Consider the following 60948-nt stretch of genomic DNA (forward strand, 5'->3'; position numbering starts at 1 on the left):
TCTACACCTGTATGGCAATATAAAAGTTAACCACAGGGGACGATAACATATAACTTTTGATTGTCTGGACTCGATTACGTAATATGTAACTTCATATATGTATTTCCAGATCATGGTGTTTGTTTAAATGGTGACCCCTTCGTGTTGTTAAATGTTGTATCAACATTAATTAATAACCCCCCAAAAAAGTACTTACCTTAATCCATTAAATTACAAAGGACACTTTCACCACACTAATAATTTTTTTCTTACAAGATTTCAACGTATGGGATATTGAGACAACAACCATTTGCATCAAGTTTTTATTTTAATATTAAAATAAATGAATAAAAATATAATTTTATTTCAACAGTGGTTATATATTTAGCATGTGCGTTTTTTTTTTATCAAGTAAAATGCTATTTTATCTTAGATATCAAGGACAAACGCATTCCTTCCTTTAGAAGAACAAACATCATTCACAGCCACATTTAGTGGGGGTTCAAATCTTGAAACAGAGTGGTTTTTAGATACCAATGACACCTGTTTGCTTCAGCATACTGGAAATGGTTCGCGCAATCATGTCCTAAATTTTAATTTTACCGTCGGAGGAACTCATAATGTGACTGTCGTAGCTGCGAACACCGTGTCAAGAACGTATGACTCAATGATCGTGGAGGCTATTTACCGGGTCAACGGACTAAATGTGACCATATCAAACACAGTGGTTGCGACATCTGAAAATATAAGTGTTACAATAACTGCTTCTTCTGCCGCCAATTTTTCTCAAGGCCAATTAAAAGTTAACATTTCATACGGTGATGGTAGCTCCGATCAGACTGTGGATTTGTCGGATGTAACACATTTGCAAGGAGCCGGCTACCAAGTTCAACATCCATATACTTCTCAAGGCAACTATACAGTCATTCTGTTATTTTATAATGAGTTAGGTTCATCTGAAATTTCCAAAGAGGTATTTATTTGGGACCAACTCTTCGTAACTTTAAATTCGGCTTTCGCATGTATAACAGGGCAACCCCTTTCATTTGACTTTATTTCGCCTTCAAAATCAAACTTTCACTTTTCCATATCATATGGAGATGGCAATGTGTACGAGGTAACAGATGTAAATCTTACTCAGTCGTATTCTCATATGCCTTGGAACTATACGTACGCTAACAGTGGAACTTACAATGTCACAATGACTGCGTGGAATCCCATCTATGTCAGTGTTTGTTCTTACCAGGTGACGTGTCAGGTACCTTTGTTGCCAGATAACACAACTCTGTCACCAACATTGGATGAGATTCCTTACCCAGACGGAATTGTGAATTTTACCTTAGTTTTGACTGCTGATGTACCCTCGCCGGATGCGGTGCTGTGTACATTTGACTATGGAGATTCCAAAGTAGATGGAAATATAAGCACGATTTTTAACTACAACGTTGCTGTCATAAAGAGACATACATATACAAATGCTGGAGCATTTATGTTTACAGTCAATTGTTCAAATTTGATAAGCACCATGCAAAAGACGGCCACAATACTAGTACAGAACTTTACTATGAATGACTTTGAACTTCATGTAGAAAATCCAGTTCCTATGAACATGACAACGGAAGATATTCATTCTACAATCGATTATCGGCATCCAGTTAAACCCAAGACGATTCCTAGAAATGTAACCTTTGCGCTTAAATTATTTAACTGTTCCAGAATGCCCTCTGATATAACTGCTACATGGAACTTTGGAGACGGTATAAACTTATCACCAGAATTACAATCAACACTTGGCAAACAACATACCTACAATTTAAGAGAAAATTTAACTGTTAGTGTTAAGCTTGAGAATAATAAAAACGACCAAACAACTATCACAAAGAATCTGGTACTTGGGATTACTACATTGAACAGTGACAAACAAGCAGCTCCAATTGGTACTGGAGTATTCACATTAACTGCTAGTAGTATTCTAGGAACACCCAGCTTTGCCTTTCATTCTGACTCGGACGACACTGTTTCTTGTCCAGGTGGTAATTGTACTGTTTCCTATTCCAAATACGGTACATATTTACCTAGTGTCACAGCAACATACGGAAGTTTTACAGAAATTGTATACCTTTCTGAACCTTTGGCGGTAGACTATAACTTGACTGGAAATCTGGAGATAGAATTCAGCAACACAACAGTTGACCTACCACCTGGAAACGTTACAATAAACATAACCTCTTCTAATATGTCTTTTCCGTTTGTAAGATGCAGTTTGCTCTCTGGTGATTTGATTGATAGCTCATTGCATGAAAAAATTCAAAATATAACTCCGACAGAGCCTATGATATTTCCCTACACCTACCAAACCCTTGGAAAACATAATTTATCAGCAAATTGTTCTAATTATCTAACAACGATTCCGATTTCAAATATTGTACAAGCAAAGAATCCATGTTTTACAGAAAACGGAATATTTGATCGACAGTATTCTCATATTTCAAATCCAATGAAAGTTTACACATCTCAGGATGTATATATTTCAAGTAGAATGGGGATTATCTGCGATAAGAAACCAGACTTCGGATGGGAGATTTTCTCAAATTATAACAGTGAGGAAGACAAGATCAAATTTAATTACACTAACCTTTTTAGTCCCTCAAAAGGCCAGATGCTTTTTCCACGAGGTAAAATACCAGAAGGTAAATATCTATTAACTTTGAACGTTTCTCTTGATGGAACATGGATCAAAGAACCAATCGTCGTCCAGTTCATCAAACCAGCACCATATGCCTACATAATTGGCGGATCAAAGAGGATGGCTAGAAAGGTGGACACAGTAATTGAATTAAATGCTCTAGATGAATCATACGATGCTGAAGGAGGATTCGGAGACAATAAACAACTTCACTTCTCCTGGAAATGCAAGACGTAAGTATCTGATTTTTTTTTTCAGAGGTTCAGAATTATTCCTTTCTAACTTACATAAGAATGGAGAAGAAGAATAAAAACTTGTAAATGTTAAGAATCTATTTATTTGAAATATCGTCACTTAGTAGGTCTATAGGAAATCTGAAAATAAAAGATTAAATTGTTTTAGTATATCATGTCTATATGACTCCGATATGGATATCAATGGATACATGTACACCACAGACCAGTTCTTAAATTTCCTTGCAGCTTAATTTTAAGAATACAATTTGATCCATACAATTTTTGTCCACAGAGTAAATACTTCTGACTTAAATGAGATTGAAATAATCGTGAACAGTAATTTCAACGTTTCAACGTATGCAATTGGGAATTGCACTCTGAATGAAACACAAGTCTCTGGGAAGGAACGACTTAATATTACAACATCACCTGGATACATCGTCACTGTCAACGTCAGTGATGGGAAAAAATCTTCAGAATATTCTCAGATGTTGAGCATTCTAGAGGGAAATCCCCCTGTTGTCAAACTTGAGTAAGTTTTAGAAAAAAAAATTTCTTTGAATACATCTTAAAATGGTTGGTAGTAACATATTTTTTCATCAAAAAGGTTCTAAAATAAATTGAAATCTTTGAACGTCGACCTTACAAGTTTCAGTCAAAAATTAATGGCAAATAATTTTGTTCAATCAACTTCTACTTGTAAAATTCACAGATGCATCATCAATTGCAAGGAGAAATTAGCTGTAACATCTAGAATGACTGTCCTAGCGAAATGTTTAGATTGTAATGAAACAGAAAAGCCTTCTTACGAATGGAGTTTGAAGGCATTTGACGGTGGAAATTGGTCAACTATTGATTTGGAGTCCAAAACAGCTAACGGTTTGTTCAATGTTTATATTTGTAAAATTCAATGATGAGTTATGCAAAAAGTAAAACACATTAACAGCAAAAAGTCTATAATGAATTATCGCTTAAAGCGATTCATTCGATTTTTAAAACGTATTATGAACGTATCTGGTATAATGAATTACGTTTACAATGGATCAGTATTGTTTGTTCCTGGCACTATCCTATAAACGGGTTTTATGTGTTTAGTTTTATTTTGTCATATTTTATTCACAAAAAAATGAGGAAATGGTGTTTTTTGTTTATTCTATAGCTCATACCAGTATTTTTAAATTTCAAATGATTGAGGTTAAAAATAAATCTGAAAAAATTATTCAAAACCGATATAACACACATTTTAATCATCCAAATTTATTTGAACATTCTTACATGTAATCTTTCAGGAATAAATAGTCAAGCATTGGTACTAAAAGAAAACACACTTGATCCTGGTGAAAAATACACGATTACACTAAATACAACCGTGGATTCACGTTCAAAGCCTAGCACAGTCTTCATGGATCTTGTCACCAACTATCCTCCATACAACGGAACATGCTCGGTGACCCCGACGGAAGGTAAGTTATTCCTCCTTAATTTAATAAACATGTTAATAGGTGCTTGACGTGGCATTTTTCTTTTCACAAATAACAACCCTACTTGGTACTAGGAAGGAATTATTTTTTATGATAAGAATAATTATATAGCGTCAAAATCCTATCATTAAAACATTTATCCGTCGAAAATCCTTTTTCCTGTGGGGAGAACCTTTTGCTTACTTTTTGATTCTTTTTTTTAATGTTGGAAATTGCCGGTGCTCGACATTACAGCAACAAAATGTGGGAGATGCCCCCCATACCTCCCCCCCCCTCCCCCGGCGTTCTACGGGTCTGATTTGAGTAAAGTTTGAAGTGTTAAAATCTATGCTTAAAAATCAATAAATTTTGTAAATAAACTTTGAGATGCCTCCACCAGAGTTCATACTTAATCCTCTAATAGTACACTGTGTATGAGATGATGTCTTTAATCTAGATTACAGATTTCATTCGCATATTTATTCTCGAAAATTTAATTAAAAATCTAGTTTTTCGATAAACAGCCGTGAAATAGCGAATAAAAGTATATTTTTAATAAAACTTAAAACACGCAATTGTTTATAAAATTATTTGATAAAACGTCATTAACGAATTATCATGAATGAAAACTTTATTGAAGTAATGCAAATAAAGCTATGACAACTGAAAAAAAATTGTGCAAATCGTTTTCGCCAGTAGCCGATCGTAGTTTTACACGCCTATATCTTGATGGAAATTTCTAGAACGTCAGACGGTATCAAACCCGATGTTTATAATAACGAGACGATTAACATTACATGAACATTAATTTTTTTTAATGTGAATGGGCATTGAAATAATTGTAAAGCAATTGATAAGTTGTGTCTGTGTTTATATATCAAAACACTATTAGTAAGTTGTGCTAATAAATTTAACAGTGAAAAGTTACCATTTTACCTGTTGTAAATATATGCTTTATTCATTTTAAATATATTTTGTATAATGTCTGTTAAAAAATTCTAACCACTGAGAAATATTCATGAGAATTATTTAAAGTCATATAGGGCGGTTTTTGTTTTTGTTTTTATGTTTGTTTTGTTTGTTTTTTGGTTTTTTTTTTGTAAGTTCAGACTACCTTAATTAAAAAGATCTTTCTATTTGTTTTATTACTTTATATAAAAACAGGACTTTTCTGTAAATTACACAATTTAAATCAATCACGTTTCAAAGATATTAGAAATTTAAAACAATAACCGATTTATTTACCGATTCCGCATTTAATTAACAGACACAGTTTAAATTTTTTTAAATCAATCTAACTATGGAAACATGAGGTTATTTAAGTTCAAAATCAGTGAAAAATTAAATTTTAACGTAAATAACATATATCATGTTAAGCTACACTCAATCTCGTATTTTTATTTTTTAGCTTAGATACATGTACGCCATATATAGCTTTAACAATTATTCCGAATTAAAGAAGATGGATAAAAACTTAGCGTTCCTTTTGCCTTCAGTTTTTAGCCGCCTACTACGGCAGCAAAGAAGTTTTAAAGCGCCAACTTAAATTAATCTGAACCTCAATTAATTTCAAAGACTTTCCTTATTTTCCTTAATCGTATCCTCTGACGTGACTTGGACATCGAGCCACTGGGAACAGACCTGCCTACCCTTCCGCTTTTGGCGTAATTATTCCGCTTTTTACCACGAAATTACGCTGTTACGCCATGAAATTTAAATTTACGCCTTTAAATATTTTTCCTTAACAACTTAATGAAAGGCTAACTTGGAAGTTAAAGTAAAGGCTTTCCTAAATAAAAACGAGAAGGTAATTAATACTAATTAATAGGGGTTTTTCGGTTCTTCACGATTTGATTATTTACGATACAAGCAACATACGTAATATTCTTTGTAGTTATGCCTTTAAAACGGGTGGCATGCCAAAATTAAGGAAAAAAACTTTTGAATGAAATGCGCAATAAGTAAAGTAAGTTATTTTTCAATTCCGTTTATTCTTACATTGCTTAGAACAACATTGGGACAAGTAAATGTAAGGAAAACAAAAACGAAATAGCGCAATAATGTAGCATTTGTATTAACATGCAAATGAAACTTTGAATTATGTGATTTTCTATAAATTTTCCAAAAGTTCATTAGGCATGTAAATTAAATAAATTTGATATGACTGCATTTAGGATGCCAGTTTTACAACACATGGCCTTTTTTTTCAATAAATGATTTGAAAACGGAACATTCATGCTTGCTTTGTTCAATGATGTACAATTACAGGTTTATTTAGACAATATAGTAGCATTGCAAAACATCAAACTAAGGAAACATAAAGGATTACGCCCTAATCTGTGAAATTCCGCCAAAATGAGTATTGAAATTACACCCTCGCAATGAAAAGGGTAGGCAGGTCTGTGGGAATATGAAGGGAAAAATTGAGACACTCCTGCATCATGTCCTTCTGCTGCCCATGCAGATTCATGTTCTAACGCTTTATTATGTATAATATAAGTACATGTACATGTATACGCTCCTGGGAAAAAAATCATGCATAGAAAGGTAATAAAATTGAAACGTTACCATTTAAAATTAAGTATTTGCACACTGAAAAGAACCCCAATCTACCAACATCGATTTTTTTACTTTAAGATGGACCATTTTGTTTAATGATAATAAGACAGACTTTGGTCAATTTTGTTTACATCTCTATATTTAGAAATATTGTCATCATCAGGTCCTTTGCCAGACCACCAGCTTATCAATGGCAGCTTACACTAGGACTTCACTTCCGGATTCAAACTTAATACTTCCGGATTCAAACTTAATGTGTCATCTGTGTGACAATAAACTTGCTGAAGAAAAAATGCCATTTAATGAATATTATTTGTACAGTATTGTTTAAATATATAAAGCAAAAGTTGTTCATTCTAAGCTTTTACAATTTACTAAAGCTTTTAAAAATTTATACAAATATCTTCTTTTTTTGCATTGAAAGGTTCGGAAAGCTATTTATCCCCCCCCCCCCCAAAAAAAAATCAGTAAATAGGCACTTTCACTTCTTTTATCTTTTATGGAATCGGAGCACCCTCGAAGTACAATACGTTTAACATAATACCACATGTATCAAAATAAAGTTGACGACATGTAAAATGAAATCGTTAAAAAGTGAAATTAAGGTCTTCAAGGTGAAAAAGAAACGGGGATGGGGGGTCATATCTACTTCTGCTCCTAAGGCAACTGTGGGAACTTGAACAACGTTTTCTTCCTAGCTGCTATAAGCCTGTAGTGAACTGTCAGTAGAATCTGTACAATATATTCCTGGAATTATTCTGTCAGCAGAATAAATTAGATGCGTGCGTCTGCCTCTACCAAATTTCCAAAAAGTGTGTGATAGAACCTTTTGAACAATGTGAATGATTCCATACTGAATTTACATTGTTAGTACATATCATATGATGATTTATAAACAAACACAATATATTTCTAACGATACCTTGGTCTTGTGTTTTGTAACGGTGGACATTGACTTTCTTTATAAACTTTAATTTAATGATGATAAAAAAATGAACCTTAAATGCAAAAAAAAAATATATATATAGTAGGTACAAAATTTCTTTAACTGAACTTCTGTATATTCACATGAGAGTGTATATTCACATCAGAGCAGGGGTATTAGTGGTTATTGGATCACAGACGTCTTCCTATTTCTGTTCTTCATAATTTTGATCGACCAAATGCTAGTGCATATAAGATCTTTTGGTGCAATGAAGCTTAAAAAACTTTCAAGTTATATTCGAAGACAAATCTCAGTAAAGAAATTTGCCATACGGGATATGAGTGTATTTCTTGCTCTTTTACCTCATTTTAAAGTGGTTTTATTCCAACCGAATTTTCAGGGGAAAATGTAACCCTAAGTACGTCGTAAAAAGTTTTTTTTTAATTACAGGCATGGCTTTGAAGGACACCTTCAGCATCGAATGTTCTGGTTGGATAGATGAAGGTACAAATAGGGAGCGGAACCTTACAAGAGACAAGAGAAATGGCGAACCGCTCACTTATCTATATGAAACTATAACCAGAAGAAACCTGTCAACTGGGATTCAGGACGTAAAAACTGAGCTGTTCCTAGGAGGTAAAGCTACAGAATCCAAACACTTGAATATGCAAATTAAAGTAAAAATTGAATACATAACTGTGCTTTTAATTTGCGTATGTTCGATCAAAAAACATCCCCGCGAACATTAAGCCAGGTTTATAATAACAAGGACCTGTCACCTAAAGTCATCTACTAGGAGGGACTTTTATGCATAAATTCCTAAAAAAAAATTGTGTGTGTTTGAAGCAAAAACATTTATGAAAAAAATGCCGAGATCGTGAAATAAACACCATCATGTTATGTACCATCATGTGAAATTTTAAGCATTTGGAATTACATATACAGCTATCACAAAACAGACCACTAATAGTCGATAAATGTATGAGTGCCACTAGAGAATTTGCACTGTATAAAAGACATTTTAGAATCGGCTATGTGTACTTATGGCATTCTTAAAAAACACCCTTTGAATTTATATCTCTGTGCAATGAATATATATACAGGCTACCCCCCCCCCCCCCTTCCGAACAATATTGACCAACTTGATATTTTATTTTATTGCAATGATTAAAGTGCATAGCAATACTTTTTTTTAACAAACTGTTTTACATTCTATAGGAGAGAGCACAGTTACTGATGTCCCTCTACAGCTAGGAGACCCAGCATTTGATTATAAAGTCACTGTCAAAGTACACATTTATGATCGGATCGGAGACAAGGCCATTTTCAAAAAAAATATAACGGTATTCGAGGGTTGTCCCGTAAAATCATGGACAAAGCGTTTTTGTTGAATAATAATGGGTGCACTAAGCTGAAATTTTCAGCAAATATTTATCTATCATTGTTAAGTACTTTTTAATTTTTTGGATAAATGTAGACAATGTTTATACCTGTCTGCCTCCACTTAATAAAAACAATAACACCCTTTAAAGAATAAAATAGGTCATTTATTACAAAAAATAATAAATGACAGCAAAGAGAACACAATCTAAAATTCTAATATAAGAAAAGGTTACATACATATAAAAGTACAGAGTATTATTACAAATCGCCAAATCACAAAATTTGCCCCTGAGACAATAGGTGTGTCATCTGACCTATTTTGACTAGTGAAAATAATTATGGCATATTTGGCCTATAAAACGTAGACCAAAAACTTTGTACAACTTGGAAAAAATCTAAAATGGGGGCGTTAAAAGCGCTGCACATAAACAAGAGTAAAACATAATCTAAATACAAATATAAAAAAATACTGCCATAAGGTACAAAGGAGGTTGGGAGGGAGATGGTAGACTCAAAGTTGCCTTTGTTTACGAAGTATTCAATTTAGATTGCGCATGCGCATTCAGTAAATATGCAAATTGGGGTGCTATAAATACCACCCGGAGTCACCGCTATGCGCATCATGAAATTAATCACAAGGCAACATATATAAATAATTTATTTGCCTAAATCATTTTTATACCTGTCTGCCTCCACTTATTAAAAACAATAACACCCTTTAAAGAATAAAGTAGGTCATTTATTACAATAGATAATAAATGACAGTAAAGAGAACACAATCTAAAATTCTAATATAAGAAAAGGTTACATACATATAAAAGTACAAAGAGAATATTATTACAAATCGCCAAATCACAAAATTTGCCCCTGAGACAATAGGTGTGTCATCTGACCTATTATGACTATTGAAAATAATTATGGCATAATTGGCATATAAAATGTAGACCAAAAACTTTGTACAACTTAGAAAAAATCTGAAAAGGGGGCGTTAAAAGCCCATGTTAACAAGCCAGGCAATATTTGTAGAAATGAATACACAAATGTACAAATATTGACTTGCATGTTAACACCCCTAATTATGCTCTAAGCTAAAAGCTTGAGCTAATATAATGCTTTGAGCTAGTAAAATATGCTTTGAGCTGATGAAATATGCTTGAAGCTATAATAGCTGCCATGACTTAGCAGACAAGCATGAAAATAATTGTGTCATAGCTATTGGGTATATGCAGGGCATATCCATTACACTAGCTATATTAAGAATTTTGTATGCAATGAGCACAATGTATGTGTGCTCAACATAAATAACTGAGTTAGGCATTACCTGTTTCAAGCCAAATATTCAAATAAAGAATGTTCTAGTAGACAACTACAGCACTTTTTGATGATCAAATGCTGAAAGAGAATGTCAGATAATACAATTAGCGTACATGTACCATCATCAAGTTAAATACATTTCGTGTCATTGTACAATCATAGTTGTTAAGTAATTTTACAACATATTAATGGTATTATATATAGTATATATACAAGTTATTGTCATACATTTATGAAAATTGATAGCAGTAACAAATTATAAATCTAAGTTAGTAGCCCCTGACTTTTAACCTTAAAATACAGGAATTAACATTGACTTGAACGATGATTAGAAACGAGAATTCCCCTAAGTTGTCTTATCAGTTTTTGGTAGCCGTAATTGTTTAGGTGAACTCCATCACAATGAATCTGTTTTCTGCACTCAGAGAATCCTCTTAATTTCCAGAAAGTCAACTGGTGATTTTTACGAAAATCCTGTAACAAGCTGTTGGTTTCAATGACTCTTAACCTATAATTCTCAGGTGAAATAGTTCTAGTTCTTTGTCTCGGGAAATAACTCAGAACAGTGACAGTTTTTAATGGGAATCGGTTCCTTAATTGTGTCAAAAATGTGACAAGCTTCGCAACAACACATTCTGTACTCCAGTCCGAATCAACTACATCCAAATCATTACCCCCTAGACAAACTATCAGATGGTGTGGCTTATAGTGTCTCACAGCAGAAGTAAACAAAGCTAAGTGGCGATCACACGCTACTAATCCTCCTCTAATGCCAATGTAATTAACCAAGCTCAGGCCAGCAATATTGTATGCTGACGCACTCGAATGGTGTGCGCCGAGATGGAATTTCGGTCTCTTCACATGCGAATCGCCTATGCACAATGTTGACATTGCGAAATGTACAAATAAGAGAGAGAGGCTCCGATTACGAAATACGTACAGATCGCTTTATTTTGAAATTATGGTATCACTAACCTTGTTCTTTCGATCAAATGAGTCTAGCTTATGTATAATCCAAAACAAACGGGTAACGAATTTGGAGCAGGTATGCCATCAATACAGATTCTGTGCCTGGGTCAATTCGCCATTATTCCCCGCAGTTACACAAGACGGAATTTTCCCAAGTGACGCTATCGAGTTTACTGTGAAAACACACAACAGTAGAACACTTTACCTATATCGGACGGTGCACAAATCGTTGTTACATATTTTGTCGATGGAAAGACCTCTCAAATACAGATTATTTACAAGTTATCTTCGAAAATCTTCTTCTAGACTCAAAGTTGCCTTTGTTTACGAAGTACTAGTATTAAATTTAGATTGCGCATGCGCATTCAGTAAATATGCAAATTGTTGTGCTATAAATACCAACCGGAGTCACCGCCATGCGAATCATGAAATTAAACACAAGGCAACATATATAAATGATTTATTTGCATAAATCATTTTTTTATTATGCTTGAATGTGTACAGGGTATGGTTCTACGGCGCACGATTCAAAATCCAGGTTTCGGTAGAAAATTCGCGAGTATCACTTCGGAATAAAACTATTACATAGATAAGGTTGGGGTACAAATTATCATATTTTTTAGGTATTCAATGTATAAAGATCATATTTTGTACGTAATAAATGAATGGGTCGATATTTTTTAATTATGGTAGCACTTTGAACGTATTATTAAACATGAGGCCCAAGGGCCTTAACGGTCACCTGAGTATAATACAATAATTTAGAGGATCCATAGAGTACAAAATGAACTGAAAGGTGACGAGACTTTGTTGCCCAAAAGCAAGAAAAATAGGGTGATCAGGATCAACAAAATAAATAGTCTAGTGTTCATTAACAGTTCATAAATAAGGTTCTAATCTGTTGCCCATTTATTACTCTCACCGTACAGTATATTAACAAACTATCAGTGCATCTGTACTATTTCAATTCCTTGTTGAAATCTCTTACATTGGCCTCTCTTGGTCTTTGATGAACATTTAATAAGACAAGTTATTTTTGTCTCATTTTTATTTATCTACTACTTACAAGTCTACCTGATCATTAAAACTATGAAAGGACTTTTTGTATTATACAATAAAAATTCTTGCATAATTCTCTTATTCTATTAAGCTTTCAAGTACATTATTTACAGTGATTAATTATCAGAAGTAAATGGCAAAGGGGAATAACTCCTCTCAGTAGAATACAAATTAATAGAGCCCTGGCCAGGACCACAACACTTGACCAAATGGTCCAGATGTTCAAAAATCTGGTAAAAATACCCTTCCTTATTAAAACTTTTACTCTTTTTGCCTCTGATATGCCCAAGTTCAGAGAAGATTTTTTAAGAAATAATGCATTTTTACTACAGATTCACTATATTATCAATAGACCCCCCCCCCCCTCCCCACCGAGGAACACCAAAGCCTCTCACCCTGGGATCAGAAGTTTGCTCATCATAAGTAATCACTTTGTTTATCTGCTTAACACTAAGGAGCAGACAGGATTATTTAATAGCATCAATGCATTTTCACTATATTATCAAGAGCCCCACCCTTACACCAGCCTATCTGACCCAGACGTCATGCAATTCACGACTCTGGAAGAAGCACTCTTGCTCATCATAACTATATTTAGCTTCTTTGCTTTTTAACCAGAAGCAGAAAAAAATATTTTCAAAGTAATTTTGTTTTTTCACTATATAATCAATAGAGCCCCCCCCCCTCCCCACCTTTTCACCAGAACCTTTGACCCTGGGGCCATGAAATTCACGATTTTGGAAGAGACATCCTTGCGTATCATAACAATGTACTTAGTTTGTTTAAATAATATCAAGAGGCAGAGAAGAAGATTTTCAAAGAAATAATTCACCTTTGCTATAGGATCTATATAGCCCCACCCTAGCACCAGAGCCCCTGTCCCTGAGGCCATGAATTTCACAATTTTGGAAGAGGCACCCTTGCTTATCATAACAATGTACCCAGTTCGTTTAAATAAAACCCAGAAGCAGAGAAGAAGATTTTTAAAGCATTAATGCATTTTCACTATATAATAAATATAGCCCCGCCCTAACATCAGAACTTCTGATCCAGGGGCCATGAAATTCACAAGTTTAAAAGAGGCATCCTTGCTTATCATAACTATGTATTTAATTTGTTTAAATAATACCCAGGAGTAGAGAAGAATATTTTCAAAGAAATAAAGACCGTTCACGGTAGCTCAGTCGGTAGGGCGCTTGCTTCGTGATCGGGAGGTCGTGAGTTCGAATCTCGGCCGCGGCTGACCTAAGTCGATAAAAAATGGGTAGCAACTGTTCCTTCGCCATGCGCTCGGCACTTTGAAGTGAAAGTTGCGGGTCCTTCGGATGAGACCTTAAAAACCGAGGCCCCGTGTCACGGTAGGCGTTGGCACGATAAAGATCCCTCACTGCTCAATGGCCCTGAGTGCCGAGTAAAGGTCAAAATTTGAAGCCCTTCACCGGTATATGGTGACGTCTCTATATGAGTGAAAAATTCTCGAATGGGACGTAAAACAACATACAATCAATCAATCAATCGTAAAACAATATATATAATCAATATAATAATCAAAGAAATAAAGCACTTTCACTATATGATCTATATAGCCCCGCCCTAGCACCAGAACCTCTGACCCTGGGGTCATGAATTTCACAATTTTGGTAGAGGGCTCAATACAATCATGCCAACAGTTTGACAGCTTGATGTCTAGGAGTAAAGAAGAAGATTTTTAAAGATTGCATTAATTTAGGTGGTTTTAGCCCCACCCCTCAGGCCCCAGGGGGGCAGGGACCATGAAATTCACAAATTTTGTTCCCCTTCACACATAGGTGCCATATGCTAAAATTGGCTGAAATTGGTTCAGCAGTTTCAGAGAAGAAGAAATGTTCAAATGTTAACACACGACGGACGTCGCACACGACGGACGAAAACAGATAGCAATAGGTCACTTGAGTGACTCAGGTGACCTAATAAAAATACTCCATCAAAGGAATTTACAAATTTTGATTATTGTCAAATAAATTGCAACTTCAATTTTACATTGAAGTCTATGGGCAGTGCAGGTTTTATTAAGATATTGTAAAAAGTAATTTGAATTTCACACAGATCTCTTTGTGAATGTATGCATAAACTCTCTCTTTATTAAAATATAAAATATAATGAATCATTTACCACAGATATTTTGACAAAATTAAAATTGTCTTTTTTTTGTCAAGGGCAGATGACTCTTCAAAAACTTTTAAGGTGCAAAATGACCAGCTTCTTTTATGTTATCAGTCATATAAATTTGGTTCATTTCCATTTCATCGTTAGGCCATCATTAAAAATATCTTTGTTTCCCCTAACCCGACCCTAAAATTTCAAGTTGAGTAGGTAGGTAGGTAAATTATTATTTTTTTTATGACAGTTTTGAAAATACATTCTGAAAATTGAATAATATCGCTATAAATAAGAAAGAACAAAAGAAAGTGATTTTTAAACCTAATATTATACAAATGAAATTTAAAAGCAACATGTATGGTAAATTAATTCACAAATATTATTCATTTGAACTTGTGAAATATCTCAGGCCAGCGTAGATTTATTGAAATTGAATTTTTTACAAAAAAGACAAGATTCGCAAAAACTCAACTATTGGCCATCCGAGTATATTTTATTATGCCCCTGGATCGAAAGATCCCGGCGTATATTGTTTTTGTCCTGTCTATCTGTTTGTCTATCCGTTTGTCTGTTGTCAACTTTAACCTTGCCCATAACCTTTGATTGGTTGGAGCTATGACTTTCATATTTCGCATGTGTATTCCTTGTGACAAGACCTTTCTTTGGGTACCATCATATATGACCTTTTGACTTTGACCTTGGAGTTTGACCCATTTTTGCAAAATGTTATGAGACTTTAACCTAGGCCATAACTTCTGAACAGTTGGTGCTTGGGGTTTCAAACTTCACATGTGTATTCCTTGTGACAAGGCTTTCCTTTGGATACCAACAACTTTGACCTTTTGACCATGGAATTTGACCTACTTTTGAAAAACTTTAACCTTGGCCATAACTTTTGAACAGTTGGTGCTTGGGGTTTCAAACTTCACATGTATATTCCTTGTGACAAGACCTTCCTCTTGATATCATCCTCTTTGACCTTGACCTAGGAGTTTGACCTACTTTCGAAAAACTTTAACCTTGGTCATAATTTTTGAATGGTTGGTGCTAGGGCTTTCATACTTCCCATATGTAATCCTTGTGACAAGACCTTCATTGGAATAATAACAACTTTGACCTTGACGTTTTACTTACTTTAAAAAAAACTTTAACCTTTGCCATAACTTTTGAACAGTTGCAGCTAGGGCTTTCAAATTTCACAGATATATTCCTCGAGACGAGACCTTTCTTTGGGTACCAACGTTTTGTATCTTTTGGCCTGCATTTTGACTTGCATTTGAGAAACTTTAACCTTCGACATAAGCTGCCATACGGGGGCATCAGTGTTTCACAAATACATCTTGTTCAAACCTACTATCATCTTCGAGTGCTTACATAGATAAAATGTCAAGGGCCTCGCGTGGTGCAGTAATTCTAGTGTTTCGTTTTGGAGTCACGACGTAATTCAGGAGCTTATTCTAAGTCACAGGTCCCGACGTGGGGCGTGGAAATTGGTCAGTCAAATGAGACCGTAAAAAACGTAGGGCCATGCAGTGTCACAGTATACATGTAGATGTTGGCACGATAAAGATCCCTTACTGATGCTTTATGATCAATGGCCATAAGTGCCGAGAAAAAATCTAACTTAGGAGTCCTCCACCCGTGTTCAAATGTTGTCGACTCAGCAATTTTTAAAGGTATTTTAAAGCAAAGAAACAACCTATTTTCAAGGGCCCAACTAAAGAAAAGAAAAATACACTGGACGTCTCAGGAAGCCATACCATACGCCAACTTTAAAGATTTCAACACTATTTGAAAAAAGAGCACCTGTATGGACAATATTTCATTCAACCAAACCATATCTAACATGAATGAAGTTTCATATATCTAATGTTATTGTCACGAAGTTTACCCCATAAATAAAAGGAATGAAGGAACGATATCCAAATTATTTATCAAGATGAAATAATTATACAAAGATATATTTACAAATCCTATGGTCCTATATAGTAAAAATAGAATCATACATGAAGTGTTTTTTTTTAGATCGAAACGAATGAAATGCAGTGAAATTTATTGATATGCATACACAAAGTGGGCCCCTCATCTGCTCATGAGGCAGGCTTTGTCATGCTGACTACGTACGTTAATTTTAGAAGACACATTTGTAAATGCCATGTTAACACTCCTTAGTCATGGTATATTTAATTCTCGAAATGTTTCAAGAGTGTAAGATTCTAACAAGTTAAAGATGTCTATTAAGATTGATACATCGCCGTTGTTTTATAACACTAAATAACCCTCTGTGGCCACATGTTGTGGGCGCCAAATGAGAGTAAAACAAAAGTCGCCATTCTGATAAAGAACGAATTTTGATGAAATTGTACTTTATGAAGTGTATAAACAATAAAAATAAATATTTGAATAATCTTATTATAAAAACTTTTCAGTCGGCACGATTTAAGTGGGTCGGTCGCGTTAGGGGAAACAAACCTAATTTTTATTTTGGCCCTATCTAGAAATGCTTTTTTGGCTAGTTTAAAATGATTTAAAATTGCTCAAAATCCATTCATTATACATTGAATACCGTGGTACACATCTATTTTCTTGTCATTTGGAAATTTCTTAGCCATGTTTGGCAGTTTCCCGAGCAATCGAAATGGGAAAGTGGTCATCACGAAACACGAACAATGGTGGCGTTTCGACGTTACGGCGCACCCGTGAGCAAATCACTCTGATTTAGATGTGGTGATGACGCTCTAAGAGACTTTATATGACTACAGAAGAACAAAAAATATATATATAAAATATCACTAGATCTTTAATATACAAGTGAAATAGGACTTTTCTAATCGGAAGCTTTTTGATCGAGTCCCTGGAGAATAAAACATACGGACAGACAGCTAATGCCAATAACGAAAGACGCTATCACTGTAGACTGTCGATATAAGATTGCCTATTTTGTTGAATGATAGTAAGAGTACAGTCCATAACTTACTAAAAATCTTAAGAACGCCCAATGTGTTTGCGAGATTAGTTCCTCGACTGTTTATGTAGGAATAAAGTGAAACTCGAGTATGTGCATCAATGAAATTCCCGAATTTGTGTGGGACTTATCAACATTTTTTAAGCAAAGAGGCAACGATGCTGCTTTGAAGTTATCACCCATGCGCCGGAAGGCAGTCCCCCATGACAACTTTGGTACATGTATAATATATATACAACAAAAATAACATAAAATCTCATATTTTGTTAATCTGAGCATATATTCATTTGAAATTTGGTTGGTACATTGATAAAAATGTAAAAAAGAGAAATGAAAATTTTTAGTACGCAAGGATGATTATTTTTCACTCTTGACACCTTTTCCACGATTTTACCGGACAACTCTCGTATTTATATTCTCTGATACTGAGTGAGTAATTCTTTTTATGCAACTAAAAATCAATGTAATTGAGATCACACATTCACCAAGTTGTCTTACTGTGTAGGTACGTCCAATGGAGAAGGTCACCCCTAACTCCAGCTCTGACACCGGTGCAATCGACTTACTATTTGAATCATTTAATAAAGAATTCAAACGTACAGATGCGGGTGGTAATGACATGGGGGTGGTGCGATTGGTCAGTTCTGTCTCCTCCTATATTGTGGACTTCTCAGAGGTATGGATCACACAGATATGTCTTCATTCTTCTCAGACGTAATACTGATTCAGAATATCATATTCTCAACTTGATTTTGAATTAAACTTAATTATGTGTACACAGCATGTGGAGACAATAATACAATTTATAATCTTATTTTAAAAATGCCAAGAAATGAACATCAAGAAGAACTAAAAATTCCTATTATAAATACAGTAAAACAACTTCCACACGGTATTAAAGAACACATTCTTTTTTTTTCAAGATATAAGAAATATGATTACAATATTTTAGGGAGATTCACCGGGAACAACAGAGGAAGATATTTTATCAGGAAGAACCTCAAAGATAACAACCCCCACGACCAGTAAAGTCACACGTCTGTATCAAGAGGTATTGGCTTCTTTACTACAGTGCAATATCTTTGCATTCAATTGTCTGAATGCCTCAAATAAATTTACCATATAAGTACAACTCTCATCTTCTTTAGCTCAAAATGTATTGCAACATTTAAATCTTTGATAAATGATTCAAATCATAATGACCGTCATTGCTTTTTTAGCTCACCTGAGCCGAAGGCTCAAGTGAGCTTTTTTGATCACATTTTGTCTGTAGTCCGTATGTCCGTCTGTCTGTCTGTCCGTCCGTCCGTCTGTAAACTTTTCACATTTTCGTCTTCTTTTCAAGAACCACTAGGCCAATTTCAACCAAACTTGCCACAAAGTATCCTTGGGAAAAGAGGATTCAAGTTTGTTCAAATGAAGGGCCACGCCCTCTTTCAAGGGGAGATAATGAAGAATTAGTGAAAAATTAGTAGCATCTTTTAAAAATCTTCTTCTCAAGAACCACAAGGCCAGGGAAGATGAAACTCATGTGGAAGCATCCTCAGGTAGTGTAGATTCAAGTTTGTTCAAATCATGACCTCCGGGGGTAGGGCGGGGCCACAGTGGAGGATCAAAGTTTTACATAGAAATATATAGGAAAAACCTTTAAAAATCTTCTTCTCAATAACAGCAAAGCCATGATGAGTCATATTTATATGGAAGCATCCTCAGGTAGTGTAGATTCAAGTTTGTTCAAATCATGACCCCCGGGGGTAGGGCTGGGCCACAATGGAGGATCAAAGTTTTACATAGAAATATATAGGAAAAACTTTTAAAAATCTTCTTCTCAAGAACAGCAAAGCCATGATGAGTCATATTTATATGTTTATATGGAAGCATCCTCAGGTATTGTAGATTAAAGTTTGTTCAAATCATGACCCCCGGGAGTAGGGCAGGGCCACAATGGACGATCAAAGTTTTACATAGAAATATAAAGTAAAAACCTTTAAAAATCTTCTTCTCAATAACAGCAAAGCCCTAATTGGTCATATTTATATGGCAGCATCCTCAGGTAGTGTAGATTCAAATTTGTCAAAATCATGACCCCTGGGGGTAGGGCGGGGCCACAATGGAGGATCAAAGTTTTACATAGAAATATATAGGAAAAATCTTTAAAAATCTTCTTCTCAATAACAGCAAAGCAATGATTGATCATATTTATATGAAAGCATCCTCAGGTAGTGTAGATTCAAGTTTGTTCAAATCATGACCCCCGGGGGTAGGGCGGGGCCACAATGGAGGATCAAAGTTTTACATAGAAATATATAGGAAAAACCTTTAAAAATCTTCTTCTCAGGAACAGCAAAGCAATGATTGATCATATTTATGTGGAAGTATCCTCAGGTAGTGTAGATTCAAGTTTGTTCAAATCAGGACCCATGGGGGTAGGGCGGGGCCACAGTGGAGGATCAAAGTTTTACATAGAAATATATAGGAAAAACCTTTAAAAATCTTCTTCTCAGGAACAGCAAAGCAATGATTGATCATATTTATGTGGAAGTATCCTCAGGTAGTGTAGATTCAAGTTTATTCAAATCAGGACCCATGGGGGTAGGGCGGGGCCACAGTGGAGGATCAAAGTTTTACATAGAAATATATAGGAAAAACCTTTAAAAATCTTCTTCTCAATAACAGCAAAGCCCTAATTGGTCATATTTATATGGAAGCATCCTCAGGTAGTGTAGATTCAAATTTATCCAAATCATGACCCCTTGGGGTAGGGCGGGGCCACAATGAAGGATCAAAGTTTTACATGAAATATATAGGAAAAATCTTTAAAAATCTTCTTCTCAATAACAGCAAAGCCCTAATTGGTCATATTTATATGAAAGCATCCTCAGGTAGTGTAGATTCAAGTTTGTTCAAATCATGACCCCCCGGGGGTAGGGCGGGGCCACAATGGAGGATCAAAGTTTTACATAGAAATATATAGGAAAAATCTTTAAATATCTTCTTCTCAGGAACAGCAAAGCCCTGATTGATCATATTTATGTGGAAGCATCCTCAGGTAGTGTAGATTCAAGTTTGTTCAAATCATGACCCCCGGGGGTAGGGTGGGGCCACAATGGAGGATGAAAGTCTGAAATAGAAATATATAGGAAGATATGTTCTGATGAAGAACTGCAAAGCCATGATTAGTCATTTTGATATGGAAGCATCCTCAGGTAGTGTAGATTCAAGTTTGTTAAAATGATGACCCCAGGGGATAGGGATGGGCCATAATGGGGGATCGAAAATTTTACATAGGAACATATAGGAAAATATCTTCTTCTCAAGAACTGAAAATCATGTTTAGTCATTTTGATATGGAAGCATCCTCAGGTAGTGTAAATTCAATTTTGTTCAAATGATGACCCCCGAGGGTAGGGTGGGGCCCAATAAGGGGATCGAAAGTTTTACATAGGAACATATAGAAAAAAAATTCTTCTCAAGAACAGAAAAGCTATGTTTAGTCATATTGATATGGAAGCATCCTCAGGTAGTGTAGATTCAAGTTTGTTCAAATGATGACCCCTGAGATAGGGAGAGCCACAATGGGGGATCAAATTTTTACAGAGGAATATATGGGAATTTTTTAAAAAATCTTCTCAAGTACAACAAAGCCATTTGTTAAAACAAATTAAACAAATTATATATTGACATGGAAGCATCATCAGGTAGTTTACAATTCAAGCCCCCCCCCCCCCCCCGTAATCTTTTCAGTACTGAACTGATTTGTGCTTTTGCCTTGCCAATGTGCTCAGGTGAGCGATGTGGCCCATGGGCCTCTTGTTTTATTGTACACAGTAAAATATCTTTAATAAGGGCAATGCTGGTTGAAACTCTCTTTTTTGCAGAAAACAACTGAAATGACCAATATCCTTTTAAAAACAGTCGAATCTGACTCCGGCACTAAAAAACAATTCAGTGCAACTGACGTACAGCAAATCTCGTCTGCTTTGGAAAGTGTCACACGAAGCCCAGCCTACATTACTACTGAGTCGGCGGTAAGTTTGAAATAATAAACAAAGAAACTAAATAGGTAATATTGTTGTTCCATTTTTCAAACATTTCTTTTATAATTACCTCATAAAGTTATAAAGTTCTAATCTTAAATGAAAGTTTAATATGCACACTGTTTTAGATAGGTCTTACCGTCTTTGCGTAAGCAACACTTTTATATCTTTTTTACAGAATGCATCAACTTCAGTAACAAAGGTCATGATGGAGAGTGTGTTCAGAACATCCCAGACCAAGCCATTCCCTGTGGAAAGTCTTGAAAGCATGAAGAGTGCTCTTTTCAGTGAGTATATTGTAATGTCCTACATGTTGTCCTTTTTGTATCCATTTCAGATGTTAGAAGGTATCTTTTTCCCATGAAATAAAAAACAATGAAATAATAAAAAGACAGATAAAGTTTCTTGAAATGTTTAGAAAACATAATTACTTATAAATAGTTTATCAAAGATTTATCTATACAATGTATAATATAAAATCTCCTATTTTCAGGTACTATTAAGGTTTTGAATAACATTTTGACCTCTATGCTGCCCACTACTGTGGATGACATTACGTCAAGGATCACCTTAGACTCCATCATTGCTGAATTGACCACGAAACAAAAACGAACACAAAGTCATGCAGACCATTCAGGGACAACACAGTCCCCCATGACAACTGAAGAAATACGAACAAAGGCTAAACTATTGTACGATATCAGAATTGAGAAACAAGAAAAGCAAAAACAACAGGCAGCATTTGTACGTTTAAATTTTTTAACTGATTTATTTGGTACTTTACTTTTCTTAATAGTATGTAATGCTCATGATTTAAAAAAATTCTTATCAATTCGTTGATATATCTATTCAATATGTACCTGATAATGAAATTTACGTTACAGGCAGAGAATAATATAGCTAAAATCGAAGATGCGCTGAAAGATATGAAAAAGATTCAATTACTACAGCAAGAAGTTGGGGAAGGTGCTTCTCTTTTGTCCCAAGATGGTCTAGATGTCAGCACTGAGAAGGTTACTTTTGAAAGAATCATGAACAGAACGGAACAGTATATAAAAGGAATACAGTTGGATTTTGAAGCTGAAAGAAATAACACGAACAGAGACGAGCAGACGATACTTGATATTCAGGTACTTAAAAAATATATGAAAAGATAGGGGACTGAATTACATAAAAGAAGTGATATCCTAGCATATAGAAAAGATTCTTCTGATTGAACCATTCTATGTAATTATATTTGTTTACGTTTATTTTGGAGAACTACATATGTTACTACCAAATATATTTGAAAAATGAATCCGGAATTAATTTCTTTTTTTATAAACATGGTGCATTGGTAAAATTTCTTATTAGTATGTTAGGGCAATATACAAATACAAACTTAACGATGTTACAGATTGAACAAAATTTAAAAATAGAGTATATGTCTGTGTATATGATAGCTTAGCAAATATAATCCCTCATTTCGTAACGGGAAAAAATACATTACCTTTGACACTTTTTTTCCACTTAACACTTAAAATTAGGTTGTTGTCCATGACAAGAACCCGTATATTTTTGGACAATCTTATGAAGCTTCTGCTGTGACATCTAATGTGACGTCAGTCGTTGTCAGTGGGGATATCAGACCAGATGTAAAATTCATAAATAAAAATATTAAACAGTATCAGGATCATAGTCCAAAAATGGATCCCAAAGACCCGAAGAAAATCATTTATATCAAATTCGAAATGAAAAACGAGGGGGATGCTGTAATAGTTTATATCAGACCACACGGTATGGTCCTTGATGATCGGAGTACCCATATATTCTACAATGTGTACCTGGGAGACGTGACGTTTCTTAGCTCTTCCTCATTCGACTTTTTTGAGACGTTAAGTATCAGCGACTGGACTCCAAATTATGGATTCAAAACTTTTTTAAAACAAGGTTGTCGCAAAGGTTCATGTTATATTGGCATAGAACAAATGGAAAGTAAGTATTTAACAAACGATTTAGATATTTTAAAAATCTAAATATGTATTGTATATGCATGCCGGGGGTCTTAACAGTATAAACCCAAGGAGAAGGGGAAGGTGTTTTTTTTTTTTAATATTTATATGCCGATTGGAAAATTTCAAAAAAATGTACGAAAAGCCCCATCTTGCCTCTACAGAAATAAAAATTTCAGGTTTGGTTTGCAAGGTATTGGCATTGAAATTGATTTTTTTTTTTTGGCTCATAAGGATATCAATAAAGTACTATCTCTTAATCCTTCCAAAGCTTTGCTGTTTATGCCCCATCTAAAAGAAAAAGAAAATAAAAGCTTTCTTGATTTATTGCATATGTGATCTTTTATTGAATTTAAAACTGTGTCTTATCACCCTTATCAAAGAAGTTTTAAGGTTTGTTACCTCTACAAATCTAAAAAAAAATCTTTCAAGGCGCCTACGTAGGTGAAGTTTTGATGAAGTGTTATTGAATCAAGGGACGCACAATTTCCAATCTGCTCATAATTAAGAGTAGAGAAACTTTGAATTAATTGATGAATGGCTTGAATTATACTGCATAAGAGCTTAATTGTTTGGAGAAATACGATAAAATAATTGAGATTTTTATCAATTAGTGAAGGACTACAGCTCTTCTGCTGTAAGAAACAGGCGAAAGCGTCAGGCATCTGTTACAAACCCGAGCCCATTGAACTCAACTTTGGAATTTACAGTCGCCAATTTCAGTTATATTATCGTCACCACTGGATGCAGACTTTGGGACGCCAAAGGAAAATCTTGGGATTCAGATGGATGCAAGGTATTTTAACTACCCAAATTTTTTTTTTCATTTACTAAATGAAAGCTATTTGAAAAGAAAGATATTAAATATGATGCGTCCTGCATTAAAAGATTCATTTTTGAATTCAACAAAATTTCGATTTTTGGTGTTTATACTACTAGGTGAAGCTCAAGTTTTGTTTTTTCTGCAGGTTTTACCAATGAGTAATATTAACGAAACAATCTGCAGATGCCCCGATCCTTCAAAAGGGAGCATTTTCGCCTCCACTTTTTACGTACCATCCAACGAGATCGATTTCAACACTGTGTGGAATAAAATTGATCTTTCAAATGCAGCTGTTTACGGAACAGTGATTGTTCTTCTGGTTGTTTACGCCATATCAGCGATCCTTTTACGAAGAGAGGACAAAAAAGATATTGAAAGGGTATACACCTCCCTCATATTTCAAAATATGGAAATTATACCTTTTCTATGCGCATATATGGGCCTTATGACAAAAAGTTAACACGAGTATGTTGCTTGAATGTTTATTTCAATAGAGTTGTTGAACTGAATATTGAAATTGTTTAACTAGATGGTTAGCATTTCTAGGAACCATTCTATGGAATGACATATAATATAAGATAAATGTCATTATTGGTAGTAGATCGCATTAGTATGAAATAAGGATTACATGTATAAGATAGATTCTTCTTTTATTGGTTTATCATAGATGCTGTGTATGCATATGTGCAAACACAACATGTTCAATCAAACATAAAGTAATCATTCTTTGATAATCTAATCATAAATTTCTTTTATGTTAAAAAAGCTAAATTAAACGAATTAACCATGTATATTGACCATGTATTATTTCATTCAATCAATATTTTTAAAAAAATACTATTATTCTAAACTTCTTTCTACGATAACACAATTACATGTATATACCGTTTGTTATGATCTTCCTTTTTTGGAAGTGGGCCATCCATTTCTAGGTGGACAGTGATTCTTCCGATGATTATTTCTACATAATAACCGTACACACTGGTCTCTGGCGCGGGGCAGGAACAAAGTCCGTGGTCAATTTTGTCGTGGTGGGTGAGGAAAACGACTCCGGAGTAAGAATCCTCAGCGACGGTGTAAAAGAAGTACGTCTTTCGATTTTTTTCAGCTTACCTGATTTGAGAGCTCAATTGAGTTTTTCTGAACACATTTTGTCCGGCGTCCGTCTGTGTGTCCGACTGTAAACTTTTTACATTTTCGACTTCTTCTCAGGAACCACTGGGCCAATTTTTAACAATATTTGCCACAAAGCGTCCTAGTGTGAAGGGGATTCAAGTTTGTTCCAATGAAGGACCACACCCTCTCTCAAGGGGGAGGGGGTATATTAGGAATTGGTGAAAATTTTGTGTCATCTTTTGAAAATCTTCTTCAAAAAACACAGGGCCAGAAAATTTGAATCTTTTATAAACATTCAAAATGATTCAAATTTGTTTAAACATGATCCCCGGGGGAAGGGTGGGGCTACAATGGGGTTAAAAGTTTTACCTAGGAATATATGGGAAAACAAGCTTTTAAACAAGCTTTTAAAAATCTTCATCTCAAGTACAACAAAACCATGATAAGTCATCTTGAAGCATCCTCAGATAGTGTAGATTCAAGTTTGATTAATCAATGGGGGTAGGGAGGGGCCACAATAGGGGATCAAAGTTTTAAATAGGAATATATACATAATATAGGAAATATCTTTAAAAATCTTCTCAAGAAAAACATAGCCACGATTAGAAATACTTGTGTATTGATATTGAGGCATCCTCAGGTAGTGTAGAATCAAATTTGTTCGAATCATGACCCAGGGGATAGGATGGGGCCACAATTGGGGATCAATGTTTTACATAGGAATTTATAGAAAAAAATCTTTAAAAATCTTTTATTCCAGTAAAGCTTATATCTTACAGTTTATCACAGAAAACGTATAAAAAGCATTAACCTAAGTTGGCGTTTTACCTGAGCTCCAAAAATCAGGATTTCTGATAAAATTCCGTAAGTCGACGGTCTTCAGATATTGATGACCTTAATAATTTTAACCTGCTAAACATTATGCATCATCAAGTAGAGAAATTTCTTATCATGATATCAGACAACACTCATCCCACCTAAATGAACAAATCAATAATATACTCATAAATTAATGCAATAAACTTTAGTCATCAAATGTTTCAACAAACTATATACACATACACAGTAAATCAAATAAGTAACATCATTTCACTTGTCAAATAAATAGAAAAGCATGCAATTGTTGGTTTTGATGGAGGGTTTTACAAGCGGTGACCATCAAAGGCAGGAGGAGGTCCAAAAAGGTCCAATATTATTTGAAAATGTACTGATAAAAAACCCTTAAACTATTTTTCGAATAATAATTCTGAAGGCTGCAAATTATTAAACTAAACTGCTAATAATCACACGGAGAACGGTTAAAGTTGGTGTGTGTCCTTGTCCTGTGTTCAGAATTTATCATACCAGAGAATGAATGTTTCGCAGGGATGGTTGTAATGCTGTAGAAAAATACGATTTGTCGAAAACATTATTTAAATAGAGAAACGTCTTATAAAAGTTCTTGCATGCAATGTCGTGATTTCGTGTTTAAAAAATAACAAGGGAGTTTAATTTTGCAGATATTTCTTCGCTTTTCATATGTAGGTAGGTTTCCAATTCCTTCTTTCAATACATAATTTGGTTAAACCTCTAAAACGTGTTGCAGGGATTTGACACTGGAAGTGTAAAGAAGTTCATAATGGGTACAAAAGAGCAACTTGGTGAATTAACTTACCTACGTATATGGCATGATAACTCTGGTTCAGAGAATTATAAGAATTGGTACCTCAACAAAATTGTAGTCGACGATCCTCAAACAAATACCAGGTATTTATGAAAGTATCTTTCATTCATAATTAATGTCAATACTTTTTTCAAAGAGCCAGGTACATCAGTAGTGGAATTCGGCCCTTCTTTGAAAATTAAAAATAATCATAGAGAAATGACTTGAGAATGTACACTTTATAAATATATCAACAATTCTAATCTCTCTTTTATAGTTTAATTGCAATAACCCTCTGAAGATGGGATGTATTTTATTGCATTTACCCGCTTTGAGCACTATGACGTCATTATTGCCGTCAATTTTGAATTATATTAAAAAAAAAAAACAATTTTTATGTACCATTGTATTTTAAATGTAAGAGATGTTAAACTTTTTACGTACATTGCATTGTTTATTTACTTCAAAGAAAATATTGCACAAAAAAACGTTTTAATTGAAAGAATTTATTACCTCCATAGTGTCGATTCATCTGAATATCATATCTGCAGTCAAAATTGCTTGCTTAATGTGCAGTCCGTTTTTCTCAACATTTTTTTAAAATTTTTTCCCCGGAACGTTAAATAAAAGATAGACAATGCAAAAAGATCATTGAAATTTAATTTTATTAACAAACATGAACAGTAAAATATAACTTTCTTTAGCATTAATTTTGACCTATTTGCAATTAGGTTCAAATTATAATATTAAAATACCAAACATCTCCCTTTAAAAACAACAATTGAAAACAATATTAAATTATTTATGCAAAATAGAACAATGGGCAGCCCAAAAATGGACAGGAATTATATAATCAGGATTTAATAATATTACTAACAACTCAGGAACGATGTATCGGGGGGGGGGGGGGCCCTTTTTTTTAACATTACCTTTTTGGGTCACCTGAGTCACTCAGGTGACCTATTGCTATCCGTTTTTGTCCGTCGTCGTGCGTCGTCCGTCGTGCGTTAAGTTTTGAACATTTTCAGCTTCTTCTCTAAAACCGCTCAACCAATTTCAACCAAATTTAGCATATAGCATCTATGGGTGAAGGAGAACAAAAATTGTGAATTTCATGGTCCCTGCCCCCCTGGGGCCTAAGGGGTGGGGCTAAAACCACCAAAATTAATGCAATCTTTAAAAATCTTCTTCTTTACTCCTGGACATCAACCAGTCAAACTGTTGGCAGGATTGTAATAAGCACTGAGTCCTCTACCAAAATTGTGAAATTCATGGTCCCAGGGTCAGGGGTTCTGGTGCAAGGGTTGGGCTATATAGATCATATAGTGAAAGTGCATTATTTCTTTGAAAATCTTCTTCTCTGCTCCTGGGAATCAAATAAACTAAGTACATAGTTATGAAGAGCAAGAGTGCCTTATCCAAAATTGGGAATTTCATGGCCCCAGGGTCAGGGTTCTGGTGTTAGGGCGGGGCACTATTGATTACATAGTGAAGATGCATTATTTCTCTGAAAATCTTCTTCTCTGCTTCTGGGTATCAAATAAACTAACTAAATACATAGTTATGAACAGCAACAGTGCCTTATCCAAAATTGGGAATTTCATGGCCCCAGGGTCAGGGGTTCTGGTGTTAGGGCGGGGCTCTATTGATTATATAGTGAAAATGCATTATTTCTTTGAAAATCTTCTTCTCTACATGTACTCCTGGGTATTGGATAAACTAACTAAGTACATAGTTATGAAGAGCAAGAGTGCCTTTTCCAGAATTGTGAATTTCATGGCCCCAGGGTCAGGGTTTCTGGTGTTTGGGCGGGGTACTGTTGATTATATAGTGAAAATGCATTATTTGTTTGAAAATCTTCTTCTCTGCTTCTAGGTATCAAACCGCTCACGGTAACTCAGTCGGTAGAGCGCTCGTTCCGTGATCGGGAGGTCGTGAGTTCGAATCTCGGCCGCGACTGACCTAAGTCGATAAAAAATGGGTAGCAACTGTTCCTTCGCCATGCGCTCGGCACTTTGATGTGAAAGTTGCGGGTCCTTCGGATGAGACCTTAAAAATCGAGGTCCCGTGTCACGGCAGACGTTGGCACGATAAAGATTCCTCACTGCTCAATGGCCCCGAGTGCCGAGTAGAGGTCAAAATTTGAAGCCCTTCACCGGTATATGGTGACGTCCCTATATGAGTGAAACTACAATCAATCAATCTGGGTATCAAATAAACTAACTAAGTACATAGTTATGAAGAGCAAGAGTGCCTTATCCAAAATTGTGTATTCCATGGCCCCAGGATCAGGGTTCTGGTGTTAGGGCGAGGCTCTATTGATTATATAGTGAAATGCATTATTTCTTTGAAAATCTTCTTCTCTGCTCCTAGGTATTAAATAAACTAAGTAAGTACATAGTTATGATGAGCAAGAATGCCTTTTCAAAAATTGTGAATTTCATGACCCCAGGGTTAGGGTTCTGGTGTTAGGGCGGGGCTATATAGATCCTATAGTGAAAGTGCATTATTTCTTTGAAAATCTTCTTCTCTACTCTTGGATATTATCTAAACAAACTAAATACATAGTTATGATAAGCAATGATGCCTCTTCCAAAATTGTGAATTTCATGGCCCCTGGATCAGGGGTTCTGGTGTTAGGGTGGGGCTCTATTTATTATATGGTGAAAATGCATTATTTCTTTGAAAATCTTCTTCTCTGCTCCTCTGTATTTTTTAAACAAACTAAGTACATTGTTATGATAAGCAAGGATGCCTCTTCCAAAATTGTGAAATTCATGGCCCCAGGGACAGGGGTTCTGGTGCTAGGGCGGGGCTATATAGATCCTATAGTGAAGGTGATTTATTTCTTTGAAAATCTTCTTCTCTGCCCCGAGGTATTATTTAAACAAACTAAGTACATTGTTATGATATGCAAGGATGCTTCTTCCAAAATTGTGAACTTCATGGCCCCAGGGTCAAGGGCTCTGGTGAAGGGGGGGGGGGGCTCTATTGATTATATAGTGAAAAAGCAAAATTTCTTTGAAAGTATTTCTTTCTGCTTCTGGTTAAAAAGCAAAGAAGCTATGTGTATAGTTATGATGAGCAAGAGTGCTTCTTCCAGAGTAGTGAATTGCATGAGCCCTTGGTCAGATGTGCAGGAGTAAGGTTGGGGCTCTTGATAATATAATGAAAATGCATTAATTCTATTTAATTATCCTTTCTGCTCCATAGCGTTAAGCAGATAAACAAAGTGATTACTTATAATGAGCAAACGTCTGGTCCCAAGGTCAGAGGCTCTGGTGTTTCTCAGTGGGGAGGGGGGCTCTATTGATAATATAGTGAATCTGTGGTAAAAATGCATTATTTCTTTAAAATCTTCTCTGCACCTGGGCATATCAGAGCCAAAAAGAGTAAATGTTTTAATAAGGAAGGATATTTTTTACCAGATTTTTGAACATCTGGACCATTTGGTCAAGTGTTCTGGTCCTGGCAAGGGCTCTATTAATTTGTATTCTTCTGAGAGGAGTTATTCCCCTTTGCCATTTACTTTTGATAATTAATCACTGTAAATAATGTACTTGAAAGGTTAATAGAATAAGAGAATTATGCAAGAATTTTTATTGTATAATACTAAAAGTACTTTCATAGTTTTAATGATCAGTTCGACTTTTAAGTAATAGATAAATGAAAATGAGACGAAAATAACTTGTCTTATTCAATGTTCATCAAAGACCAAGAGAGGCCAATGTAAGAGTTTTCAACAAGGAATTAAAATAGTATAGAAAACTGATAGTTTGTTAATATACTGTATGGTGATGGTGATAAATGGAGAACAGATTAGAACCTAATTTATGAACTGTTACTGAATGCTAGACTTATTATTTTGTTGATCCTGATCATCCTATTTTTCTTGCTTTTGGGCAACAAAGCTTCATCACCTTTCAGTTCATTTTATACTCTATGGATTCTCTAAATTGTTGTATTATACTCAAGTGACCGTTAAGGCCCTTGGGCCTCTTGTACTATTGAGAATGTTCACTGAAAGGCTATTAGCCCCCCCCCCCCCCCAGCTGTTTGTTGCAGCTGAGTCAAAATCAGAGTTATGTGGTAATGTATGAAAAAAATTGACTGTGGAAGAAGTTTAGAAGTCGTCCCCCACCAGATAGGATTTTCGAGTTTGATTCTGACCCCACCCCCCTTTTTTTTATTTAAATCGATACTATGTGTCTGCAACTTAAGAAATATCTATAGTAAAGATCATTGACTTTAGAATCCTGAAATTCTAATTTACTCCAAGGTTTGTTTATAGTAAAAACATATTATAGGTTAGAGTCGGAGGCTCTAGGTGACATGCCTTCATCATTGCTACCAGTATTTTCTTTTAATATACGATGACCTTTCAAATTGATCTTTGAGTCTGGACCACTGACAAAGGTGTCAACTAACGAAGAAAAAATGAAAAATCATCTTCCTAACTTCATCAGTGATTTTTAACAATGAAAAAAAATAACTTACCTGACTTTGATTTTTATAATAAATAAAAATACTAATCTGACTTTTGTATTTTGATTTTCATAACAAATAAAAACACCATTGTCCAAAGACTTTTTTTAACAACCCTTGTATACAGCATTATTGACACGAATGGCGCATCTTCTGGTCCAATCGACCTTCTTGGGCCTTTCCGACAAGCGGAGGGCCCGCGATGACGCAATTGATTTTATTTCTTCGAAGTACGTATATTTGAATGTCAATCTTAGTTACATATTCATCATAGTTGAAATTGTTTGAGTACAGAAAAAAGGTAACGGCATTTTAAATTAATTATCATGTACATGAAGTACAAGGAAAAACGAATGAATTTTCAATTAAGAACCAAAGAAAAAAGAATACAGTTTTTTTTCACAAATGATGTTGAAGTTATAAATTGTCAACAAGTCTATATTCGTTGATGCTATTAACGAAAATTCTTTTTAGAATAAATTAGATCTACTATGCAACACGAGTTCATCTTTTATACATCGACCTCGAATGGAGATGGAACATTAAAGTTTATACCAATACTCCTCAACATTAATACACACATCAACCAGGTTCATGTTGAATTTATTCCTCTCGTGGTTTCAGATTTAGAACCTGACTGTTGATCATTTTGGGAAACAACACCAAGAAATTATAATTTGAAATATGAGTATATCAGTGACATAGCATTGTTTTTGAAATTGTGTATAGGGAAGGGGGGGGGCAGCCTGAGAATTTTATTTTTTTTCTCAACTTTTCAACTTACCCGAAAGAAACTTGACGAGCAAAAAAAATGTACACGCTCGAAAATGCTATTTCGTGGAGGGGGCCTAACTTCTTTCAGTACCAAATTTTTTATTTAACTACACTGCAACAAAAAGATGGGGGACACTTCACTGAACATTTGCTATGGTAAAAATTATGTCTGGAACCCCCCCCCCCCCCCCCGATTATACGTGCCTGTATCTATTTGTGGATTATAAAAACTATTTTCATCTCTCTCTTAAAAAGAAAATATCTTCCTGGTACGTACTTCACCTGAGTTGGTGGCGACAGGGGATTTCAAAAGCAAGTCGTTCGGGGGCACCTGCAGATCCCCAGTAGTTTTACTTCCCCTATTTCTGAGATTTTCAGTATGATATATAAGCTTATAAATAGTGTCCTTCTTGGTTAACTTTAGTTTTGCAAATGAAATTAAATATACAATATTTTGTATATTTTATTTGCTAAAATTAAGAATATCAAGAATGACAATAACCTAAAATGACAGCCAGGTGCCCCCTCCTACAAATGAGTATCAATTTATATAACAACATAATATAAGAAGATATTTTTATTATTAATATATTTTGATTAAGTAAGAGTCAATGGATATAGATTTTAGAGAGTTTTTACTATCCAAAAAGGGGGAGGGTGTAATGACTGAGTTAGAATTCAAAGTTGTCGCATTCAGAAGTTTCCATTATAATGGGTATCATTTTAGTCATTTATTTATTCTCATCTTAAATTTTCTGAAGGAAAACTTTATAGGTAAATTTAATTCCCCCTTACTCTTTCTCCTTCAATTTACTCTCTTTTTTCATTGTTTTTAGGAACATATATATAGCATATACTTATAAACTCTACTGTTCTCAACTAAGTATCACTTCAGTTGTTTTTTGAAAAGACATAAATCATAATAAAAGGATTTCTAACTGATGTATAAGATATATATGAATTTAATTCATTTAATTCATTGAAGGATTTTCATTTCCAACTTAAATTAAAATATATTAGGTATATTCATGTACAAATAAAGCTTTTGGAGAAAGGGTTGTTAGTGCTAAAATATTTTTAAAAAATCACTTTTGCATTGAAAAATGTAAACTTTCCAGTACATGTATTTTTACAGACGTAAATTTGAGATATATTACATCTGAGCGCTGTTTTCTTTTACTATGAAATTTCTTAATAAATAATCTTTTATAAATGTTTGATTAAAGTGACACTGTGACGGAAAAAGGGGAAAACTGACAAAAGTAGAATTTTTGGATGACACATGCAAATTTTATTCAATTCTTGAAGATATTAGGTTTCAGAAAATTACAGGTTTCAGAACCTAAAAAATCTACTTTTTTGGAGAAAAATAAAAGTAAAAATAATTTTTGTTTGCCCCAACACAAAAATATTGCTTCTTTTCTTCCTCTTTATTGTACGCATGCTCAGAAAAGTTGAAGAATTTACCATGGTGTCAATTCCATAGATATAAATATCGGATGACTGAGGATTTTGATAAATCTTCAATAAAGATGATCAGAACTTATTTCTCACTTCTATTTGCTCCAATTCAATGTTGTTTACAAGTTTCACGCTAAAAATAAAAGTCGCTCGACCTTGACATTGTTGACATTGACGATAACAACAAAGTGGTAGATACAACCTTTGTTTTTCCAGTTTTCCAGTTTTATATTTTGCAGTTCTTTTTCTTGCTTTACAGTGCAGTTGAGATGTCAACACTTCGCTTTAGTCATAAATCTTTTGTTTTATGATACAATTATCTTAAAAGAAACACATGATTTTGACTCATTATGTAACTTTAAACAACGGTATTGTTTATAGTGAAATATCAAACGAAATACCAAAGTATGGAAAAAACTTTTGGCACGTCACTGTACGTTGTTAATGTAAACAATTTCGATGTCTATATTCAGAGTAAGCTATACAACCTAGAGACGTTAGGTTTTTGCCTTAAAGTTCACGTAAGATGTGTATAAAAAATCATCAACCACAATAACATTTCAATTATACCCTTGTACAACACACTTTCTAAGATTTAGACGTTATAATATTATGTATACATTGTACATGTAAGTATGTTTTGCTTGTTCCGGATTGTCGTTGCCTGGAATGAAAACGAAAGTAAAAAAGGTGGTCGCGACAACGAATTTTGAACAACTGAATTATTAAATTAATTCTTTATATCATTTAGATTCTCTACAAAGTAAACATGCATCCTATTGTTATTCATTTTCTCATTATTAAAACACCCATCTAATTCCATTCCGCTCATGTCAAGATCCGTAAAGCAGACGACTGATAGCATCAGAATTTTACAAAATTCACTGTGGCCGCAGCCCACGGCCAGAACAAAACCTGTATAAATCAACCCCTTTTATGTTAAAGTATTTCTGGTTAAAATATTTTTGTGGTCGATGCTTGCGGCCACATCGAATTTTCCCAAAAACCGAGTGAAAAGTGAAAAAAAAATTGCTTGTTTTCCGGATACGGCATAGGTTTGGGTACTACATAACAGCACACAAAGCTTGGATCCGCCCAAATAATTACATGTACGAAGACTTTGGTTCATAAACTTTACAAATATACATGGATAAACATATTTTTTTTATGTATTTTGCAGGGCCTATTGACATTATCTAACGTACCTGGCTCTTTGGTAAAATAATATCTAAAATAATGTTTCTAAATAGATATGTCTTCCTTTGCAATCGATGGCTGGCATTGGATCAAGACGATGGTCAGGTGCACAGGGTTGTCCCGGTTTGTGGAATGGATAATCTGCTGGCGTTCAATACTCTTTTTGCCCAACATGCAGTGTTTAATTTAACAGAAAATCACCTCTGGCTCTCCCTAATGATCCGTCCAGAAAGAAGTTCATTCACAAGAGTTCAGCGGCTGTCATGCGTGCTTGCTCTATTATTCTTAACAATGATTGCAAACGCAATGTTCTTCAAATCATCCTCAGAGGAACAAAATAGTAATGAAGTCCAGATTGGATTTCTGCGGTTCTCCATGTCATCGGTTTATGTGTCTATGATTGGCATTGTTTTAACAACGCCTCCAATCATATTTGTTACAATGGTATTCAAAAAATGTAAACCGAAGGTTGAAATAAAACACAAACACGTGAAAAAAGACCAAGAGCTTGACAAAAAAGTCAAAGAAAACATGTACATAGAATTGAAAAAGAGATGTTTTAATGGAGAAGATTTGTTCACCAACGACAATCTCCCTTTACCACACTGGATGGTCTATGCTGCCTGGGTAGTCGTTTGGCTAGCTGTGATAATCTCGGCATTTTTCCTATTCCTGTATAGTATGGAGTGGGGCAAATCAAAGGCTGAAGAATGGCTCTCTTCTTTTTTCCTTTCATTCGTTCAATCCTTGATTTGTGTTGATACTTTAAAGGTACTTTTATGCTAGATTCTTTCATTAAAGATTCATACGGAATATGCAAAGAACAAATGTTTGACAATTAATAAAATTAAGATCATGAAATGAGTAAAGCCAATATGCAGAAAAATCATATGAACTTTTTTTTTCAGGTTATAATAATAGCAGTTTTACTTGCAATGCTCGTTAAGCAACCCGCAGACGGTGAAACTCCGAAAATGGATTTAAACAAGCTGAAAGCGACAGCATCTCAATACAATTCCGGGTCAGAGAGCAGTTACATGGGTAACGGAAATAAGCATATTATTATATAGAGATATACATGTATATATTATATTAAATTTAGAATAATACTTTATCACTCTCTATTCTGTACGTGCATGTGTAATACATACAAAATAATTTGACTTCATTTTCTCCTCTTCAAATAATGTCCTTGTTAAAACGCAAATGATTGATTTAAAGAAACTCAATTTGACTATAGGCATTGTAAACAAATATATTCAGTCGCCTGTGTGGTGCAGTGATTAGAGCGTCTGCTCTAAGTCGCGGAGTAAGGAGTTGATCCTTACGTCGCGGGTTCGAATCCCACTGTGGGACGTGGAGAATAGTCCTTCGGATGAGACCGTATGAACCGAGGTCCCGTGTCGCACTAGTAGCTGGCACGAAAAAGATCCCTCACGGCTCAATAGCCGTAAGTGCCGAATATAGGACAAATTTTGCAGCTCTCCACCGGCAAATGGTGACGTCTCCATATGAGTAAAACATTCTCGAGAGGGACGTTTAACAACATACAAACAAAAAAACCCAAATATATTCAACAGATGACATTTATTTTGCAGATTTCGTGAATGGGATATTTAACAAATCAGAACCGCCGCTTCAGTCAGATATGGAAAACCTCAGACAGAGAAATAATCAAGAACTTAAAGCGCAGGAGGCACTGCTGAACCTCATATTTTATACCATCTTCCTGTTCGTTATCTACAGTATCAGCTACATTCAGCGAGACCATAGAGCCTTTTTCATGAAGTCCAACGTAGATAATTACTTGGTTCGCCATGGCAACGGACAGCTGGGCTTCTCAGGGGTACGTAATGTACTGTGGAATCATCAATGTTCGTCGGGGAATTTTTGGGTCACCCTTATCCACGAACTCGCATCTCCACGATCAATTATTTTGTGAACATATTTATTCATTGAATTTTCTGTATATAGCGGTTACCCACGAAATTACCACCCCACGAACCAATACAACTTTGCTTACCCACGAACACTGACCCCCAGGAATATTAAAATAATTTCACAGTATCTTAGTTATCCAGCAATACACCTACAGATACTTTTAAAACAATTTTATTGAGTTAAACACACGATACAATATTAGTCAGTAGAACGAAAGAGGTGCTGCAATATGGAAGCGATTTTGTCGAAAAAGGTAGCTGTCACAGTCGTGGTAGCTTGAACCCTTCAGAGATGAAGTTATAAGACATGAAATAACATATAGAGATAGAGATGATTTAATTTAAAAATTGATTTCGAGTATAAATGAACAGTATGACTGCAATGAAAGAAATAGCACTGATTTCATTTTTAATTAAGAGATTTTTTGTCCAAAGAAGATGTCTCCTTTTTAGCTCACCTGAGCCGAGGGCTCAATTATGCTTTTCTGATCACATTTTGTTCGGCGTCCGTCTGCCTGTCTTTCTGTAAACTTTTTACATTTTCGACTTCTTCTCAAGAACCTTATGCCAAATTTAACTAAACTTTTCACAAAGTTTTCTTGGGTGAAGGGGATTCAAGTTTGTTCGAAAGAAAGGCCACGCCGTCTTTCAAGGAGAGATAATTAAGAATTAGTGAAAAATTAATGGCATCTTTTTCTACTCTAGAATCACTGGACCATTAAAGATGGAACTTATGTGGAAACATCCTCAGGCAGTGTAGATTCAAGTTTGTTCAAATCATGACCCTGGGGGTAGGGTGGGGCCACAATGGGCGATTAAAGTTTTATATAGGAATACATAGGAACATTCTTTAAAGCTTTTCTTCTCAAAAACAGCAAAGCCATGATTTGTCAAATTTGAATGAAAGCATCTTCGGGTAGTGCAGATTCAAGTTTGATCAAGTGATGACCCCGGGGGTAGGGTGGAGCCACAATGGGTGATCAAAGTTTTTCATAGAAATTTAGAAGAAAAAACTCTAAAAATCTTCTTCTTGAGGACGGCAAAGGCATGATGTGGAAGCATTCTCAGGTATTGTAGATTCAGGTTTCTTCAAATCATGACCCCTTGGGTTAGGGTGGGACTATAATAGACGATCAAATCTTCTCAAGTACAGCAAGGTCATGATTAGTCATTCTGAAATAGAAGCATCCCCAGGTAGTGTTTATTCAAGTTTGTTCAAATGAGGCCCCCCGGGTGTTGGGTGGGGCCTCAATGGGGGATCAAATTTTTACAAAGGAAAAGGAAAAATCTTTTTCTCAAGAACAGAAAAGCCATGACTAGTCGTATAGATATGGAGACATCCTCAGGTAATTTGTTCAAATGAGGGCTCCTGGGGGGTAGGGAAGGGCCACAATGTGGTATCAAATTTTTACAAAGGAATATATAGGAAAAAAATCTTTAAAAATCTGCTAAAGAACAGCAAAGACATTTGTTTTATTGATATGGAAGCATCATCAGGCCCGAAGACCATAAACTGAGAACAGACTTAAGTAAAAATTTCGAACCGATAAAACTTTTGAAATAATTTTGATAATGAAACAAAATTTTTATAATATATTTGAATTTAAAAGTTATATAAAATTGCAACTTTTTAAGCAAATATGTTAAATAAATTTCAAGATATTCAAAATCAAAATTTTGACTTAAGTCTATTCTCAGTTTATGACAAGTCTATTCTCAGTTTATGACCTTTGGGCCAGGTAGTTTAAAATTCAAGTCCCCAAATGTTCCAATACTTAACTGATTTTTTTTATTTTTATTCCAAGCCAGTGTGCTCAAGTGAGCGACGTGGCCGATGGGCCTCTTGCTAAATATTAGTTTACAAGGAAATTTTTTGTCAAACAAAGATGTGTACTTAATAAATAATAGTTTAAAAGGAAATCCGTAGACAATTCAGTGTAAATAATGTTTAACAATAACTATGAAAAAAAAACCCAGACATCATTCGACTTAATGATAGATTACATTTGCTGACAAGGTCATTTTATCGACTATTACCATCAATAGATACGCAAAATTATTCCTAAGATTTATATACATGCATTTACAATGTAATTAGCTTGTAAATTTGGTTAAATATATTGTACATTAAATATTTGTGTGCACTTTCAAGTAAATCCGTGAAACAGGTTTCACTCATATAACATCATATATTTATTGAACAGATCAACAAAACTGCAGACCTCTTCTCATGGCTGAATCAGACATTCATCCCCACCTTTTACCCTGAGAACCGTTACTCCGGTGCTTCCCTTGGAGTACAAGATAAACAGTATTTTGGGGATCTAGCAAGTATCCGAGTCGGACCGGGACGCCTCAGACAAGTCCGTATGAAGAAAGGTATTCCATAGATTCTAGTATTTATAATCGTAAAACACGAAATTAATCAATTCATATATCATTTTTAGCTCACCTGAGCCGAAGGCTCAAGTGAGCTTTTCTCATCAAAGAGTGTCCGGCATCCGTCTGTCGTCTGTAAACTTTTCACATTTTCGACTTATTCTCAAGAACCACTGGGAAATTTCATCCAAATTTGCCACAAAGCATTCTAGGGTGAAGGGAATTCAAGTTTGTGCCGCGCCATCTTTAGATGGGAGATATTACGAATTCCTGAAAATTTAGTGGCATTTTAAAAATCTTCTTCTCAAGAACCATTGGGCAAGAAAGATGAAACTTATATGAGAGCTTGATTACATACTCTAGCTGCAAATTTGTTCATATCATAAACTCCAGGGGGTTGGACGGGGCCAGAAGAGGGGGTTAAAGTTTTATATATGAATTTATAAGAAATATCTTTAAAAATTTTCTTCTCGAGAACAGCAAAGCCACGATTAGTCATATTATTATAGAACTATCCTCAGGTAGTGTAGATTCAAGTTTGTTCCAACCACGACCCCTGGGGGTGGGGCAGGGCCACAACAGGGGGGTCAAAGTTTACCATAGGAATATATAAGAAATGTCTTTAAAAATCTTCTTCTCAAGAACAGCGAAGCCATGATTAGTGATATTATTACAGAACTATTCTCAGGTAGCGTAAATTCAAGTTTGTTCCAACCATGACCCCTGGGGATGGGGCACAGCCACGACAGGGGGGGGGGGGGGGTCAAAGTTTACCATAGGAATATATAGGAAATATCTTTAAAAATCTTTTTTTCAAGAACAGTTAAGTCATTATTAGACATATAAATACAGAAGTATCCTCGGGTACTGTAGATTAAAGTTTGTTCCATTCATGACTCCTGGGGGTAGGGCAGGACCACAACAGAGAGATTACAGTTTACCATAGGGATATGAAGAAACAATCTTCTTCTAATGAAATATATGGAACAGTATTCAAGCTCAAAAGTCCATTAAACATTACAAAATAGGAGCAGAGCAAACACGGACCTCCAAAACATCAGAGGTGGGATAAGGTGCCATGGAGGAATGAGCATCCCCTGCCGACCGGTCACACTCGCCGTGTGCTCCTTGTCATGTTCGGGAAATAACGGAAAAATCCGTCGACAATTCAGTGTGTAAATAATGGCCTAACATTTAGTATGAAAAACGTCAGTCAGCATTTGACTCAATGATAAGTTGTATTTGCTGACAAGGTGATTGTATCGACCATAAAACTTACGAAATGATGACTGCTGATATTCTTGTTTCATCAACTTGTTTGTCAATAATTTACCTCGTTTTAGAAATTTTACATACGTGGAGCATGCTCTTGCGTATCGAATCAACTGAGATATAAACCCCGTATGCAGGTGATGAAGGTATATTGCTGCATAAGTAAGGGAAGTTGACGATTGAAAAGTTAAAGTCATCACGTTTATCATAAAGCTTGGTTGTTAGATTACCATTAGCGTCTTTTTCAAGTAAAATATCCAAATATGAAACAGATGTATCATACTTTGTGTTATCTTTTATCTCAAGCTCACTGGAATATATCGTATCGACATAAGAATGGTGTAACCATTGTTAATTGACAATACGTCGTCGATATATCTAAATGTCGAGTTGAAGGCCACATCAAGTGTTTCTTCTTTTCACGTATAAGATTTTGGACAAATTCTGTTACCTGTGAATACAAAAAATAGGTCTGCTAATAATGGGGCGTAATTGGTACCCATGGAATTCCGATAGATTGTTGGAAGACTTAGTCTCCAAAAACCACATAGATATTGTCAATCAGAAACTCAAGCATCTTTTTAATTTCAACTTCAGAGTACTTGTGTGCTCAATCAGAATGTTTCTTAACAAAATAATTTTTCAAACGACCAATGAGAAGGTAATTAAATTTACGAGTTCCATTTTTATTGAAAAAGCAGCTTTCAATAATATCAAAAAGCCTGAACAACACTTAAGCCATTAATAGACATATTGATACAGAAGTATCCTTAGGTATTGTAGATTCACGTTGTTCAAATCATGACCCTTGGGGGTAGGGCGGGACCACAACAATGGATCAAGGTTTACATATGAATATATAGGTGTAAGGTGTAATGGTTAAGGGGCATTGGAATAAAACGCATTGAAGACTTCTAATAGTGGAATGACCTGACAGTCCTTGGAATGGACTAGCCGAAGGGTATATAAGGCAAAGCTTTGGAAAGTTAGGCATTCAGAAGGTAGCTGAAGACGTTGGATCATGAATCAGCAATAAGGAAGTTAAGGTATTCCATCCTAATAGCAAAAGATTCAATGAAATTGAATACAAAATAATAATATAATAAAAGCATGTATATAGCGCCTTATATAAAATGCATTACTCTAAGGCGCTGTACATTGTTCAAGAAATCAAAAAAAATGTCTCTAATATATACAAAAATTTAAAAAAAGAACCATAAAGTTCATAAAAACTTAAAACTATTATACAAGGTAATTGGTAGCATAAGAGAAAGCTATACTATTAAGATGCCAAGATAAGATAAACCTAAAAATTGCATACAATACACGTTGTGCCTAATTAAATAATATGTGGATAATAAATAAATACTGATAATGAGTTCAAAATAAAATTACACGTTGTATGCTATTTTAAAAAGATGAGTTTAAAGACCCCGTTTAAAAATTAAAAGTGACGTCGGAGCCGGAGCGCGTCAGGTAAATCATTCCACAATCAATCTTGCTGCTGCATGGTCAAATCAAAGAGTTCCATATTTCCCTTTGCGTGCACGAGGTTTCACAAGTTGTAAAGTGTTCCAGGAGCGTAGTGTCCTCGGCGGTTAATAGATTGTTAGAGTTCCTTTAAGTATGATGGTAAAGTATCCTGTAGTGCTTTAAATGTGTGTAAAAGGATCTTGTAGTATGTACAAAATACTGGAAGCCAATGAAGAGATATAAGGACCTTAAAGATATCGATGTGTTCATGGTTCTTAGTTCGAGTAACAATCCTTGCTGCTGTATTTTGAACCCTCTGTAGCCGTGATATATTGGTCTCTGTAATTCCATAGAGAAGCTCATTGCCATAATCAAGTCTAAATAAGACAATAGCAATAACCAAATTCTTGCAAGCGTCTTCAGTTATAAATGGACGAATGCGAATGATTTTTAGTAGGTGGTAAAAACAGGATTTGGACACGGCACTGATATGGTTCTCCATGGTAAGGGACTTGTTGAAAAACGTTTCTAATTTTGTTACGCAACCTGATTCAAAGTTGACAGTACCATCAAAATCAATTTGGTGTGTAAAAGATCTTTTAAGTTGACCCTTTGGTGTAAAAAAAGTAAAATCAGTTTTAACTTGGTTCAATTTTAGTATATTTGCGAACAGATACATAACAGCCCGCGTGGCGCAGTGGTTAGAGTGTTCGCTCTAGAGTCGCGGAGTTAGGAGTTGATCCTTACGTCGCGGGTTCCAATCCCACTGTGGAACGTGGACACCGGTCTTTCGAATGAGACCGTATAAACCGATTTCTCGTGTCGCAGTAGGTGCTGACACGAAAAAGATCCCTCACTGCTCAATTACCCTAAGTGCTGAGTATAGGTCAAAATTTGCAGCTCTCCACCGGCAATATGAGTGAAAAATTCTCGAGAGGGACGTTAAACAATAAACGAACAAACAAACAAACAGATACATAACAGATGTGTAAGTGTTGGACACTCAGTATATTTAGACACAATTCCCATTTATTACTATTAGCATGTAAGGGTGGGATGTGTCCTTATTTTGGTAAGAGTTATCTCCCTCTGTTTATAATTAATAAAAAATCAATTTTAAATTTCTTACCTCGTAAAAATAAATCATTTTCAATTGTCATTCTATTTCTAATGTGTTTTAGTGCATTTTTTCACAACAGTATTAATTAATGTTCTTTTATTTGAATTTTTATTTAAAAAAAAATACTTCATAGACTTCAGTGCAATCTTTGTTAAGTACTTAAGTTCTGGGTGTAGTAAATCTTAAGAAGATTGAGACACCCGGTTCATATCTATCAATGGGAACTTGGGGAGAAACACGGTGCAAATAGTACCTTACCCAGTCCCCATCTCTAGATGAAAGAAAAAAATTAAGTACTATGTGATAAAACCCTCAGACATTGCTGTCTATATATCCCTTGAAAAAATCTGATTATACACGTTACATAGGAAATATCTATGAAATTTTCCTCTGAAGAACAACTTAGCCATTATTGGACATATTTATATAGAAGCAACCTTAGGTATTGTAGAATCAAGTTTGTTCAAATCATGACCCCAGGGGTTGGGGCACAGCAGAGGGTCAGAGTTTGGCATAAGAATATATAGGAATCTTCTTGAAAAACTCTGCTGCTCAAGAACAGCAAAGCAATGATTAGTCATATCATAATAGGAGCATCCTCAGGCAGCAGAGATTCAAGTTTGTTCAAATTTACGATGGGTAGGGTGCGGCCACAATGACCAATCGGAGTTTTACATAGAAATACTTCGGAAAACATCATTAAAATTCTTCTGTTTAAGAACAGCAAAGCCATGATGAGTTATATTCATATAGAAGCATCCTGAGATAGTGTAAATTTAAGTTTAACCCCCCCCCCCCCTTAAAACTTTTCAATATACTGAACCTATTTCTGCTTCATCCTAGCCAGTGTGCCCAGGTTAGCGATGTGGCCCATGGGCCTCTTGTAAGCTCATCTAAGCTGAAGGCTCAAGTAAGCTTTTCTGATCTCATTTTGTCTGTAGACCGTCTGTCCGTCCGTCTGTCTATCGGTAAACTTTTCACATTTCTACTTCTTCTCCAGAACCACTTGGCCTATTTCAACCAAACTTGCCACAAAGCGTACTTGGGAGAAGGGGATTCAAGTTTATTCAAGCATCCTTAGGTAATTTATATTTAAGTTTGTTCAAATCATGACCCCAGGGGTAGGATGGGGCCACAAAGGAATTCAAAGTTTTACAGAGGAATATATGGGGGGGGGGGGATTTAAAAATCTTCTCAAGAACAACAAGGCCATGTTTAGTCATATTGAAATGGAAGTATTCTCATGTATCGTAGATTCAAGTTTGTTCAAATCATAACCCCCGGGGGAAGGGTGGGGCCACAATAGACGATCAAAGTTTTACATAGGAATATATAGGGAAACAACTTCAAAAATCTTCTCAAGAACAGCAAAGCGATGTAAAATCATATTGAAATGGAGCATTATAAGGTATTGTAGATTCAAGTTTGTACAAATGATGACCCTAAGGGGAAGGGAAGAGCCACAATGAGCGATCAAATTTTACATAGAAATATATAGGAAACATATTTCACAAGAACAGCAAAGCCATGTTTAGTCATATTTATATGGAATCATCCCCAGATAGTATAGATTCAATGACCATGGAGGGTAGGTAGGAGCCACAATGGGGTATCATTATTTTTACAAAGGAATATATTGGAAAAATTCTATAAAAATCTGCTGCTCAAGAACAGCAAAGCCATTTGTTATATTATGATATGGATGCATCCTCGGGTAGTTTAAAATTCAAGCCCCCCCCCCTTCCCATGTAAATTTTTTAATTCTGAACTCATTTGTGCTTTTTCCCAGCCAATGTAACCAGGTGAGCGATGTGGCCTACATGTATGGGCCATTTTTTGATTATATTTTTAATTTTATTTTTATGTATTCTCATTACAAAATTTTATAAATATTGTGTACTTAAATACAGTTCCCTAAGAGCAGATAGTTTATTGTTTGTTTGTTTTTTTAGAAAATGACTTGAAAAAAAACTTTTAAAATTATGCATATTTATTCTTAGGGGAATGTGATTACTATAAATTATCATGGCCGCGCTACTGTGTGAGTCACTATAATATATATCAAGAGGACGAAAGTGAGTACTGCCTTGGTTGGAACCCGTTTAACGCTACTGTTTGTGACACTACCGAATACAAAGGAAGATTCGAAACATCTGCTGCATGGAGATTTACAAAATCTATTGACATCTGGGGTCTTCCATTAACAGGCAAATACAACACATACGGAGGTGGGGGATATATTCTAAACCTACCAAAAAGTAGAATTAAGGCTCAACTCTTTTTGAAAGAACTCCAAGACTTCAACTGGATTGACAGAGGAACACGTGCTATTTTATTGGAATTTACTCTCTACAACCCCAATGCTAATCTGTTTACTTATGTTACCTACATAGCAGAAATAACAGAAATAGGTTGTTCCTTTACTTGGACTGACACAAATCCATTCAGACCGATTGTTTCTCTGAATGCCATGGGGACTTTTGCTATCATTTGCTATTGTGTTTACGTTTTGTACCAGCTAATTGTCACATTCAATACACTTAAAGGGATTCGAAGAGATGGACTCTGTGAATATTATAAGGTGGTCTGGAATGTAGTGGATACTGTATGCTTGATTCTTGGATACAGTGCTATCGCCATCTTTATTCTTAGACTATCCTACACCAACCATGCAATGGGTCTATATTATGAGTTACCTAAAGAAGAAATGGATTTCATAAATTTTTTTCATATTGTAGTGTGGGACAGGCTGTTTAATGTCTTAATGTCCATACTCGTGTTTATTGGAACATTGAGAATATTAAGGATCCTTGGATATAACCAGAAACTGATGGAAGTTATTACCGTAGTTACTAATGCAGCTAAAGAAATCATTGGTTTCGGCGTTGTCTTTGGGATGATCTTTGGGGGATATGTCGATCTCGGTTATCTTATTTTCGGACGCTCCCTTTACGAATATAGAAGCATTTTCACTTCTTGGGGAACTCTTACTAACGCTTTAATCGGCAAGAACAGTTTGGATACCATGATCCATGCAGCCCCACATCTTGCACAAGTCTACTACTTTACATACGTTTTCTGTGTCCTTTTCACGCTTATAACCATGTTTGCTGCCATTCTGAACAAAAGTATTACTAAGGTCAGAAATGATTCGACCAAACAAGGAGACATGTTTGGCATTATTGATATGCTGACGAAGTCTTTTAAGAACATCATTGGTATTGCTTACAAAACTGACAGATCCTTGTCCAAGAATGCTGAGGCAAAACAAAGTAAGCATTTCTCTTATAAATAAGTTGACAAGACTAGTATTCTTCACTGGTTTTAAAAATATGATATGTAAACACGACATCTGCACAAGCACTTTGGATTTACGTAAGCTATTTTCTTCCATTTGTCACTCGAAGAAAAATGCAATACAGTTATTTTTAAAGAATACATTTCAAAGTCAGCTCTTACAATTAGTGTTCTTGAACAACAACAAAACGCTTTCTCAGCGATGTCAGTGCACATCATATGTGTTTCTGCATGCCCCGAAGCATTAAAGCAATTTAACAAAATTTGTAGAATTTATAACATTTACATGTATGTAGAATAACGAAAAGCAGCAATTTTGATATCTGGTGGATGGAATTATCTTTTTTTAAATGCCTTAATATAATTTACAGAATACATGCAAAGTATTGGTATAAAAGCTACGTTTGATGCTCCAAACATTCTGCGACTTGTTCGCACTGCTCTTGACGAAGTCAGCAGTGGAGAGGTAAGTGGACTATAGTTGGAGAAAACTTAATAAATCATAACAAACATCAGTTAGATTCTTTATAATTGAATACACATACACTCGGTCATTATTTTAAAAAAAGGATCAAAGAGCTGGCTAAATACTGTTACAAGATTCACAGTTCAAGTTCTTTCTTATGCATCGTTAGGAAACTTAGAGCTACAAATTCAATCTATTTGGATATCGCAAAGAGAATAAAGAATAATAAAATCTAAAATTAATCAGGGTTAATTGGATAGAATGGACAGTCTAACGTTTACAGATAAGACCTTGTGTTATATTCCTCTAATTCCCTTTAAAAGTTTCATAGCTTCTCGTTGCGAACTCGACAAAATTGAAAACAGTGTTTCTTTAAACAATACAGTTGAACCTCGGTATCTCGAACACGGATATCTCGAATGCCATTTATATATCGAAGTAATGTTAAAGTTCCAAGCCCTTATTTCTTTACCCTGGATATCTCGTATTTTCTTGGTCCTGTAAAATCGAGATAACTAGTTTGACTGTACTTTACTGTTAGTAAATAAGAGTACAGAGAACCAATTATTTATAAGTCCTGTCTACATATTTAACATCTGCGTAAAAGGAGCAAAATGATTTTTCTATATAGGAATTCTTCGGAGGCAACAAACAAGCTTTACCATTTTTCATATGAATTTTAGGGTCAATTGCTAACGGTAAAGGACTGATGAACTACGCACTAGCTACTTAGCATGCACTTACAGTCCAAACAGGATCACGCTTTAACTGCTCCTGCGTGTCAGATATATAGAGAACACTTTCATTACCGTACTTTGGTCGGTTATTCTGTTGGAGAAACACATTTCGACAAACAACTAATAAGGACATATTTCTTTAGCTCATGTGTCAGTATTTTTTCTCATATCCTCCTATCATTCCATGTCTCGATAATAGTTCATTCTTGATACTTATGTTTGAATAAAACTAGGAGTACTGAGCACTGATCTCGCAAAACAATACCCCCGCTCTCATATGAGTGTAATGGCAAGGTCCATGTTTTGCTAAGAGAAACCCCAAATATTTTGTCTGGTTTAAATGTAAAAAAGCAGTTGCACAATGGCACTGTGTAATAAAGGTTCTGTAAGTGTCATTAAATTTATTCAGTGGTATAGGGGGAGGTGCAATAAGGGTTGGCTACCTTAAAATGCAGCGGACGGGGGAAAACCCCAAATGACTGTCCGGGAGTAATATTCTTTTAAAGTCTCATAAAATCTTATTCCAAGGTATAGGAAGAGATTCGGGTAAGGAATAGCTACCCCCAAGTGTATTGGACGTACGGACGATTACCCCCTTCACTATAAACATTCCGTCAACTTTTCAAGTGGGGATTTAATTAATCCAGTTCGACAAATATGACTGCAAATATTTTGTAATGGAATGGTATACTCGCTTTTTTCCCTGAATTATTAAATTATTAATAGACAGTTCTATGGTATTTATTTTATATAGAGTAGTAACCGTAGAAATTTAATAATAGGTAATAAAACAGTTGTTTAATGTCTGATCAGTCAATTGACCAGTATATTTTTCCCTCATTAAATAACTGTATACTAATGTCTGATTAGACATTAAATAACTGTTTTATGACCTAATATCATAGAATGTACATATATAGGGGTATTACCAGACCAATAGATCCGAAATTTGCTAACTGACTGTCGGTCAATAGATCGCCGGTCCGAACGTCTGAAACTATTGACCGGCGGTCACACTGGAGTTTTTTTTAATAAATTAGTTTAGAGAAATGAATATACAGAGAAAATAGTAAAAAATACTACATATTTAATAACACATCAAAATCAGTTGTATCAGGTAATAATTTTGATTTTTCACAACAGCACAGTATATATTGTATATTATGTTATAATACCAGACTGTCATTTATCAAAATTCAGCAACAACGTATGGAGACTTCCAGACCAAGGAGTCTACTTCTAAACAAAGTTCATCCAATATCACGAAGTAGATCATTCTCCAAGACATCGCGAACGGGAACTCTGGGAAACGTAAATCTGGCATCGTCTGATGCAGGCGTTAATTTGAAACTCCAAAGTTTCCTGTAGAGTTTATTGACTTTATTAAGCAATATCTGCAGTTGAGACATATTCCATTCTCGTTTCATTATTTTGCAGATGTTAAGGATGACCGCATTGTTGATTTGAATCCCGAACTCCCACGGATGAAAATATAGGGGTTTTTTTTAATATGAATATTTTGATTGTTTTTTAATTGTTTGTTTTTTTTGCTTAGATAATTACTCTTTTTACTGTGAACGTTGTTTTCTATTTAGAAAATTAATGTTTTTACTGTAAACAATATGCATTATTGGAAAATATTTCTGTTTTTTATAAGAATTTTTTTGATTGTTTTTTAATTGTTTGTATTTTACTAAGAGAACTACTATTCTTACTGTGAACGTTGTTTTCTATTTAGAGGATTGTTGTTTTTACTGTAAACGATATGCATTTTTGATTAAGAGATGGTGAAAATATTTGGTGACAGTACATGTAGCATGCATCTTTCAATATAATTTGTCGTGTAGTAATACTAGTAATATAAGTAAGAAAAGTTCCATTAGTGTTTGTTAAAATTGTGAGTGTCCTAAAATAGTGATCAAAATGGATTTAGAAAAAATTAAGACTTTTTAATATTTATAATGCATCATTCATTGCATTTCCGGTTGATGTCTTATCATTACGTCCTCTTTAAACACTTGTTCATCACCAAGGGTCAGTGGTTCTCTAGGAGCTTCTCGGTTACTTTTTTTAATTCAAAGTGTGGATTTGCTTTACCAGTGTCATCCATTAAATATGAAGAAAATAAGGCATATAATAGCTAAAAAAAATTGCTTCTTCTATAAAGAAAGCTCCTCACAAAATACTACTGGAGTTAATTATTGTATTAAAGATTTTACTGTAGTTTTTACTATTGTAAAGAATTTTTACTATGGATTTGAGATTGTTATACTTTATGATCTTTAATTCCTAAATACACATAAATGGAAATATTCTATGTTTATTCACATATTTTTTTTTTCAAAATTTACATCATTCGTATTGAATTTTAGATATTTTAAACTCTAAACACTCAAAAAAAGTTCTAAAGTTTCCTTGTTAATCAACCTATCAAAGCTTTAGCATATCTAACTAAAGTACGCAATAGTTTACTACAATATTTTTTGTTAGGAACAGCCACTGATTATTGGTGAAAAACTGTGATGGTATACTATATAAATATAGATTTGCAATTAAGAACATAAAACTTTTCTTTCCATATCGTATTTCCTTTTTTCCCGCTCATGTCATGGAGCACACAGAGTTCGTGACCGGTCGTCAGGGGATGCTCACTCCTCAATGGTACCTGATCCCACGTCTGATGTTTTAGAGGTCTGTGTGTGCTCTGCTCTGAATTTGTTTTGTTTAATACGATGCTGATGCTTATTTTGCTAATGCTGATGCTGATTTATGTAACAAAATTAATTCCCTGCACTGCATATCCCAGTGTACCTGAAATAAAAGACACCACAGAGTCTGCCACGTCCGTTTCATATTTAGATATTTTTTAGTGACTATAAACGATAAAGGTCTTTTAACAACTAAATTGTATGACAAACGAGATGGCTTTGGCTTTTCCGTCGTAAACTTTCCTTATTTATGCAGTAATATTCCACTATCATCTGCTTATGGTGTTTATGCCTCCCAATTTATTCGCTACTCTGAGTACGATCAATTTTTAAAAGCAAGGCAGGCTACTTACTGAGTTTATGATACAGGGGTTTCAACAGCCTCGTTTAAAGTCAGCATTTCGTAAATTTGATGGTCGTTATAATGACCTTGTAAGCAAATATACCCTATCACTGGGTGGTATTTTGGCTGACTTTTTTCATACCAATTGTTAGGCCTTTGTTCTGAATTGACTACGGATAGTTCCGTCTACCTGATCTATACGAAGGGCTCACGGCTGGTGTGATCGGTCAACATGGAATGCTTACTCCTCCTAGACACCTGACCCGTCCTCTAGAATTTCCAGGGGTCCGTGTTGTATGCCCTCCTCACAATTTGTATTGTTTATGGATTTCTTGAGATTGATTATTGTTTGTTATCTTTACCTTTTACATATGTAAAAAGAATAGTTTATCTTGTTGTGTTTATTTTGTCGTTCAGTATACACTCTATTGCAAGACCTGTTCTGTGTACGCCTCAAATAAATAAATGTAAAACATTTATGATGTTGTTTGATTTTTTCCCCAGCAATTGCTTTGTGTGAATTTTAGATGGATTTAAGATGTGAAATCATAACAAAACTGAGGTGTGAAGTAATTATACTGTAATGGTCATGCGTTTGCATTATATTAATTGATATGAATTCTTAATTTAAAAGTTATGCCAAGGAACAAATTGTAGTACTGCTATGATATTCGTACTTTAAAATTGGGATAGATAGATAGATAGATAAGTGAATTCTTATCGGATGGCCATATGAATCATATTGTAGCCCTTTACCCGTGGAGAGGATGACAGTTGACATTACTGATGTTGTATTCGATCTTCATCTACTACTGAAACAAACTACATGTATATCTGATGGTTAAGTTACAAAACGTTGAATACTTACATCAGACCTTTAGTATATGCCGGGGTTCGATTCTCGTCTCGCTAAGACGTACGCACTAGAAGTGAAAGTCACGGGTCTTTCGGATAGACCTTAATAGGCATTCTCTGTAAGCATCAAAATAGGCTGGAAATGGTATATCACAGTTTTTTTTAATGAAACTTTACGTAGTAGTACGATATTTTTTTGCAGAAAAATACCATTAAATTGGTCCATAGTCAACGTTTCCATGGTAATAAGACGCCATAGTAACCAGCATAGACGGGTATAACCCATACAATAAAAATGATCTCCTAAAGAAAATAAACGGAATAACATGTTCAGTGTCATAATCTGCAATTATTAATTGATGAAAAGTCTAAATTTTAACAATAGGAAAATTTCAAGAATATGGTCAGAAGTATTTAATCGTGTCGAAAAGTTTGCTAAGACAACGCCGAACTTTGTTTAAATGTATTGTTCTAACGTGTCTAGGAAAAAACGCGGGGAGCTTTATGCATAAAACAAAATCTATTGAAAAGTATATCAAACAAGTTGAGAGGTAGTATTTCATATTGTAGAATAAATTGACATCAAACTTACTCAACAATCCTGAATTTTTATCAATTTTTTCATCAAGAGTTATATCCCTTTTAGACTCGTCTATATTTATTCTTGAATATGGAATCATGGATGCAAGGAGTGTGCAGGGCTTAGTTTGTAGCAAATACCCCCTTTTTAGCTCACCTGAGCCGAAGGCTCAAGTGAGCTTTTCTGATCAAAATTTGTCCGTTGTCTGTCGTCGTCGGCGTCGTTGTTGTCGTAAACTTTTCACTTTTTCATCTTCTGCAGAACAACTGGGCCAATTTCAATCAAACTTGGCAAAAAGTATCCTTGGGTGAAGGGGATTCAAGTTTGTTCAAATGAAGGGCCACACCCTCCTCCAAGGGGAGATAATTACGAAATAGCAAAAAATTAATGGCATAATTGAAAAATCTTCTTCTCAAGAACCAATGGGCCAGGAAAGATGAAACTCATGTGGAATTATTGTCAAGTAGTGTAGATTCAAGTTTGTTCAAATCATGACCCCGGGGGTAGGGTGGGGCCACAATGGACGATCGAAGTTTTACATAGGAATATATAGGAAAAATCTTCAAAAATCTTCTTCTCAAAAACAGCAAAGCAATGATTGGTAATATCTATTTGGAAGCATCCTCAGGTGGTGTGTGTTCAAGTTTGTTCAAATCATGACCCCTGGGGGTAGGGTGGGGCCACAATTGATGATCAAAGTTTTACATAGGAATATATAGCAAAAATCTTTAAAAATCTTCTTCTCAAGAACAGCAAAGCAATGATTGGTTATATTTATTTGGAAGCATACTCAGGTGGTGTAGATTCAATTTTGTTCAAATCATGACCCCCTGGGGGTAGGGTGGGACCACAATGGACGATCAAAGTTTTACGTAGGAATATATAGTAAAAATCTTTAAAATTCTTCTCAAGAACAGCAAAGCCACGGTTTGTCATATTTATATGGTAGCATCCTCAGATAGTGTAGATTCAAATTTGTTCAAATCATGACCTCCAGGGGTAGGGTGGGGCCACAATGAAAGTTCAAACTTGTAGAGAAAAAAGTTACAGTTAGTCAAAAAATTACATAAGCATCCTTAATTAGTGTAGATTTAATTTTGTTCAAATCATTCCCCCCTCCCAACTCCCTTTTAGGGGTAGGTTGGGACCACTTATGCATTTAAGTTTTACAATACTAAACTGATTTTTTCCTTATTCCTAGCCACAGTGCACAGGTGAGCGATGTGGCCCCTGGGCCTCTTGTTAAAATTTAGAATGAATGATTTTATTACCCATACTTTAATAATGGGAGTTTCTCACTGAAACTCAGCAGAATGAATATGTGACATTCAGGATTACCAGAATGACATGTTAATATTTTTCATCAAGCGATTGCTCTGGAAATGTGTAGTTACTGAACACCTTTGCAAATTCAGATGTTGAGATAAATTTAACTGAAAATGGATTGCATCCTACAGAGTTTGATATGAGCAATGTTTCTATCTGGTTAACACATTTCAGTCAATCCATAAGATGTAATGAAAATTTACGCAAACAAAAAGTAAAGAAGATGGGAGAACATGTCGAGCGTGTGACAAACATGAAGATGAAAAAATGAATCTCAATTATATCAGAATTTTCCTTGATATATCATCTAACATTAAAATATACTTTATGTTAAATCTCTACAATTTGCAAAAATCTCTGAAAGATTGATTATTTGTCTATGAAATATTATACACAAGCCTATATTGTGACAAACATGAAGGTGAAAAATTAAATTTTAATTATATCATAAATTTCCTTGATATTTCTTCTAACATTAATATATACTTTATGTAAAATCTCTACAATTTTATATTATTTGCTTATGGAATATTATACACATACTAAAGAGGACAAAAAGAGTCATTTTCTCATACTATAACACTATTTTTCGGTATGAGTGGGTCTTCGCTCGATTTTTTTGAAAGTTAATCCTCAAAGTTTGCATAATAATATACATTTTTTGGTTACCAAAAATATGTAGCAAAGACCCACTATACCTTAAAAATATACTTTTATGACATAACATTCGCATCTTTTCGAGAAATACTTGAAGTCCATTAAGTCAAGGGTCATATCACAAAACTGATTAAATGCCACTATTCAACAGGACATGTGTAGTCTAGTGGTTAGCGTGCTAGTCTCGAAAGAAAATGATACTTAGGGATTTTATTGCTTGGGTTCGAAAACCACAGTAATTTTTAATAAAAGAATAAATTTTACCGAGAAAATTTACCTCAGAAAAGGTTTGTTTATCATAGTGTCATTAATTTCAATAATGAGAACTTTACTTTAAATACTAAATTCAAAAATTGAACATGTATTTTGTTTATCTGAAGCTATAGGCTTTCTGCACGCTATGATCACCCATCTCCTTTAACAGTACCCAACAGTTCTTAGTGACCACCCAGGGAAATCATTTAGAACAAGCTTTTTCATACTGAGTGAAGTTAAGATGATCCATGAAACTTTGGGTGTGATAGAACCAGTTGGAACTCGTAAGTTTATTTATTTATTTTTCTCTTTACATTGTGTATTAGAGGTCAAACTAAATGGTAGAAAAATCTGTTACCTGAAAAGCACTAAATATGCCCAAAAAATTATTGTTGAATGAACTTATGTATTCTTAAAAAATAATTCCCTGTAACTTAGTACTGAAATAACTTTGTGAATCATCGTCACATATTTTGTGGATAGTGGTAAAAATGGATAGTGTTTGAAGATATATCATGACTAATAATATATGGGTGACCTGCTCAATTTACTTAGTAGGCCCGTATACGTAGGAAGCAATTTCAGTTTAGGGGGGGGGGGGGCAGCCATACATTTTCAATTCTTTGACAAGACAAAAAAGGGGGGACATCAGACATTTTTTTGAGGGGGCACAATCATATAGTAGCTATGTTTTCTATAGTATTATATATATCGGCAATTTTATTGGGGGCATGGCTCCTCGTGCCCCTCGGCTCCTACAGCCATGGATAGGGATATATAAATTGGGGGAAGGGTGCAATTTATATTTAAGTCATTACATTAATTATTTAAGGAATGTAAATCATTATAGAGAACAGTATTGTTAAAAATGTAAAATAATTCATGAAATTATTTTCTAAAATTATATTTATCAGTGCGATTTCAAATACTACAATATGTACAAGGTGCTTAAAAAAAAGTAAGGGAAAATTAGAGAAGAACATGAGGATGATATTAGATCTTTCAATGTAAGTATGTATAAAAAACTTTGAAAATATATTCAGTGCACAATTGTTGTAGTTTTCAGAACCTAATTTCTTGCCAAACTTTGCCCCTAATCTCTCTCTCTCCTCCCTCCTTATTTTTGGAAATAGGAGAGGGGAATGTACGCCAGGTGTGGTGCCTTGTCTTAAAAGTTAAGCAAAGAAAAATATATAAATTACTAAGCAAATCTCTAGATCTCCACAATTGAAATACAAATTTGTATACAAGCTAAGGAAAAATAATTCATAAAAAATTATAACTAGACTCTTGTTGCCATGGCAACAAAAAAGTCTTCCGTTCTTCTAAATCTGTAAGAATTTGCTTTTTTTCTGTGTAAAAAACATACATATCATATTTACTGTGAAAGAAAAAAATAACTGGAAAAAGTCCTTTCAGTACTTAAGGTACTTTGATTTTCATTATCAATCTTGTATAATACATTTGGCACCTATAAGAGATAAACGTATATCATTAGCAATTTAAAAAAAAAATTGTATGCAATCATTTCTAAGACAAACAAACAGACGAACGAACACCGTACTATCATAAACTTCATTGTGTGTATATTTTAACATAATTGTGATGGTGTTATAAAAAAACATAATGAATTAAGTTAGTATCACACTAAACGTAAAGTCACTGAATTTTGTAAAGTTATAATATCAAGATTTGACAGCATACCTATAAGACAGATTATTCATTTACAGCAATTCTTCAGCAATCGATTGATTGATTGATTGATTATACGTATGTTGTTTAACGTCCCTCTCCAGAATTTTTCACTCACATGGAGACGCCACCACTCGCCGGTGGAGACTGCAAATTTTTGTCCTATACTTTGGCACTTATCGCAATTGAGCAGTGGGGAATCTTTTTTATGCCAGCACCTTCTACGACAAGGGACCTCGATTTATACGATCTCATCCAAAGGACCGGTCTCCACGTCCCACAATCGAAGTTCATAATACCGAGATATTTTATTTTTTATTTTATTCTATTTTTTTTTACAAGTTTGTTGCATCAGATTTACTTAAAGATCGTACTTCAAGATCATTTCAAACTCAGGCTACTTAATTGCATTGCATACAGCGTCAAGTGATTTTGATTGACAGGTCAACACACGTGCACTTCGTGTGATACTTTTTAAGCTGAAAAATATACAGGATGTGACCATGACTGACTATGAAATCAGAAAACATTTAATAAAGAATGGGTGTGACCGATATAGAACTAATTTTTGGTCTATGTAAATGGATAGGAGGATCGGGATTAAGAGGGAATCTCTCTCTCTCCCCCCTCTCTCTCTCTTTCTCTCTCTCAGACGTAAATTGAACATTTCATAATGACAAATCTACCATTATAGAATATGAAATTCTGTATACATGTAAATGGTAATTATATTCACATGTTCCAGATTTAAATCTAAAACGAATATATAATTCAAATGCCTAGCTGCACGAACGTCTCCAAATATTAATCAAGACGGGGGGGGGGGGGGGGAAGGGGAGGAGGCTTCAAAGGAATTAGATAGTTTTATGTTTTATGAATTATAAGGAAAAGTACGGACGTCAGTTGCATGTACATAATTATATATCATTGCATAAAACTGTGTTCATTCAGGTATACTTATCCCACATATCAAGAGTCCTGCGCAATTTTTTTTAATCATGTTTTTTTTTTTTCAAAAGAAACATATAGCGTACCATTATTTCACACAGAATCGCGTTTTCACATATTTTTTTTTTAACTCTTTGAGTATTTCACAAGAATCCAAGAATCGTCTTTTCACATCTTTTATAATTCCTTGGGTATATAGAGTATAGATCATGTGTCATAAATAATTTAACTTTTTATCAAATATACATGTAATAACCAAATCTAATCTATAGATTGATTTTCTTTCTTTTAAGTGGCAGATATCAATTTATTTATAAAGGCTTTAAAACAGTACTGTATTACAATTTTCTATCGCTTAATTCCTTTTTTGAGTGTATGTAATATTTTTTAATATCGAAAGTAAAACTCGGAAATCGGGATAATTTCGCATTCAAATCATAGAGAATAATAAATCGTCTGCATTATAGAAGACTTATAACTATCGTATTCTGAACTTAATATACGAGATAGATAAAACTGCATGCCTGTCCATCACTATAAATGTATATTCAGTGCTTATAATATATTTACTTGAATTAGCTACCTAGCATATATATTTATTTTTTTTTAGATATATTCATGTGTAAATCAATTAACTTTCAATACAGACTTACATTACACTGGCAACTTTACATGCACTGGAAGCGGTAACCAACGTACTCTTAAATTTTGAAGAGTGAATATAGAACGTCTAAATATTTTGATATGGAGAGTGTATATGTCTCTGACGTCATCGATACTATTTCCGTCTTTATCTCGAAAGTTCTATTCTCACTTACAAGTCACAGTTATCTTTCTTTGCCCATTGTCTACACACTAGGTAAATAGGGAAAATGAGGGTACCGAAAATCTGCAAAATGTGGAATCTGATTTCAAAACAAATTATATATTTAGTATTTGTAGAATATCCTCTGTTATACATAATAATATCTTGAAAAAATATTAAAAAACAAAAAAGTTGAAAATAGACCAAACACAAGTCCACTTCCGGTTCGGACAGGAAGTACCGGAAACACACGAAAACAACTTCGAAACAAAGAGAATGTCATGATCTAATACCCCTGCAAATTTCACATCTTTACCTCAAACCGTTTCCGAGAAAAATTCCGGACAAAAGTCCATTTAAAAATTGGAAATTCGGCCGTAACTTCGGACCGGAAGTGAATTTTTCAAAAAACGGAATTTTATATAAACTTCATATATCAGCCTACTATCAAGTGAAAAATTATGAAAATCTATCCAACCATCTCTGAGTAATCGCGCTCACAAAATTTGGGAGGAATAATAATAATAATAATAATAATAAAAAGAAACAATACAATCACTATAAGTCTTCCGTTGTGAACGGAAGACTTAATAAAATAAAACATAAATAATTCTTTGATTCTGGATGAAATCAAACCTGCACAATGTATCAAAAGTGTACCATTTTTGTCTGCGTTGCAATCTATATTTTTACATTTCTTTATGAAGATGCTTGATGTAGGTCAACAGGATCACTCAACGACAACAGATGTCAACCCAACAAGTCAGACAACAGTTAGCATTTCTCAGGTTCGTTAAAAATAACTATTATTTAGTGTATTAATTGTTTTAAGATAATTCATTTTCATGTAGATTAAATTATCTTCCATTAAGTTAGAGATTACAACAATTAGTTTTAAAGAAGGAAGTGCAGCTTGGATTTGGTTGATTTTTTAGCTCACCTGAGCCAAAAACATCCTTGGGTGAAGGGGATTCAAGTTTGTCAAAATGAAGGGCCACATCCTTTTTCATGGGAGCTAATTAAGAATTAGTGAAAATATAATGGCATTTTTTAAAACTACCCTCTCGATATCAACTGGTTCAGGAAAGACGAAACTTATTTGAAAGCCTTACTACATAGCGTAGAGTCGCCCGCGTGGCGCAGTGGTTAGAGCGTCTTCTCTAGAGTCGCGGAGTAAGGAGTTGATCCTTACGTCGCGGGTTCGAATCCCACTGTGGGACGTGGAGACCGGTCCTTCGGATGAGACCGTATAAACCGAGGTCCCGTGTCGCAGTAGGTGCTGGCACGAAAAAGATCCCTCACTGCTCAATGGCCGTAAGTGCCGAGTATAGGACAAAATTTGCAGCTCTCCACCGGCAAGTGGTGGCGTCTCCCATATGAGTGAAAAATTCTCGAGAGGGACGTTAAACAACATACAAACAAACAAACATAGCGTAGATTGAAATTTGTTCAAATCATGACCCTCGGGCAAGGGCGGGACCACAATGGAAAATCAGACCCCCAGTCAAGGGCGGGGCCACAATGGAAAATCAAAGTTTTACGAGGAATACATAGTGTTGATTCAATTTTGTTCAATTCATGACTCCCTCCCCTGCACTTCTGGGGTTGGTGGCTGGTGGGAAGGGGAAACTATTTTCATATTTAAAATTTTCATGAACTGATATCTTCTTTTCTCTAGCCAAAGTTCTCAGATGAGCAATGGTACCCATGGGTCTCTTTTAATAAATGAGTTAGATTTATCGAAAATACTATACACAACATTGTATCTTAAATTGTTCTGTTTAGGCTACTTCAGTGGAGGATATCGAAATGAGTTCTCAAGGCTCCTATGTAGAGATTGATAACTTTGACAGATTGAACCGATTTCTCACAGACATTAATTTAGAGCCGTTTAGTTTTCCTCATTTACTCTGGCAAACCTTTCCAGCAAAGACCAAAAATATATGTCAAAGGGACGCAGGTATCATTTTTCAACATTATAACGGTGATAACAATTCACTTATATAACTATTCTGGATATGTATTTTTATATCATGTAAGATTAAGCTAATTAAGATCGCAGTACTGTTGACCAAATTCAACCAATCAAACGTATCCCGAAATTCCTAGTTTCAATAATTTCCAAATAAAGGAAGTTTCTAAACTTGACTTTAATATATTTCGATTAGAAATGCTCTAGCAACATCTAATTCATGATATTATTTAGAAAATTTTAGAAAATATGAGCTTCAAATCTGTGCCCCAGCCCTTTAAATGTTCTTATGTATGCCTCAAAGAAAGTATTGTTGTCAAGTATATATAATTAATGAAACTTGCATTTTAAAACAACATCTAATTTAGTGAAATATTATGCATGTTTGTAGAATATGTTGGAAAGAGTTTCATAAATTCTGTTGGCAGTGAGAACAACATTAAGATTAAGGGATTCCTTGAAGAAGTAGGCAATTTGGATCCATTTAACATCTTGCCAGCTGAGTGTGATGATACCACAAAAGCTCTCGTAAAGTCCTTTAAGAAAGCAAGTTCGTGGCATATAAGACAGCAGATTTTATCTGTACTTTCTGAGTTCAAAACTTACCAAGAAATAAAAATTCTCCTTCCTGGTACCAGTGAGTACAGCTACATGTATCTGTTGTAATCACCTCAATATACGTAAGGGTTTAGAAATGTGAGGAAAATTAAGTTGAGCAGACTGACATAGAACAGACAGACGGAGGAACAGACGAGGAGGAAACTTAGGTGGTGACTAATTTTCATCAGCTATAAATGTCCCCCTCAAAACCGTCACTATTTAAATTAGTAGAGTAAATTTTATATGTAGGAGGCTAACATAAATTATTGCTTATCGTAAAATAAATTGTTTTGATGTCGCGCACGATGTTGGTGTCAAAAAGT

General features: G+C 34.7%; 1 protein-coding gene across 1 annotated transcript; it reads left to right on the plus strand.

Moving 5' to 3' along the window:
- Positions 1–8297: 8297 nt before the first annotated feature.
- On the plus strand, positions 8298–60691 carry LOC133198213 (polycystin-1-like protein 2). Its single transcript, XM_061334337.1, is given in 22 exon segments — positions 8298–8481; positions 9064–9134; positions 18180–18350; positions 18627–18725; positions 21553–21702; positions 21890–22058; positions 22205–22455; positions 22596–22841; positions 23238–23685; positions 24317–24498; positions 24671–24904; positions 25440–25610; positions 27227–27387; positions 35254–35971; positions 36109–36241; positions 36799–37046; positions 39345–39519; positions 45385–46656; positions 47053–47147; positions 58761–58841; positions 59839–60013; positions 60417–60691. Coding segments are annotated over 22 exon segments (5709 nt in total).
- Positions 60692–60948: the final 257 nt, after the last annotated feature.

The sequence above is a fragment of the Saccostrea echinata genome, unplaced genomic scaffold (genome assembly GCF_033153115.1).
Source record: "Saccostrea echinata isolate AGI-Se365-2 ecotype Australia unplaced genomic scaffold, CSIRO_AGI_Sech_v1 ptg000033l, whole genome shotgun sequence".
In the NCBI taxonomy this organism is placed as follows: Eukaryota; Metazoa; Mollusca; class Bivalvia; order Ostreida; family Ostreidae; genus Saccostrea; species Saccostrea echinata.